This window comes from Equus quagga, chromosome 5, assembly GCF_021613505.1.
Source record: "Equus quagga isolate Etosha38 chromosome 5, UCLA_HA_Equagga_1.0, whole genome shotgun sequence".
NCBI classification, from domain to species: Eukaryota; Metazoa; Chordata; class Mammalia; order Perissodactyla; family Equidae; genus Equus; species Equus quagga.
The window spans coordinates 117800069-117872157 of NC_060271.1; the positions used below are offsets into that span (position 1 = coordinate 117800069).

A 72089-nucleotide genomic window follows, 5' to 3' on the forward strand; every position below is an offset into this window, starting at 1 on the left:
ACCTGATGCCACCAACTTCCCAGTCCTCGGACATTTAGTGCAGAGTAAGCCCAGGGGCTCTTGGCTTTCCTCACTACCAGTCTATAGTTCCATATTCTTGAATCTGCTAAGCCATTTACCATCTGTCCTTATGCTTCCCAGCTTCCAAAATCTTGCTGCTGTTGAGTCCTCCTGTTTTTCTTGTCTTTCTGAGTTTCTCTTTTTTACTTAATCCCTTTAAATGTCATTTTAATGGAGTTTTGATAGAGATCCAAGGTAAATGTATGTATTCCATGTGCCATCTTTTCTCAGAAGTGAAATCTTCCAGAAATTTGAGACTTCAGTTGAGATACTACAGATTGGGAGTTTCGAGGGCTCTGGCCATCAGTCCTCCTCTTTATCTTTATATGCCCTTTGATTCTGCTAACAGCTTTCTCCTTAAAACTACACCTCCGTGACACACAAAGGCCCAGGCAGTTAGGGCAATCAAGGAGCCTACAGATAATTTTAAAACAATACAACTGACTAAAAATCAGTCTGCTTTTTATTATCACCATGTGCCAGCAACAAAACAATGTCAGTGACAAAACACTTCTTTCTGAAAAACCTTTCATTAATCTAAGTTCCAAACAATTGCTCAGCCACTGTTGACTTTAATAATATATAGGTCAGCTTCAACACAGCACCTTTCTATTTCTTATGCTTTAATTAACAAGGAAGTTACTTGAGAGAACTCGCAGTTATCCAGTTGGCCTCTGACGCACACAGACCCAGCTATATGCGTGTGTTCTGAGAGCACATCTGAAACGGTTCGCAACTGTCCCAGCTCACGTGGGCACAGCGTGGCCCTGAGTCCTGCATTTCCCTGCAGAACAGGGTCGTGGCATAACAAGAGCCCGGTTACTGAAAACACGAAGAAACCACACTTGAGTTACTTCAATTCCATCATTCTACAGGCAACTGGTTCTCTGAACCTTGCGGAATTCACTCACTTGGAAACATTTCTTCATATATTTTTTCTTCCTTTTTTTCCTGAAAATACATTAATGTAATTTAAAAGTATTGATCCATTAGTTTTTTCTTGTTTTGTAGTGTAAATTTTATTTTTATTTTTAAAAATTTTACTAGCATGGTTATATAAACAAAGTTTAATAAACTTTTCTTTTCTAGCTATTATTATCATCTGTGTTTTAAAAATTACCTGCTCCCAAAAAGGAACCCTCATATACTCCTGGTGGGAACGCAAACTGGTGCAGCCACTATGGAAAACAGTATGGAGATTCCTCAAAAAATTAAAAATAGAACTACCATATGACCCAGCTATCCCATTACTGGGTATCTATCCAAAGAGCTTGAAGTCAGCAATTCCAAAAGTCCTATGCACCCCAATGTTTATTGCAGCATTATTTACAATAGCCAAGACATGGAAGCAACCTAAGTGCCCATCAACAGATGATTGGATAAAGAAGATGTGGTATATATATACAATGGAACACTACTCAGCCGTAAAAAAGAACAAAATCGTCCCATTTGCAACAACATGGATGGACCTTGAGGGAATTATGCTAAGTGAAATAAGCCAGATAGAGAAGGACAATCTCTGGATGACTCCACTCATATGAGGAATTTAAACATGTGGACAAAGAGAATAGATTAGTGGCTACCAGGGGAAAGGTGGGGTGGGGGGTGGGCACAAAGGGTGAAGGGGTGTACCTACAACACGACTGACAAACAATAATGTACAACTGAAATTTCACAAGATTGTAACTTATCATTAACTCAATAAACATTAAAATTACTTGCTCCAGGTGTTAGACTCATTAGGGACACCACTGCACCTCACCAATTTCTTTTTCCACCAGCGTCAACTGGCCATTCTATCTCCATCTTTATGTGATAGAGATTACCCATTGTCAGCATTTCCTCTTCTATCAACCTCTAAATGCTGGGCTTTCCCAGGTCTTGGCCACGAACTCTCTTCTCATCTCTTTTTATCCTCCTTCCCAGTGTACTTTAACTCATTCTCATGGTTTTCTAGACAATCATAATGCTGCTGACTCTTTGCACTGATATCTCTAATGCAGAATTCTCTTCTGAGTTTAAGATCTATATCCAACTGCCTAATAGACAGCTCAGCTTTAATGTCTTACAAAATCCAAGTTTGCTTAATATGTTCAAAACCAAACTCTTGATTTCCAGTTCCTGCCTCGCCACCCCCATCACTGTCTCTACCGTCTCAACAAAAGGCTCTACTATCAACCCAGCTGCTCAAGTCAGTCTTGCTTTGGCAGGGGTCTTTTACCAGTATTTCCCATCAGTCAGTAAATACAGGCAATTTCAACGCCAAAATATGTCTTGGGTACATCTGTTTTCTCTCCAAACCCACCACCACCAACTTGTCCAGACCAACTTATCTCTCACCTGGACCAATGCAACTGCTTCCTAACTGGTGTCCTTACTTTCACTTCTGGCTCCTCCAAACCATTCCCCAAAGAGCCACCAGCGTGATCTCAACATACTTAGAAATTTAAGAAACTCCCACATTAGGCCTTTGGCCTGTGGGTAAGAGCTATCCTGGTGGGGAAGGCAAAATGGACACCTCTGAAGCTGCACCCGAGTGCATAAAATAACAATATCGCCGTCCAGGGGGACGGGGGCTTGGTGTCACCTTTAAGGATTTCAAGGATGCAGAAGTGGTGGCGCCTATCAAGTCTGCATTTAATTCACAGGTCCAGCCCCTGCAAAAACTTGATAGATCTGAGAAAATGACTGCCAGTTACTGCAAGCTCAACCAAGTAGCAGTCCTGATGGCAGCTGCCATGCAAGTGCCAAGCAGTCTTTGCTAGAGCACATCAGTGTGGCCTCAGATGCATGGAATGTGGCCAGTGACTGGACCAAATGCATTATTTTCTACCTCACTCAGGAAAAAGGATCAGGAAGTTCACATTTACATGGAACAGATAATAGTATATACTCACAGAGCCCTCACACTCGTAAGGCCATGTTCATTCTCCTGCTCTCTGTCAAAATATAGTCTGAATAGATCAGGACCCTGTGGAAATCCCAAAGAACATCACACTGACCCATTACATCGGACTTGGCAGACTATGGCCTGTGGATCAATCTGACCCACATGTTTCTGTACGGCTTACAAATGAAGAATGATTTTTACATTTTTAAATAGTTTTCTAAAAAGATGAAGATGAGTAAGCAGAGCACAGAGTTATTTCTAGGGCAGTGAACCTCTCCTGTACAATACTATAATGGTGGATACATTTCATAATATATTTGTCAAAATTCACAGAAAAGCAAGAGTTTTCTCATTTTTCTCTAGGACTTTGGGTGATAATGATGTGTCAATGCAGGTTCATCACTTGTAACAAATGTATCACTTTGGTGGGGGATGTTGATAATGGGGGACATTACGCATGTCCGGGGGCAGGAGGTATGTGGGAAACCTCTGTACTTTACATTTAATTTTCCTGTTGAACCTAAAACTGCTCTAAAAAAATGAAGTTTATTAATTTAGGAAAAACATCAAAATATGAAGAATATTTTGTGACGTGCACATTATATGAAATTCAAATTTCAGTGTCCATGAGTAAAGTTTTGTTGGAATACAGCCACGCCACTCTGGGCCCCTTGAGTCCTATGGCCAGCAGACAGGAAGAGAAGTCAGCATCTTGGCAGGGCACGTGAATGACCAGCAGGACAAGGGATAAATGCTGTTACGGAATTCAGGGTGTTCAGGAATTCAGGGCATCACGCAGATGCGTCTTGGTTCCCCCTCATGACAGCCCACTGTGTCCGCGATTGGACAAGGGCAGCAATCCTTGCCTGAGAAGGGTAAGGTTATCAGTCTCAGACCCTTCAGGAATGAGGGTTTGTGTCCACAACCAGATAAGCCACTGAGCCCCGCAGAAGTGTTGGCTGAGGTCCAGTGGATAAACACTTGTGGAAGGAAGGCAGGCTGGGAGGGAAGGAAGAAAGACCCCTGAGGGAAGGTCGTGGATTACCTGCATCTTCAGCGGATTGCCCACAATGTCTCGTGCAGCGGGCTCTCAATAAAAGTGCTGACGGGATTATTATTTCCGTGTTTGACTTCGCTAGTGTATTGAATATTCTAATATCCCACACTTTGCTTGAACCTTCTGGAGGAAATGTTTTCCATCTCAACAAGCGACAGGGCCCGCTCACGCTTGGGGCACGCCGGCCCCTCCCGGCACGGCTCCCGCCCCCGGGGAGCCGCCCCCTCCTCCCCGCACCGCGTCGCCGGCACCCCGGCGGACCCGCCCACACCCGGCTCACCGCCTCCGAGCTTCCAGGCGCGCCGCGATGCGGAGGCGCCGGGCCTGGATCCGCTCCTGAGGGTTATCGGAATGTATCGAGGGCCCGAGAATCGGGGTGGGTAAGTGTTCCTCCTCCTTCTCCTCCAGGACCCCCAGCGATCCCGGTGGATTCATGGCAGATGCCTCCCGCCCCCCAGGCAGCTCCGCCCGGACCGCCGCCAGACCGCCGCCCGGTTGCTAGCAACAAGCCGTTGCCAAGAAAAAGCAGTCACCTGACCCGCTGCTGGAGACCCTGCTCGCGCAGCTCCTCAGGCCCCGCCCACGAGTATCCTGAACGCGGCGTCCCAGCTTCGGGCTTCATTCCTCTCTTCTCCACTAGGGGTGTGAGTACTGTCTTGAGCCCCATGGAAGACCCAGCCATATTAGCGGAAGACTGAAGAGCCGGACTTAGTGTGGTTCATCATTTATTGACCCCGATGGTTAATTCATCATTCAGGTTAATTCATTCATCAGATGAATATTCCTCAAAATCATATTTATCAAATATAATTGATCACCTGCTCTGCCAAGCTGTGCTAGAGCTAAGGATACAAGCTTTGTCCTTTCCTCATGGAGTGTATAGAATAATAGGTCCACTCTGAGCCTATTGCCTCTTCGGAAAATTTAAACTGAGGTATATTGCGTGCATCTATTCCTCATCCATTCATTTTTGAGCTCCTGCTTTGGCATTGAGCCCGTATCTCTTCTAGAACGTGAAACCACCTTGCTATCAATAAATTTATATCCAGCAAGGGATTGTTGTCTTCTGTAGCCGCTTTCAGTAGACCTGACACCTAGGACAATCCCCCATCACGACTTCCAAACACACTTATAGACAGAGGAAAGTGTGGCGCAGGGCACACAAATGAAAGTTAAGGCCACAGAAGCACAATTAAACTCTCAAAGAAGCCCCGTCCCTTGAAAAGGCACTATTTCGTGGGCGTTTTTTTTTGTCATTGCCAATAAAAATAATCTTCTTGTTGAAAGTTAAAACGCCTTCAAAAACACACTGGTAACGTTTGAGAGTCTTGTCCCACTGGCCTGGGGGAACTTGGGAAAGGGCGCTGGCGGAGTGAGGAAATGAAGGGCTAGTCCTGGACCTGTCCTGCAACCTTGGGCAAGTCCCAAATTCTTGAGGACGATTTTCTCAACTGTTACGTGGTACCATTTGCTACTCAACTTACAGGCAATTGTGAAGCCAAAGATAAGGTCTTTGTGAGTAAGACCTACCCAGAGGCAAATGGAGTATATTTTTAAAATTAATTTTTCCAAGTGTTCAAGTGGTCGAGAGATTTAGGAGTGCCAAAATCTTGGAGCAGCCAAGAGTCCAACAGCTGCCCGGATCCTTGTCCCATATCTAGCTGGGGGCTGGGGGGCGGGGGGCGGGGGGTGGGTTGCTTCTGGGCTTCAGGGTCCTCTGCCAAATCTCTCTCTGCTCTGGTTGTAGCCTCAAGCAGTCAACTTCCCTAGGGGACATGGAATCAGAGGAGCAAGGTACAGTTTTGACCGCAGACTCTTCAAGGTCCTGGTCTTTGTTTCCACCATCTGTGAGAAGAGAAACAAATACGCGTGTGCTATGCAGCTAAGGCTGCGAGTAGGCTACCAGGAGAATGTCAGCGGGAACCAGCTGTTCAAGAGATAGGGGAGAGAGCAGGGGCACCATAAAAACCCCTGAAAAGTGACCAGTGAGGTACTTGGCCCTAACGTGTCCCCAGATACCTTCATTCCAGCCGTCTTTTGTGGTAAGGAATCTGACTCCACTTTTTCCTGTTTGATTGTTGACAGCTTTCAAGCCTCATGTCTGTCTTCCTCTCTGCTCCACAGCTGGGCAGTTGATTTAAAAATGCCTTGCGTGCTCTCCTTTGGCCATGGCAGGAGTTTCCAACTGTGTGTGCTGGGTCCTCTCATGTGCGCCCCGCCCCCCAACCACAATAAAAGCCCCAAGCCCGTCTCCCTTCCTGGCTCTCTCCAGCCATTTCCCAACCAGCTGGGAGATCTTAAGTCTTATTCATAGGCGTGGGAAAAAAGGCACTCTTGTTCACCGCTGGAAAGGCACCTTTTAGGACAGTTTGCCAATATCTATTCATAGTTTAAATAAGCATATGCATTGACTAGGCAATTCTAGAATTACCCTTGAGAGAGAATGGGTCTAGGCCATAGTTCCATGGGGTCAAAATGACATCAGCACTGTATATCCAGCACCTAACCCAATACCTGCTATGTAGTAAATGCTCAATAAATATTTGCTGACTGCAAGAAATGGACAGATGTATCTGTATGCTCTCTGCAGTTATGATCCAGTTATCAGAAGTTGCATTAAATTTGTTATATATATTTATAATAATTTGTATTAAATTATCCAGTTATTAAAAACTGGATATGACCAAAATGCTGATAAAGAATTCATGGGATGCAAAACAATGCAGCCACTAAGAATGAATCTGACCTAGAAAGACAGCCAAGACCTGTTAGACGAGGCCAGGCAGACGCAGCACAATGTGTGGAGTATGATCCCAGTTTATTGGAAATATATGCAGTGTGCACACAAGACAAACGGGGAAAGAACACAATATAGTTGACATCTCTGGGGGTTGGGTCTATGGGTGATTTTCATTCTCTATTCTAAAAAAAACAAGTTTACAAAGAACACAAGTCACTTCTGATGTAATGAAAAATAAAGCTTATTTATTCATCTATTATTTCTTTTCAAGAGTGGTGACAGGAGATCCTGAAGAGACTGCGGGGGGCAAGAGTAGGGCTGTCGTGGATGAGAGGGCCTCGGAGAGGGACACAGGTGACGTCCACCTTGGTGATTCACCAGCATCCAGTGTCTAGTCCTCATGTGGCAGGCAATACTCCAAAAGGAGACCTGCTTTTGAGAATTGACTGACACTACTAAGCTCACGAAAGACAAACATACAGAGAATACACTAATTTGAAGAAGAAACTACAAGTGACACAGAGTGCCTGTGTGTGTTTATGACTTGTGACCAGCACACCTGTCACTGATCTACAAAGAGAATCAAACTGTAATTGGGAAGCTCCTTGATAATGGACAACTGACTGGAACGGACTCGGGCCCACGATGGGGATCACTTGCCACAGACTAGGTAGGTCAAGTCCTTGGGGTATGGCACCCATCCCTGGGTAAGTTTTGGGTGACAAATGCAAAACCTTCTGGCTATAGGGACTTCCTTTGCTATGCTACAGGCTGGCCATCTACTTCAGCTTATAGTCTGTTTCCAGAAAAACAATGCTACACTGATTAGATTTTAACATGCTAAATCACACACTCAGTTCTCTATCAACAAGTTTATATCAAATCACCTCAATTGGGATTTGAGGATTCATCAAACACTTAACATAATTTTATGGTTTATTCCTATCTCCCAATGTGTGTGAATTTTACTTATAGATTCTCAGAAGGCAATCCTTGTTTTATTCATTGCCAGTTTTTTGGTTTTTTTTTTTTGAGGAAGATCAGCCCTGAGCTAACTACTGCCAATCCTCCTCTTTTTGTTGAGGAGGACTGGCCCTGAGCTAACATCCATGCCCATCTTCCTTTACTTTACACATGGGATGCCTATCACAGCATGGCTTTTTGCAAAGCAGTGCCATGTCTGCACCCGGGATCCGAACCTGTGAACCCTGGGCCACTGAGAAGCGGAAAGCACAAACTTAACCACCGCCACTGGGTGGCCCCTCCAGTTATTTTTAGAACTGTCTCACCATCATCTTCATGTATTGCCTACAAAAGGTACGAAGGAGGGAAGAGAGGAGGGAGGAAGGCAAGTCACGAGCAGGTCATAAATAAGGCTGAGGAAAAAGTTCAAAGGTAAAAAATGAGAATTAGCTATTAGTGGAAACCGAGGAGCACCAGCCTTAGACCACTCCTGCGCTAAACACTCGACACGTGTTATTTATTGCACATAGCACATACGTGCAGTAATATTCCTGATCCAATTTTACAGATGAGGAAACTGAGGCTTAAAGAAGTACCTTGCCCTGAGTCAAAGCTTGCAAAGTTGAACTTGACTAAGAAACAATCACTATATTAAAGCTTTGGAAGGTCTTGGAAAACTTCCAGAATAAAAGCAAGAAGAAAAATGGAGGAAGCAGTTACAAAGTTTTCTTTCAGGAAATTTGGGAACAGAGGTAAAAAGATGAGAGCAGGAAGAGGAGCAAGACAGTGTGGGGGCATAAGGTCTTTTTCAGTTTAATAGACGCAAGAGTGGTCACCTGGTATGCACGTGCGGGGCGTCAGGTAGGCGTGAGGTAGGCGTGAGGTCCGCAGACAAAAGGGCGGGGGCAGCTGCTAGGGCAACCAAGGCGGCACGAGGGCCTGGGACTAGGGGCACACGGAGAATTAGCCTGGGTTAAATATGCCACATTTCCTCCCTTTCTTCAAACTTGTTACAGTTTTTGTTAAATGCCCACTGCCAGAACTGGAAGATAATTCTCATGTAAAAAACAAGAAATATTCTCCTCAGAAGCAATGTTAGAAAATCAGAGTTTTTATAAGAGCTTATCGTTTATATATTGCAGTTTTGGGATATTAATTGTGGGTTATTAGGTTCTTGTGGAATTAGCCTGGAAAATTAACACCATACGTTAACACTCTTTCTATGGGAAAATATTTGTGAGTGTGAACCAACCACCTTACAAACTAATTTAAACTAATTTAAGTGTGACCCAGTAGTATAACATATGGCCCAGGACCCAGTTCTGGGGGAGTCAAGAGCAGTATTATTATGAGTAGCTGTTACTGCCGCTGCCTAGTACTCTGCTTTCTGAAACAAATCACAGGATTACAGAATACCCAGGAGCAAGCAGGCTGAGCTTTCTTAAAAAATGAAACAGAATGCTTGTATTGTTTTGTTCTAAAATAATCAAAGATTCCGAGACAAGTGGCAGGATGTTAATCTTCTCCCCACAGCTCCCTCCCCTTTGGCACCTACCAAGGGAAAACAAAGACACTCTGAAAACCATTAAAAGGATTTAAAAATTATTTACTCTTTACTTTTATTACAATAAATATTTATCAATAATAGAATTAAACAATTTTAAATTAAAACCTACTGCATTACTTTTGGGTTTCACAGCAGCAGAAATAAACATAAATCCAGTTGAAAGAGCAAGGCTTCCAGAATCCAGTGGCAAGAAACAGTCAGATCTTGATTATCTGGGCTAGCAATGGGGAACAGCAATACTGACGATGCAAAAATGACGGGGAAATGCATACCTGTACTGTGTTCGTACATCATGTTATCTAGGACTTCACAACATTCCAGCTAAGGAATTGGAGCAAGCTGTGAAGCTCCATTTCTGCAAGAGCTACATTTCTCCCCCATCAAGCCCATGAGCACAACTGCTCCCAGAGCCGGCCCAGAATGGGCCCCATCATCATGCAGACCCAGAAGCCTCAACCCTGGAGGAAGCTGCCATCTTTCTCGAAAGCTGTCTTTCTGGTTCACACAATCCCTGGTGAAAGGGAAATGGAAAGTGATATATTTCAAGGGCCTTTCTTGGGGACCAAGTTGAACTGAAGTAGGAAAGACCGTGGCTTCAGATGCGGAAGAGGCTTCACAGAGTTACGGGCTACATGCAGATTAAGTCAACATGAACAGTCTAGTGAGGCTTACCCTCCTGCCGATAATCAAGAGTAGACTGCACGCACATATGAATATCATACATACAAATGCACAGAGAATAGATGTGTACAGATTAAATACGTATACATACACCACCACACGTAAACAGATAAGATAAATGCTGCATTATTTACGATGGACACATCAAGTCCTAGACAGACCAGTTACTAACACGTTCAGTTAAACTACGTGAAAGGGAAAGTCCGGTTTTGTGCTCCTCTTCGCCGCCTTCTCTAATATTTTCTACTTGTAGCAGACATATTCCAGTTGCTTATGTGGTGGTGTTTCTAGGTACCTGAGAAGGGATGGCATCATTCTTTTGTTTCAGAATACTACAGAAAGCAAACTGTAACAGGACCAAGCTACCAACTCAATAATTGATTTTCAGCCATGATTCCTGCCACCTATTCTAAACCTTACTTAGAAAGGTGTCAACTTCTTTGTCTACAATTGGCTACAAATTTAATGTGAGATGGGAGGGGCAAGGGAGGAGGCAAGTAGTGGGAAGTGTGCACCACCGCAATTACTCACAGCCTTCGCCCTTACCCAGGGGAAATGCTACTTTAAAAAAATTGAAATTTGGAGTTTAATACTGAATTATGCTTTCTTGGCACATTTCAGAACGAGCAAAACCATTACATATAGCTGGGTCTTTGTCTCCTGAATGGCTGCTCTAATGGGATAAGTTATCTAAACAAAAACCTACAAAAAAATGTTAATATTGTAGGCAGTCTTAATTAGTGATTAAACTCAAAATGTGACACCGAATGATATCAGAAACTCAAATTTATAATGCAGCATTCATAGATCTTGTAAAATTAAAACAGGCTCCTCCTATAACTTTGTTAGTACCATCAAGTACTAACTAAACATGTCCCTGGTCAAGAACTTACTCTTTAAAGATTAAAAAGTACCTGTCAAGAATATCAGCATCTAGAATTCATGGTGAATTGTGTATGTTTTAATAAAAACTCAAAATCAATTCTAACTGTTACCCATACAAACTACTCCAGAGAAGACTTCAGCCCAAGAGCCATAAGGCATGCACAACATTTAGCCACCCCTGGTGTCTTCCATATCGTCTCTAATTCCAATGTAGCATCAGGTACTCTATGGCCATGATCCAATACACATGCTTTACAGACAGCACCACCTGATTTAGCCTGGCTTTCTAAGAATGATTCTGTGACAAGCAAGACAACATGAATGGTCTGTGAAGACCAGACAATCCTTCTGTTGTGTCCAAATGGACTTTCCTAGAGAGACAAGCCCTTGTTTAAAAAAAAAAATTCTAAAATCAGTCCACGTGCCACTTTCCAATTCTAGGAACCTGGCCTGTCACATCAAATGCAATACAACCCCGTCACTCAGGCCACCTGTGGGAGGGCTACGAATGGTTACTCTAAATATTAGCTCATTTAAAATCTGTCTGTAAAAGAGCTGGTCCCTACTTAAAAACAAAAAAAGTCAGCTAGATTACTAACTCTTGCATATTTGTTTATTAAAGAGCAAAGCATATTACTAGCATGCAGGTTAAAAAGTAAGGTTACATTTACTTTGTACTGTAGAAACACTGGAAATGAATTAGCCAATAAATCCAATTCCCATGGCTCCACGCAAGAAGGAAGTAAACACATCACCATTTTATCTGGAAAAGTTAGACAACCATGATTTACCATATACCCTAAAGTAACTGCCTGCCAACGTCAGTCATTTGTACCACTGTCAAAAAAGATGAAAAGTAAAATATACAAATCACATGAGTTACGTAATTAGTAAAGGAAAATCAGAAATTTAAGCTTCCTAAAACGTATAGAGCATCACACTTTCAAGTTTCACAGTGATTAATTTAACACCATTTTATTGTGAAAACTGTCCCTTAAAATGTACCTGTCAAAGTGCTTCAAATGCAGCATACTAGTTAAAATTCTTCCTGGAAGGTTCTAGTACTGGCAGCTAACTTAGTAAGGTTATTCACCCACAGGGTGTTCAAGAAAGGGTATGCTGCCTTACCAAGACACCTCATAAGACAAAGAAAATTCCAGTCTGACCTAACAAATTTCTATAGAGTGCTCAATCGAGTCCAGAACTGAGGTCAAGATAAAGGCCACTCTGAACACAGGAAGCAACACAACCAAAGATTGTGTACCTGTTTTGGCTTATTCGGGGACCTGAAGTCAACAGTTCTAGCCCACTGGGTTTACTCTGTTCCCTCTGGCATGTTCCCAGTCGTTGACTAGTCAAGAGATCTCAGGCAATCAAGGAGATCTGAACGTGGCAAGATGTAGGGGCAGCAAAGCAAGTGGGCATCTCTGTGCTAAGCGGTGGCAGGTCAAAAGGAAACCCAGATGGAGGAGGAAGAGAAAGGGTTACAAATAAGTTTCTAGTTAAAATATAAAGGGGGAAAGTCTTTGATTCAAACACCTTCAGATTATCTTTTTATTCTCCATCCTTTATAGAATCAAAGTCTGCTTTGGAAAGCAAGGTATATTCTTTTCAACTGACAACAAAGTAAACTAATTCTCTGAAAACTGAACACTTAGGAAACTTTCAAATTCACATCTGAATTTGAAATTAGTGGAGGAATGACGATTTAAACTGTGACAATGTGGAACTGTGCACTGCAGTAAGATCAGTGGGCACTAGGGGCACTGGGCACTAGGGGATCCCTTCTCCCTTAAAGGGGATACTCTGCCTGCTTTCTCCTTTCCTGCTCCCTCAGTGCCCAGGCTCCAGGTCATGATCAATACTCTTGGCATCTACTTAGAATCTGGGCAACTCTAGACATACACTCCTCTTCGCATACTTCTATATTAAAATGACATGTTGGTAGCAGTACTGTAACATTCTAGACCATGATCAGCATTGAACTTTCTTTTTAAAATTAGAATTAAAAGTATTTTAACCATGATATTATTAAAATGCTGAAGAAGACTATTTAGTTTTTTATTTGAAAGTTATTTACTCTATTACCCTTAAGACTAAAACCCATAAATTCACCTATTACATCTATTATGCATTAATGGAGGAATGACGATTTAAAATGTGACAATTTTAAACTGTGCACTGCACTAAGATCACTAACGCTATTCAAGAATCACAAAAGGCAGCATTACCATATCCTATCCAGGTATTTTTAGACTGTTCTAGCCCACACCCCCCGCAAATACAGAGGAATTATTTTCTGACAAGCATGAAAGGACATTTCTCATACCGTAACCTGAAAAGAAATTTATCACAGGTCTAGGTAACTTTGGTCAGCAGAGACACCAAGCGAACCTCTGGCTGGCGAAGGCACTCTATTCTGGAACGCGGAGGAAACATGCACGCATGACCAACCACGCCACCGCTCCCCGAAAGGCAGTTCAGTGTATGCTGGGAGAAAGGCTGGGGTGTGAACTCACCCAAAACAACATGCATAAGCCTGAAATATCTTTTATACTTCGGAAATGTTATGATAATTGGCATGACATAAATGCACAGAACTATTTGTAATTAACTCCTGCGTGAGCTGCGGTATCAGTACACAACAAATGAGGGCTTTCAGGACGCACTTCAAGATGGCAGACTAAACCAAGAAACAGAGTCAGCAGTACACTACAAATTTCTAAGTCCACGGCATTCTGAAACAGTTGTTACTCACTTTCATTTTTACCTTGTTGACAGCCACCTTTCTTTCATCTAATGATGTCAATAAAACTGACTGCGGCATAATTCTTTACCACCATAGGGAAATATGTCTTTAAAGTATAGGCACAAAACAATTTTCAAATAAATGTGATGCAACAGAAAGAGAAGAGAAACACACTGAGGTAAAGTATCCCCAAAATTACAGGATATGACCCTATGCCAGAAGAAAAGAGTGTTTTTTACTGTACTGTACAAGGTGAAGAAAGCCTGTGGTCCAAATTTGTCATTTTATATATATTTATCAGTTCTTTTCTTATATAACACAGATTAATCTCATTCTTGTGTACAAAGTAAACAAAACAGTAAATGATTAGCTTAGAAACCTTAAAACAAAGCTTTGTTCCCAGTCCAAATTAACACTTTATCCAGTTTAATTTTACAGATGACACAGAACAAGGTATACAAAAAATAGAGGTACCTTCGCTTAATTGGTTCATTCTCTGACCTCATGATGGTGATTTATTAACAAACATGGAATCACTACCCACATTCTCCTGCATCAATTTTTCACCTATTTTCAGCGTTCATTTTTGTCTCAGAGAAAGTCACCAAAAATATCCCCAACCTTTATAGACAATTTTTAAAAATGAGTACAGAATGGTAAGTTAGATCCTTGACTCCTCATTTCTAATAAACTGGATGACAATGATTAGAATTTACAAATTTAAAAACCAAAGTATCGATTACAGTTATTTTTACAAAGCAGCAGACTGAAATTCAACAAAGGAATACACTATAATTAAATTTAACGATGGTCACATTCATAAATAATGGTTATGAATTTAATTACAAATCAACACAGTGGTGCTTATTTTATCCAAGTGCAATCCATCCAAAAACAAGGGTTTAAGAATACACTCTTCATTCGAGCACAAACTTCACTCAGTGAAAAATAAAGAAAATCAGCAAGTAAATTTCACCACCACCAAACTAAATAGAGACAAAGTCAAAAAGAAAAAGAAGAAAATATCCACATTCATGAAAAGGTGTGATCTATAAAACAACCAGACTAAAATCAAATTTTTATGTTTATCAATAAATCTCAAAAATTACTCCAAGTCATATTAAAGGGAGAACGTACTTAGTAAGGCATATATATCAAACATTTCCTTCAAGCGGGGAAGTGGGCAAGTTGGGTGAGAATTTCTCTCTACTTCTTTATCCTGTATGAAATAAAAAACACAGCACTCTCTTCTCCACAAAAAGAGATAGAGGGAGAGAGAGGAAGGAAGGAAGGAAGGACAAATTGAATCAGAAAACTAATTTTGTAATGAGGTTCTCAGCAGTAATTTCATAGTGAGGTTCCTAAGATTCCTAACTACAGAGAAAATTCCTCATATAAGGAAGTTTACTTGCATTCCTCACAAGTAATTATCATTAAGACTGGGACTGTCACATGCATTCATATAATCATAGTTCATAGGCACCAAATCTCAGCAACTTAGAGCTGAGAGAAAAAAAATGCCATATTTAAACAATGAACCATGCCAATGTGTGGAGCTACAATTACAATCCTTACTAAGTCTCAATAGAATATTTTTCTTTAAAAAAAAAATAAAACCGTTTATCAAGATCTGTTCCATAACAAAGAGAGCCAGAATACTAGAGAATCTAAATATATATATTAGCTCTCTTAGCATGTGAGGACAAAAGGCATTTCCATGGGAAAGAGAAACCAGTATTTGGCAACTGTATAATGTTCTGTAACCATTTGGCATCTCTTGCAGAAGCAGACTTGCTCCGTCTTTTCCCTATATTAGATCTGGGTTACCGACAACTTCCACAGATAAAGACCTACTACTAAGGATCAAATATGAAAACGTATTATGGTTTTCTGAATGTTACCAGAGCTCCTAAACCAATTTTGGGGTTTTAAACATAAAAACAAAGCGTCTTTAACTCCGTATGAACCAAAACATTCAGGACTCACGAAGCTAAAATCACCAGGAACATTTTGCTGGTCTAAGTACATTATGCTTAACCAAAACGTCACATGGTTTTATAAAAAATAAAATAAGCTGGGAGTTAGTAGGTCCAAAATGCCACAAGTTCAGATCATACATATCATTCGTGCTGTCCAAGTACCACACACACTGAGTTTCCATGTCTGTTAAGCAGATCAGTTTAGTTCAATGGTGATGGATGAAATATTTACAAGCATCTTATTTACAGTACTTCTTTCTGTAGATTACAGGCCAATATTCTTTTCTTCCATTCCTAGTCAATCCGAGTTTGGTTTCCTCAATGAGAATGGGTAAATCTGAAAATGGCTGCTCAGCTGCTTTACCTATGAGGCAGTGACAAATACATACCTAATTATTTTTTAAAAGCACACAGCATTCACCCTCTGGAGAGAACAAATTACTGATACGGCAAAAATCACCATAAATAATGAAGAGGCTTTTCTGGAGGAGGACAGCTGTAGAGCTCGACGGCTACATGAGAGGAGCAGAATTACCCCGGGAGAGTGAGACTTAAGCCTGGGTCTGCCTAACTCCAAACCCAGTATTTCCAGGCCCTCCAGACCCACAGATTCACATCCAAATCTACTGAAGAAGCACAGAGCTAGCTGACTTGTAACAGGAGTAGATCAAATATCTACACATACCGTTAAGATTCAACATTCAGTTTCTTATAACATTTCTGGGTAATCATTCCAAATCCTGATGAAACAGTTAACAAAGCAGACCCGGAAACCTGGGGAGGTTTAAGCCCTACCAGTCAGGGAATCCCTGATGGGTGGGCAAGAGCTTGGTCATGTGCCAGTTAGCAAATATTATTTATTTGATACTTCTTGTTTCTATTCTTATCCTTATCATCTATATTTCAATAGTTCAAGTGAGTGTTTTGTGTGGCTTAGCAAGGTTTACCTTCTGGTCAGAAGTTGCAGAAGTGATAAGAGAGCAGAAAAACAGACAAAAAAAGATACTCCTGGAATTTTCTTCAATTAACTTGCATTTATTTTCCAGACTTTTAACAGTGAAAATGTACTACCTTTGTAATTTAAAGAAAAATGTGATTTGATTTGGTTTGGTGTATGTACGATTTTCTAAAGACATGCTTCTGAAGGGTTATAAAATTAAACCAATTATGAAAGACATGGGCAATTGAGTTCTACTTCATGCACATGACTGATGAAATAGGATAAAGGCCTGAGAGTGTTGATATAAAGCATATAATGTTAAATTTGCACAAATAAAAACAAATGACTATGTCTTCCTGTTATAATTCATAGACCTATCATGGTTCTTTTTCATCTATTTTGTTCCAACAAATGTGGGCTACTTTAGGGAGAAACACTAAGGGATGAAACTTAAGCAGAGCAACATATGCAAGGTACAACGTTGTCAGCAAGCATGACAGGTCCCTTCATTTTAAAAATATGTATGACAACACAGAAGAAAAGACATTTTGTTTCTCAAACTGATTCACAGCAGGGTTCCCTTCAAAGTAAGTATACCAGGGGCCGGCCTGGTGGTATAGTGGTTAAGTCTGCGCACTCCGCTTTGGCGGCCCAGGGTTTGCTGTTTCGGATCCTGGATGCGGACCTATGCACCACTTATCAAGCCATGCTGTGACAGGCATCCTACATATAAAGTAGAGGAAGATGGGCACAGATATTAGCTCAGGGCCACTCATCCTCAGTAAAAAACAGGAGGATTGGCAGCAGATGTTAGCTCAGGGCTAATCTTCCTCAAAAACAAACAAAAACACAAGTATACCAAATAGTCTTTTATGTGCCATAAAAATGTGAATACCCTTTTACATAACCCCACTGCTATGAAATGCCCCTCCGAAAATAAAGCAAATGAAAGAAAAAAATATTATTCCAGGTTGTTCACTCCAACTTTATTTATAATGGGGAAAATTTGAGAACAATCTAAATGATTAAAACAACTGGGTCTTGGGGCCGGCCTGGTGGCGCAGTAGTTAAGTGTGCACGTTCCGCTTCAGCAGCCTGGGGTTCACCAGTTCAGATCCCGGGTGCGGACACAGCACCACTTGGCAAAAGCCATGCTGTGGTAGGCACCCCACATATAAAGTAAAGGAAGATGGGCATGAATGTTAGCTCAGAGCCAGTCTTCCTCAGAGGAGGATTGGCAGCAGTTAGCTCAGGGCTAATCTTCCTCCCCCCCCCCAAAAAAAAAAAAAAACAAAAATCAAAAAAAAACAACAAAAAAACCCCACAAAAACTGGGTCATGATTAAGTAAATTGGGTAATTACCAGGTAATTGATGGATTACTGTAAAGCAATTAAAAATCATGAGACCATGCTAAAATATGTAACATGATTAGAAAAGAATATTAAAGTGTGAGGAAAAATAAAAACTGCATGGTTCTTTCATTTCATTATATTTATCTTAGTCCATTTGTTCTGAAATTAGACTCTTATTTTATTTATTTATTTATTTATTTTTTTTTTGAGGAAGATTAGCCCTGAGCTAAGATCTGCCAATACTCCTCTTTTTGCTGAGGAAGACTGGCCCTGAGCTAACATCCATGCCCATCTTCCTCTATTTTATATGTGGGACACCTGCCACAGCATGGCCTTCTGAGTGGTGCCATGTCCGCACCTGGGATCTGAAAAGGCGAACCCTGGGCCACCAAAGCAGAACGTGCACACTTAACTGCTGTGCCACCAGGCCAGCCCTTACACTCTTACTTTAGAAGACAATATTAAGGTTTGCAAAATACTTCTTAAATCCATTCTCTTCTGTATTTCCTCTTATAAAAACGCCCCTAAAGCTCAAGAAGCAAGTATAGAAACAGATAACAAATGGGATTATCTGGTCCCATATAATTAAAAGCACAAAGAGTTTACAATTCTATTCACCAAGAAAATGGTTTACATTTCTACCCACTTAAAAACAAGAACTAATTCCTCATAATAATTATCCAGCTTTTAAATTATTTGTAGTTACCATAAAATATTCATTAGAGAAACAGTATCTGAAATTACACACTTGGATATTACCCAAAATTTAGAGAATATCCCAAAATTCTTCCAGCTACTATAATAAGCAGCTTTCTTTTGAAATTTTCCCTTGCCTCCTTTCTACTATCTATAAGAACCAAATGGAACCAATTTTGCTCTAGGTTACTCACCACTCGTACTCCATAATGGATGTGGGCCAGAGTGAAAGCAGTTGTTAACGTAAACAGGAGAATGTTCTCAATGTAAGAGGCTACTCCTAAGTTTATCACCATGACAACCAAGAAGAGAGGAAGCAGCAACCAATTCAAAGTTGGGCAGCGAGTACTGCTCATTTGACAAACGATCAGCTGACACTTGAAGTCAGTAAAAAAAAAAAAAGAGAGAAAATTTAATTAGCAAAGCACTTCCAAAACTAGTCATTCCAATATTTAAAAAGCATTCAAGCACTTGAGCCAACATATTTACATTACATTATTAAGCTCAGATAGTTCTCAACTGCTCAGGAGCCCAAGTGGACATCTGCCCTCACCTCCAAACCTATGGACCCTCAGAGTGTTTGTCAGAAGAGGCGGGAAGACAATTTAGTAAAGATGCTATAGAAGGCATTCTTCCAACGGGTAACAGTTTGGATAAAATAAATTTCTCCAAATTTTAAGATTCTATGATATCTGAAAAAAAACTTCAAAACAGCCTCCCACAGCCCTATACAACTAAGCCTCTTCATGGTAATGAGGAGATGCTACCTCAAATCGAGGCACATTACTGCCCAGCTAAAAACCTCTTTGGCTCTCTTTACTTCCAACACCTTCCTTAAATATCGTTTTATTCTTTGAGAGAGACTTTTTATGCAATGCATTAATGTTTTCAGATCCTTCATCTCTGCGAAATCAGAAGAACTGTGGACATTAAAACATGTGTTAGGGGCTAGCCCCGTGGCTGAGTGGTTAAGTTTGCGCGCTCCGCTGCAGGCAGCCCAGTGTTTCGTTGGTTCGAATCCTGGGCGTGGACGTGGCACTGCTCATCAAACCACGCTGAGGTAGCGTCCCACATACCACAACTAGAAGGACCCACAACGAAGAATATACAACTATGTACCCGGGAGCTTTGGGGAGAAAAAGGAAAAAAAAAAATAGTGATAATCATGATCTAATGAGAAAAAGTACTACAAAAAAATAAATAAATAAATAAATAAAACACGTGTGAACAGACATGGAAACATAAGCTCAGCGGCTAAATGATGAAATAAAAGCTTATTAAGTAAGGACCTGGCCTTAGCTAGAGCACAGGCTCCCCGGCTGTCAGGAAGGGCCTGTTTCTCAACCCCTGACCTCTCCTTCCCATCTGCCCTCTTGCTGGGCCATGGCAGAGAAAGGGATTTCCTATAATAATATGCTATATTGATTACAAAGTTGTTTATTCCATGTTCTTAATTTAAAAATCAGTTGATTAAAAAAAAGTGCGTGGGGGTGTCGTGTGTGCGTGTTTTCATTCTCTCAAAAACCCCTACCAAGCTCCCTCCACTGATCACTGGACCTGCAGCCATTTCCCCCACACTGTTAATAACATTCAGAGTCTGAAGGGGATTATTCCGTGACTTCTTCAGTGGGCAACCGAAACAAAACATTTAGTATGTCATGGTTCCAAAATACTACTGCAGTCTCCAAATCCCTTCGGTTTCAAAAGGAAAAACAAAACAGCATGTTCTGTCTTTGAGGTTATTATTCTTTCAAATTTCTGATGTAAAATATCTCAAATTATCAAATTCTGTCATATATTTCTTATATATATTATGATTTTTAAAAGAAAAAAGTCTTACTGTGCTGTTGGCAAAGGCTGTTCCGACCATAAAGTAGAAGACTCTAGGGTGTCTCTCTAAAATATCTGAGGGTGACCGGAGGATCCACGCTGTAGACAAAACGAAGAGCAAACAGGGAGAAAAGAAGGGAACCAAAACTTCGTAGACTGAATTGTGTTTCAAGGTGTTATTTTTATAGCTTCTGGAAAAAAAAAAAAATCAAGTAATACAAGGAACATTATTACATATAAAACTTAACATTGTACTTGTACTTTGTAGTTTTCAAAGTACTTTTACTTTACTCTTATTCTCTTACCTCATACTCACATTAATCCCATGGCCTAGGCAGAACCAACATTATTAACTCCACTTTACAGACAGGTTAAGTGAGGATGTGAGAATTTTAATTTACGTATCTTGCTACCAAGGGGCAGGGCCAGGACTAGAACATGTGTCTTCTGACCCCTAGTCCCATTTTCTTCCCCTGGAATGCATTATGAATAAAACTTGGTCTTTGTTCTATGAGATTATATTCTAATGGAGAAAATAAAATGAACACAAAACAATACTAGAAGAGGACCTCACAGTGCTACTATGATACAAAGTGATATAGCAATACCAATCTAGAACCGCCCAGCACCCACCTAAGTGTCTCTGGGCTCATGGGTGGTACCCCAAGGTCTGCTCATCTGAACAGGGCCCAAATTCTAATCCTGGTTCTGTCAGTGATGACATGATCTTGGGCAAGATACCGACCATCAGGACCTCATCTTTACAAGATGAAGAGGATATGACTCAAACAATCTCTAAGGCCTTCAGAGCTTTAAATTTTATGGCTCTATGAATGATTGCCAGCAGCCATAAATAAGGACAGTTCCATAGAGCTTGGCTTAACATGGATAGGATTCCGCATGACAGATCTGAGAGCTGAAGGATGAAGTGGGAAGTACACAAAAGTGTTTCAAGTAGAGGAAAGAGTAGTACAGGAAATAGTGGGAGAAAAATTACTGAGGGGAGAAAGCAAAATACATTCAGGTCACATAAGTAAATCCAGGGTGGCTGAGCAAAGGTGGAGAAGTGCACAGATCAGAGAAATGAAACTTCACCCAGGCAACTCCCCTCCCCACCGCCTACCCTACTCCTCAGGCAGGAATTTCTATAGAGTGCTAGTTGAGAAGAGTCAGCACAGGTCAAGGTTTGGTGCTAAACTACACAAGTTCAGAAATTTTATTTTATGGCCATGCTAACTAAACTTACACATAATCAATTTATAAAAAGAATGTAAACCTATCAATATTCGAGATGAACATACTCCCTCCTGATTCACTCACAAAAAATAACAAATTCAAAGAGTGTTTGGTAAGCACAAAACTATGACAAAAGAACTAGTAGTTTTGTGCTATGGTTGAACTGACTACACAAGCCACCATAAATAGCGTAAATTACCTTAACTTCAATCTAGATTCAAAATACAGATTTCGTGACTTTCTCAAAATGTATACATTCCAAGAGAAAAACAGATCTTAAAATTCATCTAATTAACAACTTCTAAGGATTTTCATATTTCTTGCCAAATAAAAAAATAAAATACTGGGCTGGCCCAGTGGCACAGTGGTTAAGTGCACACGTTCCACTTCTCGGTGGCCTGGGGTTCGCCAGTTTGGAACCCGGGTATGGACATGGCACCGCTTGGCACGCCACGCTGTGGTAGGCGTCCCATATATAAAGTGGAAGAAGATGGGCACGGCTGCTAGCTCAGGGCCAGTCTCCCTCAACAAAAAGAGGAGGATTGGCAACGGATGTTAGCTCAGGGCTAATCCTCCTCAAAAATAAAATAAAATAAAATACTTACCTGAAAAAGTTTAATAAACTCATTGGAAGAGTCACACACAACGCACAACCTAAAGGGAAGAATATTTAAATTATCATGAATTATTATTCAAGAGCGATTTTTATAATAATTGAATACATAAAATATGTAATATTTTTAGATCCAACAATTTTCAGGTCCAGGTTTACTTCTGTAGTGAAATTAAATGCATTTCTGAACAATGCTCACGACTGGAAGAGTGGCAGGCAGTACAGTTTGGGGATTCAGAGCAGAGAAGGAGTCAGACTGGGCTTGAATCTCAGTTGTACCACTAACTGGTTATATGACCTCAGGCAAATTAACCTTTGAGTGCCTCAGTCTCCTCTTTTATAAAATAGAGATAATAGTAATATTGCCATCCATAGGGTTTTGAGAATTAAACGAGCTATTACACATAAAGACACACGGAACAGTACCTGGTATACAGCAAATAAACTGCACAGTAAGTGTGAGCTATTGGAAGAGGGGACAATGAATGGATCCTGCTGCTTCCCACTGACTCTTATTTTTACCTCCCCAGCATTCTTAATTTCTTCCCCCATCCCTACCCATACACCAGTTCTTTTCCCTCAAACCTGAAAATAAGGGTGGCCTTCCCAACAACCCTACCATTGCTTCTGCTGCCCTCACTATCTACTATCTTACTCTATTTCCCCTCGCTCGCAAAACTCTTCTGTTGCCTTCAATTCCTCAACACTCTTTTATTCATTCCGCCTCCCCTCTGCAGAAATTGTACTCTTGCAATTTACCAAACTCCCCTAACAATCAGATTCAACATCTCTTCCTCATTCCTGACCTCTCAGTGAGATGACTCATTGACTATCCACTTGCAGCTCTTTCCTCCTTTTACCTTGGTGGTTCCATTCTCCCCATGTTCCTGCTAGTCATCCAACCACTACATTTGATGTCCTTTATTAGCAACTCTATCTCCTGCGCATGCCTAACTGGGCATTTGACTGTGTTTCTACTCTCCCTCAGAGAATCCCCTCTGACAGCTTTACCTACAAGCTTCCTGCAGATAATTCCAAAATCTGATTGTGTGCTCTTGGGCAAATCAGATAATCTCCCCGAGCTTCAGATTCCACAGTTGTACCATGAAGATGGGTTAAATGACTTTCTAGTGTCCCTTGCATCTTTAAAATTCTCTGATTTTATGATCTATAGAGATGTAAATTCCTGATCTTTCTCTTGTTCAAACTCCAAATCAATACACTGGCAACTTTCAGGACACTTCATGTGGATATTTCATTGTTGCTCAACATATTAGCCCTAGTTTGTCCACTCTGGACTCCTGGTGATTTTACTTGGCTTGGGGGGTGGGGAGGGTCAGTGCAGTTATGACTTTAAGATGCAAAGACAGAAAAGCATTCCGTCAAAACAATTACTTAGACATTTTACTAAAAACAGATGGAAAAACTGGAATCCACCAAAGAGAAATCCCATCTCAAAAGATGAGTTACTCTACTACTTCTAAGGCCAACTGGAACAAAGATCCCCAAGTTGGAAATCTTAAGGAAAAGGAAGGAGAAGACAAGCTGATGTCCTGAGAAATTTTAGCAGCTTACCCCATATCAAGCTGGGAAACACTGGGAGGGAGGCATGGCTAAATGAATTAACCCAGAATCATTTGTAGCTCTGAGGTGATGCAAATAAGCTGAAAGAAACTTGCAAATGACTTGCTACCAAGAGTATTTTTAGTTTTAAACATCTTGAAATAGCTTTAAGTATAGTAAGCACATAGAAGCTTGGGCTCTATATAGGCTGCCCAAGAGAAACACTGCATCTTCTATTCTTCTCTAAATAGCATTTAATGTACTTTCTGTAAAGAGTACCTAACTGTTAATTTAAATACTTATCTATTAAACTCTATATAATAATAGTGATAGAACCCACATATATGTAGTCCTACTTTTCATACCACCATAGGAAGGGCCAGATGACTTCATAATATAGGAAACTAAAAACTATAAGAAAATTAGAGTAGAATTCATAAAAAAGGATTGAGTGGGATGAGATAAACACCAAGGATAACACGGTCACAAAAAATATTTTGGTTCCTTACATTTCCAGGCTTATTTATCAAAAGAGAACTTCAATTAAAACCACCAAGACAAAAAGCACTTTAAGAAAAGTAAAAAAGACAACAAATAAGGGAGAAGTTGTCATTTATATCAAAATAAAGGATTAATATATCTAATATATGAAGAGCTTCTAAAAAAGGAAACAGTTAACAATCCTATAATAAAAATTGGCTAGAGATATAAAGAATATACAGAAAAAAGAAATATAAATGGCTCTCAAACAATAAAAAAGTTCATTCATAATAAGAGAAATGCAAATTAAAACTATATGGATCTATGATTTCTTACCTATCAGACTGGCAAAAATCTGAACATTTGGCAATATTCTATGTTGGTAAAACTGTAAATAAACAAGCACTTTCACATGTGGCTGGTGGGAATTCAAAACCATACAACCCATATGGAAGGGAATATGAATCTACTAAGTGAAACTACACACGGGTCCTTTACTAGCAATTCTATTTCTAGAGATCTCCTCCAAAAATATCCTGGCAAAAATATGAAAAACATATATATACAAGACTCTTCACTCCAGCAATTTGTATAACAGCAAAAGACTGGAAATAACCCAAATGTCCACCAGGAGGAGGCTGGCTGAATAAACTAAGGTAGATCCACACAATGAAGACCCAGGCAGCTGCAAGAAGGAAGGAGGAAGATCCTTATACATACCATGCAGTGCTCTCTAGGATAGTCTACCAGGGGGACAAAAGGCAAGTGTAGTCAAATATATATAGCATGCTACCATTAATCTATGAAAGGGGGATAAAACCACACACAGACACACACCCCTACTTATATTAAGAAAGAAACAATGAAAAGATAAATCAAAAAATTAAAAACTAAGAGATGGAAGAGAGGATTAGGGTAGTGATAGAAGCTGGACTTTTTTGAATATACCTTGTTTGATACACAGATTTGACTTTGTAATCACGTGATTATGTTATATAATTATAAAGGAAAAATAAATTGTAAAAGAAAAAGTAATCCCTAAAAATCACAAGCAAAATGAAACAAACTGAAATGTACATATATCCACAGCTGGTGGCACGACCACAGACTGGGCATCTCTAGTGGGAAAAGCCATAAGGACAAATGTAACTGCAAAAAATAATTTTCAGTAATCATATTGTTGCAGATTTTGGTACTATGTGCTGAGACTGTTGTGTGTGTTTTGTGGAATAAAGCAAATAAATAATTATTTTGTGTTGTTGAAAACAAAGACTTTTGTCAAGAGTTTAAAGGAGGTATAAAAGTAAGATCAATGAAGTTAAGCAAAAAATATGTATCATCAAATTTTATTTGGAATTATCAGTATGAAATTTATGAGGTATTTTATTAAAAAAAAAAAAAAAGAACTTTATTCCCCTAGCTATCCACTCAAAGAATGGATTCGTAAGCAACAATCAACAATGTCTGTTAATACCATTAGGTGACGAGCGGATGCAAAACTTTCTAACAGATGGAAAGACATACAATACCTCAACCCTCTGATCACTATTAACATCACAAAAAGAGAGACAACTAGATATTTTGTGCCTCCTAATGTGATGCATGCAATAGGAAGAACCAGTACCTAACAAGTACTGTGGCCACAAAAAAATCAAACTTATCTCTAACCAGATCTATTAGTTTATAAGAAAAACAAGAGACAGAAGAACATGTTAAATGACACAATGAGGATGCAGTCAGCAAAATGCAGAATGCGAGAGGTCCATAGGCCAAATGACTCACCTTCTCCTTCAAAAAAAAATTGCAAAGAAAAAAAGGGTAAACTTACATTGACTGAGAGAGACAGAAAAGACCTATTGACCAAATGCAATGTATAGGCCCTGGGTGGTGGCTACACAAGCACATCAATTATAACAGGACATCTGAGACAATTACGGAAATCTGAACGCTCACTAAATGCTTAAAACTAGACAAGAAATATTAAAAACAACTACTTGAAGGCACTAGAAAATAATCAGAGGCAGGCAGGAACTTGAGAAGCACTGACACTTGAAACACTGAGGAGCAACTCCAAGTGTGAGGCTTCCCTGCCTGCCTCCCATCCCAGCCCCGATGCTGGAAAGCCACAGCCTTCCTAACCAGCTTGGGGAGGCAGATACTATAGCTTAGAGCAGCAGAGAAACCGGAAATCTAAGGGGGGGTGGGGTGTATATTAGAAGAGAGAGAGATGTAGCAAGGCTGAGATTCAAAATCTGAGTACAAACTCCGCCCAAATCCCTGGCTGGGTGCTAAACTAAACAGGAGAGCCCAGGGAGCATGATGAAAAAGAAGGCAGAAACTAGAGGAGGCACTGTCTGTGAAAGACAGAGGTGCTCCTGGTGAGTCCGTGCGTCTGCTATGTCTTTCACTAAGTGCATTTCTAATCCACACTCGGCATGGGCTGCAGGAGGCTTGAGATGTCAGAAGCCAGAAAACACAAGCGCTGGCAGAACAACTGAAGATTCAGGAGGGGGAACCCCAGAAATATGGAAACTAGAGAGGATGAACACCAAAATCTCAGTATCAACTCTGCCCACATCTTTGGCAAATGCTAAACTATATAGACACAAGGGAGATCCCCAGGGGACCAGACTAAAAAAGTAGCAGCTGAAAATAACTGAACAGAGACATCAGCTACTGCACACCATGAGGGAGACAAGAGTTCTCAGTCTGAATCCCAACAAGTTAAATGCCTATTAGAACAGAAGCAAAATTCCTCAGGAAAAACAAAACAAAACAGATTCCAGGGGCCGGCGCCAGGGCCGAGTGGTTAAGTTCAGGCACTCCACTTGGGTGGCCCAGGGTTTTGCTGGTTCGGACCCTGGGTGCCAACATGGCACCGCTCATTAGGCCATGTTGAGGCAGCATCCCACATGCCCCAACTAGAAGGACCCACAACTAAAATATACAACTATGTACTGGGGTGATTTGGGGAGAAAAATCAGGAAAAAAAAAAACAAACCAGATTCCAAAGTCTCTACAAACATTATTTCCAATGTCCAGTTTTCAGCAACAAAAACAAGTGCTAAATATGCAAAGAAACGGGGAAAAAAGCAGTCAATAGAAACTAACTCTAAGTGGGCCCAGATGCGGGATTTGGTAGACAGACTTTAAAGCAGTTATTTCAAATATGTTCAAAGAACTATAAGAAAATATGGTGACAATGAATGAATGAATAGGAAATCTCAACAGAGAAATGGAAAGTATGAAAAGAACCAAATGGAAATTCTACAACTGAAAAGTAAAACAACTTAAGTCACAGGTTCCATGAAAGATTCACTAGATGGACTCAACAGCAGACTGGAGATGGCAGAAGGAAAAAAGCAGTGAACTTAAAGCTAGATTAACAGAAATTATCACTACAAAGAATAGAGAAAAGAGATTAAAGACAACTGAAGAAAGCCTCATAAAATTACCTATAGGACAACATCAAGTGAAAGAGGCTAGCATACACGCAAGTGGAGTCCCAGGAAGAGAGGAGAGAGAGAGACAGGAAAAATATCTGAAGAAATAAACTGTGGCTGAAAACTTCCCACATTTAGCAAAAAAAAATTAACTTACAGATCTAACAAGCTCCACAAACACCAACAAAGACAAAGAAAATCACACCTAGGTGCATCACAGTCAAACTTATGAAAGACAAAGACAAAGAGAGAATCTTGAAAGCAACAAGAGAAAAATGACACATTACATACAGGGTGACAATGACATATGAGCTGACTCAGAAGCAAAAGATGCCAGAGGACATTAGAATGACATATTCAAAATGCTGAAAGAAAAAATAAAGGCCAAATCAAGACATTTTTACATAAACAAAAACTGAGAGAATACATTGCTACCAGGCCCGCACTACTAGAAATGCTAACGGAAGTCCGTCAGACTCCTGGGAAAGAACGTCACACAGTTTAAGTCAGATATACAGAAAGGAAGTGCAGCAGAAATGGTAAATGTGCGATTGAGTATAAAAGACTATATGTTACAAAATAACCCAGAGGTTAGAGGGTAGTGGTACATTTGAAACAAGGTTGGCCTTGGTATTGAAAACTGCTGAAGCTAGGTGATTGTACATAGGAATTTACTATATAAAAATAGAAAGACTAGAAGGAATATAGATGTTTAAATTTTTTCATAATAAAAGGAGAAAAAAAGTGAGAGGGGGAATCCTGCTCTCTATCTTGGCAGCCAGTCTGTTACACCCAAAGGCAACCTTCCATAATGGCAAACAGGAGCCACCTCACTTTCCACCAACCTTTTATCATCCCTTGTCTCACCTTGAGGCTCTAGTCCACACCAGCCACTCTAACATCAGCACCATCAATTTTATCAGCAGAAATTAGTTAGCTTAGGCTCTAAGCCCTTCTGTCTATTTAAGTCTGCTCAAATCTAGTAGTCATAGGTTGCTTAACAATGGGGATACTTCTGAGAAATGTATTATTAGGTGATTCCATCATTATGTGAACATCCTCAAGTGTACTTCCACAAACCTATAGCCTACTACACACCTAGGCTACATGTACTAATCTTTTGGGACCACCATCATAATATGCAGTCCTTCACTGATCAAAACATTTTAATGTGGCACATGACTATACTGGAGAAGCTGCTTTATGCATTTGTACAGAAACGTGGGCTTTTGTTTTATTTCAGAAGGAAAAATTCAGACAAACTTACAAACTACAAAGAAAATATGTGCCTACTGAACTACTCACTTAACACTCAAAAACATATCACATGTATCAGAGGATTTCATCTTACCTTTAAATTTAACATTTAAATGTAAAATGCAGCAAACCTGCCATAGGACAAGCTGCTTACAGCAAAAGATTCACAACATGGTAGGAGATGAAAAGTAGCCAGACTTTTCAAGGTAAAGAAATAAGTTTACACAGGTACCCTAAAATGAACATTTGGTATAGTCCAGCAGGGTCCCTAAAAATATCTGCAGTCCAGAGGCACAGAAAAGGGCCCAAACCACTCCTTTTCTGAAAGCCACTGCCTAATGTGCTATCTTCCCAGCTGTTCCTAAGCCTTACCCAATTCCCGTTCTGCTACCAAGGTTCGACAGAGAAAGAAAGAACGTTATTTTTTTAGATAAGGGAAGAGAGCAATAGCCAACAAGTATGCTTTTTCACTTCTACAAAGGTCCTTAGTGACATTCCTGGTATCTCAAAATAGCAACCTAGATTACCCCTCCTCTTTCTATCTTTCCATAGAAAACACTCTCCCTACTCAGTCATCCTGTAGATATCCCCTTTGGCTAAAATCAAAAGGCAAACATTGCACGATCAAAAACCTGTACCTAGAATTCAGCGGCATAAAGAAGGAGGGTATCTGAGAAACAGAGGCTCAATTTTTGGAGTGGATATAGTATAATCTCTATGTTTCATCTAATCTATTTCCTACAAATAATAATCTTCAATTTTGAGATAGTATGAAATCTGTATCAAAACGTCCAGGTACATGTGGATCCTCTGATACAGTCTAGATGAATCTGAATAGTTTACAAGGTTTGTGTGATCTATTGTGGTATTTCCTTCTGACCAGAAATAGCTTGGTGCTGAACAACAAAAAAAAAAAAACACAGAAACTTTATTTCCTTAACAGTCTGGATGAAACTCTGCAGGGTTGTAGAGCCGTTCTGCTTGTTGGAGGGCATGGGGAGAGGGAAGCGGGTTGTTGCTTGTTATAATCAAACACTAGTTTTGATAACAAAGTGATGTTAAAATAGGCTTCAACATGGAGCTTCTTACCAATAATCATTGTAGTGAATAGGTCTCTATATAAGAAATTAAACAGGAAAGGTTCATACCAGGCCTCAACTCCCACAATCGCAGTCACTATGTAGACAAAAGAAATAGTCTAAAAAGAAAATGCAGACAAAAGCATACAGAAGCATTAACAGCTGGAAAGATCAGGGAGTCCATGCTTTATGCGACATAAGTCTAGCAAACAGCTTTAGTAACAGCAAGAAATATGCTTACATTTGATATTGTGGCAGTCTTCTTGCCTTTAAAATATATTTTTTCAGCCAAGAGTGCCATAAAATAACTAACTTCTAGACAATGCTAGCAACTGGCCGTCATTTGGAACACTTTAAGGCACCTCATAAATTGGTTAAGCCATAAGATGATCCAATTTGCCCACCTAATCACTTTCTTCCGACACACTCCAATTTCTGATTCTTTCCTGGAGCTTTAGGTGCAAATGGGCAAAATGGCAACACGAAAAGCCGGGATTCAAAGACAGGGAGAGTTGATAGCAAGCCTCTAAGTAAGAGAAAACAAATCTCTCTACTCATTGAAAACTTGGCAATGAAGACAAAAAGCCAACAATTTAATTATATGCGCATATGTTTCTTTATAAAATCACCGATTCAAATGAACGTTTATTAAGAAACAGTTCATTTTTTGGTGTAAAAAGGCATTGTGACTATGTTTTTTAAACAGAGCTCTTACCATTTAGAGATATACAGTAAAATATTTATCGCATAATGTTAAGAATTTCCTTTAAAATAATTGGGAGGGGGGTGAGTAAGGGTACACATGAAACTAGATTGGCCATGTGTTAACTGCTGAAGCTAAGCAATAGGTACAAAAGGGTTCACTATACTAGTCTCTCTACTTTTATCTATGTTTGAAATTTTCCATAAATAAGTAAAAATAATATAAAATAAAATTTAAAAATCTTTTAAAGCACACATCAATTCTAACCAAAAAAGCCTAAGGGCAATAAAGAAGAAATGACAAAAATTTCCCCCAAAATTCATGGCAATGTTGAAAATTTAAGGCAGAACACATACTTACCACCTGGCTAATGTCATATCCCCACGGCAGGAAAAGAATCCCTGTGTTATACTTTTCCCAGTGAGACAGGATGAAAGAAAACAAAACTACCCATAGCAGGAGATAAAGAACAAACACACTGACACCAGATGATCCTCGTCCAAAGATGGAATACACAGTGACAACAAAGTAAACACATGACCAACTGTCCAGGCCATGGTCGAAAAGCTCCCCTAAAGGGGTGCTAGAATTGGTTCTACGGGCTTGCTTTCCATCCACACCATCTGCAACAAAACACAGGACCATGGGAAAAGGTCAACAGCTGTACTAGTATGGAGAAAGTCTTCTCTAATAAACTGGAGAAAAACAAGACAAAAAAAATCAGCATATCAAAGGAATGTTAATTAACTAAAGTATAGCTACCAGCCAGTACTATAAAAATCCAACCTTTACGTCCTACAATATAAAGATTCAAGAAACAAAATCCGTAATTTCTCAAAGTTTAATCTTTGAAAATTAAAACACATTATATTATACTGAATGGTGTCAATTTTAGATCTGAGGAAGAAGCATTCTGGTTGGACTCTGAATTCCTCCAAATCTACCTAACAATTGAGTTGTTCCACTAGCCACAAATTCTCAAGACTTATGATAGGAAAAATGAATAAGATTTGAATAATAAATAATGAACATTTATTACAATTTCTCTAACCACTTCTTGCTCTAGGATTCAAAAACACTCTGTACTTCAGTCATAACACCTATTTCACCTTGTTTGACATTATAGTCACTTCTTCACAACTGTGCTGCCTCCACAATTTTAAGAGCTTTCAGAAGGCTTTGCACATAGTAGGTGTTCAGTAAATATAAGAATTACATTTACTGAAACTGTGCAGTGCACTGGTCTTGATGTTGTGAAGATTATAAGAATCTTAGAATAAGTTGTGCCCTCAGTGTGTTTACAATTGAGAAAGGAGACAAAACATGATAATTAAAGATATGGTGTATCACAAACCATAGAAGAGTACAGAAAAGGGACAGGTTCTCTTCAGGCTAGGACAATCCAGAATGGCTTTCCAGCCAAGGTGAAATCTGAGTGGGGACATAAAGAACGAGCTGGATTTCAGTAGGTAAGAGATAAAGGAGTATGCCATTTCAAGAGGAGGGAGTGCTATCAGCAAAAACACCGAGGTGGAAAACCACAAGCGTGTTCTGAGAATGCCAAGTAGTTTAGTCTGACTAGAAACTGGTATGTGAAGAGGGCAGGATACTGAGGCCAGAAAGGAGGTCTGAGTCAGTTTAGGGAGTATGAGGAGCTGCTAACAGCATCTGAGTAGGGAAGTGACAAGAGTGAAAGCAATGAGGAGCTTCGGGAAGACCCGCCTGACATCAGTGCAAACGACAGGCTGGAGGGAGGAACACAAATGAATAGGCCTAAACTGAGATAGAATGCAGCAGGAAGGAAAAGCTGGGGGCAAGTGAGACATTAAGAAAGTAAAAGTGACAACGCAGCAGAAATGAGAGGTGAAGCCAAAGGACAAGAAGACCATCTTCAAAATTTCCCGTCTGGGTAACTAGGAGAGCAGTAGTGTTAACAGAAATAAAGAAGTCCAAAGAAGGAGCAAGACTGATAGAAAAGATGCTGCGCACAATTTTAGATGCTGAAATTATAAGTGTTGGCAGGATATCCACAGTGTAATGTCAAACAACTCAATCTAAGGGTACTCACTAGCAACTCGGAAGATAGATAAGGGCTAGATATAAACAGGGGAGTCCTCTCAATAGTGTTAAGAATCAGCATTACAGGGCCGGCCCGGTGGCGCAGTGGTTAAGTGCACACGTTCCACTTCTCAGTGGCCCGGGGTTCGCCGGTTCAGATCCCAGGTGTGGACATGGCACCGCTTGGCACGCCATGCTGTGGTAGGTGTCTCACATAGAAAGTAGAGGAAGATGGGCATGGATGTTAGCTCAGGGCCAGGCTTCCTCAGCAAAAAAAGAGGAGGACTGGCAGTAGTTAGCACAGGGCTAATCTTCCTCAAAAAAAAAAAAGAATCAGCATTACCAAGGCAATGAGGAGAAAGAGGCGGCTAAAGATAAAGCACAGTGGAACTCTGGAACTCCCTCATTTAGGGGCAGGAACAGAGGATGCTGGAGAGGTAGAGGAAACGGAGGGTGGAGGAGGGGAGGAGAGAAAGGAGGGGAAGAGGGAGAGAGAGAAAGAGACAGAGAGAATGGTAAATGTAGTTAAAAATGAAGAACAGTCTAAATTATCAAGAGTCTCAGTTTCTCCCCCAAAGAAACAGTTTTGTTAACTTAAGTGCATCAGAATTAGGGTAATTGTAAAGACAGAGATTTAAGTTTCTGGGGTTTTGTTTTGTTTTGTTTTGTTTTGTTTCAAGGAAGATTAGCCCTGAGCTAACTGCTGCCAATCCTCCTCTTTTTGCTGAGGAAGACTGGCCCTGAGCTAACATCCATGCCCATCTTCCTCTACTTTATATGTGGGACGCCGGCCACAGCACGGCTTGCCAAGTGGTGCCATGTCCGCAACCGGGATCCGAACCCACGAACCCCAGGCCACCTAAGCAGAACGTGCAAACTTAACCGCTGCGCCACCGGGCCAGCCCCAAGACAGAGATTTAAGGAATTAAGAATCTTATAATTACTGTATTTATCTTGCTCACCAGAGTATTGTCCCCAGTGCCTAGCTCAGTTTGTGGTAAAGAGGATGAATCCCAAGCGCCTGCCAAATACTGCAGATCTCTTAAGCAGTTAAAGTAGCCCGTAAGTAGCTAAAATGTTTCCTAAAAGTCTTTTCTCATTATTTGCTGGCTTAATTTCCTATTTTCAGTGAAACTCCTGTGCAGTTATGACAAATACTGAATTCACAAACTACATATTTATTAGGCTTTATACTTCTTCTCACTGAACATTACCACTCCGCAAGTCTGGGTAGGGTCTAAATACATTTCAGAATCTTTGTTTTCAAGAAAGGTAATTCAGGACAGATACTGCTATGAAAACCCCCCAGTAGGACCTAGAGAGTATTCTGTGATCAAACACATTAATATTTCTGCAGCAAAATATAATAGTCACCCTAGTAGAATAAAGAAAGATTATAAATTGCCTCATGTTAGTTCAAGGCAGGTTTTGCAACAAACAGTTGATGTTAGGTCAGGATTTTTGCCAGAATTATGGACCTGAAACAGGTAGATGGTACAGTATATCAAAAGGCTCTCATGACATGCTGTGACAAGTCAGCACCCACAGGCTACCCACACCTTTTCCCTACTCCTCCCGCACTCCTTGGAAACCAATCCCATTTGGTTGAATAGGAGCAGAATTTAAAACACGCTCATCTTTAACAAATGTACAAAAGCCTCTGCCTCTTTCTAACTTTTTACTAAGGTTTCCCCTATGGCCTAGCACAGACTTCCGTCACCACTCCCACCACCAAATAAGTACTGATCCCTTCCGTATTTGTTTTCCCACTGTGCTCTATTATAGCATCTCTCTCAGTATTCTGCAGTTATTTGATATGTCAGTCCTGCTTCCCAAACTTAAGGCAAAAATGATATCTTATTCCAGAGGTTGGCAAATATTTTTTGTAAAGGGCCAGACAGTAAATAGTTTGGGCACTGTGGGCCATGCGGTCTCTGCTGCAACTACCCAACTGTGTCTTCGCTGCAGGAAAGCAGCCACAGACAATATGCAAAGGAATGAGCATAGGTGCACTCCAATAAAACTTTACTGACAAAACAGGCAACGGGCCAGATTTGGTCCGCAAGTGGTAGTTTGCCAACTCCCATCTTATTCTTTGAATCCCTAGCAATGAATGACAATATTTTTCAGAGAAACTCAAAAACATTTATAAAACTGAAAAGGATATTACTAAACCCTAGTTAAAATGAATTAAGCACAGGGGAAAATGTTAATTTAGTGGTTAATTTAATTAAGTTAATTTGATTAAGCACAGGAGAAAATGTCAACTATCCTTGCTGACAGCTTCACCAGCCATGGACTAAAACGAGTATCTGCCAACTGCTTACCTAGAGTGTAGGCTATGAAGTTGAGGATGCCCACTACAATCCAAACCCAATCAGGGACGTGCTTGTGACCTGGTGCTGCAAAGGAAAACAGCTCAGATTTCAATACAGTCTAAGTACAACTTTTCTCATCATTGCATACACTGCTAATGAGAAATGTTTCTATTTAGTAAATAGAAGTTAAAGTACTTTACAATATATTTTGAAGGCAGAACTGGGTAAACATTAAAATATATCAGTAAACTCTGACAAAAAAGTAAGTGCCCAACCCCTCATAAGAAATAGGCATCTATTTTGAGCTTTAATCCTAACTCAGACAGACTGTTCATCTTTACTTGAAAATTACCTATGTACCTGGAATGAAAAATGGTTTTGGAATTTAATCTGATCCTCACTGTTTATGATTAAACTACAAACATGTATTAAGCCATACTCTCACTCTATTATTAATTAGCTAAACAAAAGACCTCCTGATTTGGGTTTAGATCACACCTCAAATGGATGATTTTGGCATCAGAATCATTCTGAAATGTCTGGACCCTGATAGACAGAATAACTGAGAATCAGGAGGTCTGGGTTCTAGTCCTGGCTCCGTAATCAACCAGCAGCGTGACCTTGAATGTATCATTTAACCTTTCTTAACCTTTCTTGTCTTCCATTTCCCGAATATACTGACACTAGACGGTTTATCTGATCCTTCAAGTTCTAAGATTTGGGGAAGTATATACAATACGTACACATTTTAGTTCTCTTTTTTTTTTTTTTGAGGAAGGTTAACCCTGAGCCAACATCTGCTGCCAATCCTCCTCTTTTTGCTGAGGAAGATGCCCTGAGCTAACATCCGTGTCCATCTTCCTCTATTTTACATGTGGGATGCCTAACACAGCATGGCTTGCCAAGCGGTGCCAGGTCCACACCCAGGATCCAAACCGGCGAACCCCAGGCCACCAAAGCGGAACGTGTGAACTTATGCAGAGCCACCGGGCTGACCCCATGGAGTAGTCAGAGAAAATATTTCTAGTTACGAAGATAAACTTTTGGATTAATATATAAACTTTTTAAAAACTACTTAATATCAAAACCAAGCTTAATGAAATTTAATCTTATTTATTATTCATGTGGTACTTTACAACTTTCAATTACCATTTCATTACATGTACAGAAGCCACGGCTAAAAATTTTAGTTGATAAAGTTAGGCATATGTACAATTTCAATATTCAGAATTTCTATAATATCAAAAGTCATAAGTATTTGAAACTCCAAATTTTTATACAAAAACACCATTGTCAGTGATTGTTAATTTTTCCAGGTCAGTCTACAAAAGTCTGCTGAACCCACAACACAGAGGCATTACCATACTATAATTCCTGACTACATCATTTGTAAGTATTCTTATTGAAAAACATATTCTCTAATTTAGAACTCAAAAAATCCTCATCTACTTCCATCTTTCTATTCCTCTCAACTCTATCAACTGGCTGAGCAATACAAATAAACTGTCTCCCACTTATCCCCCCTCATCCTAAATCCGCTCCAGACTCTCTCTGAAGGCCTGGGGCAGAAGCTGGGTTCGGAACAAAGTGAAGGCAGGAACAGGTGTGAAAGAAGCCATGGGGGTCTGAGACGGGAGCAGGCTGAAACTGCCTCCAAAAGTGCTTCTCTCCTATCTCCCCAATAAGCGTCCGGACTTCTGTCAAAAAATATTTACAGTCAAAGAACCATTTCTGAGGAAACCGGGAGTTACTAAAGGTAAGCACGGATGTCGAGCAGAGGGAAAGAGAGATCACATTCCCTTTAGAAAAATGGGGCTTTTTCTTCCATAACTAAAAAAAGGGAAGAAACATTTCTGGAATTGGTAAGTATGCTGGGCCCTGCTTATATTCATTTTCAGGCAAAGTTTCACGGTCCTAATTTTCCATCTTCTTATATATCCAATTATTCTTTATTTACCAAAACCTCATTGCTTTTTAGACAGCCTATGTAGATTCAATAACCTGTTGCTTTCTAGAACTTAACGGAAACATACAAAACAGACTGTGAAGATACAACTTAGCTTTTATACCCAATTCTGACATTTTACATACCCTTATAATATCCAAAACTTTTCAGAAATATAAACATCTTAATAGAACCAGAAAATAACCATATCTCACTTTTCTCTATTTAGACATTTTAAACTTTATATTAAAGTAATAATCTTACCTGAAGCATAAAAGTCAGGATCAAAGTATGCCATAAATAGGAAATTGAATACAACCAGCAGAAAGCCAGAAAAGGTGATCAGATTTGGAGCAAGCCAAGTAGGAAATACCTATTTTTTTCAAAATAATTACAAAATAGTTAAAGTAGAGGAAACTCTCTGTCCACCACACCGTAACATGCAAATTTAACTCATAATAAAAGCTATAAATTTGAAAGATCGTTTATACGTTACATATATTTAAATGTAAACCATAATCTCCAGTTCATAGAAATAAGCATTTCTTTCTTCTATTTTCTATATTTTAAATAATTCCATAATCAACTTTTCTTTTTTTGAGGAAGATTAGCCCTGAGCTAACATCTGCCAATTCTCCTCTTTTTGCTGAGGAAGACTGGCCCTGAGCTAACATGAGTGCCCATCTTCCTCTACTTTATATATGGGATGCCTGCCACTGCACGGCTTGCCAAGCAGTGTCATGTCTGCACCCAGGATCTGAACTGTTGAACCCCAGGCCGCCGAAATCATAACATTACACTTATTTCAAAAAAACTTAAAAAGGCATTTTACGAAAATGATAAATTCTAGAGTATAAACTTACATTTCAACAATGAGATATATCAAAAGGTATGTGACTAAGGGAAAGGAGGATGGAGAGGCAGTTTCTCTAGATATCTTATTAAACTGACAGTTGTATCTGTAACACCCCAGAAAATAGTTTAAAATATTTAAAACTTACTAAAACATAAGTATATGCCAATTAATCATCTTACCTTTACTACAGTGTTCCAAAATGGATGCATGATATACAGAGAGAGTGGATTGGTATCTACAGCACTGTACTGTTAAGAAACGAAAGAAAACACTCAGAGTTAATCCTTGCGTACTAGCAAGCAGAACAACATTTCTCCAATGAAAATAACAGTACAAATATAACCTGGAGAACCTGTATTTTTATGACGTCCTTATCTGAATAACAAAACCACAGAAGCAATATAAATGGGGCAAAAAGGGTCAAGCACAGTGAGATACTTTTTACTCAACTTTTATAATATTACAATGCTTCAGCACAAAAATTTATGTTGCTTATAAATTCTCACTATGCAGGATCAGTAATACGCTCACTGTGTGCATTTAAATAATGGCCCCATTTGACCTTCCCAACCTCCTTCATCCTTCTCAACTAACAGGCATCTATTGTTTTACCCCTTGATACCATTATGAATGCACTTACTAGCTGTGCGACCTTAGGCAAGTTACTTAACCTCTCTGCCCTTAACCTTTCTCCACCTGTGAAATGAGGATGGTAGCCTTTACCTCAAAGGATTACCATAAGAACTAGATAAATTAACAATATACACGAAGCACTCAGAGCAGCACCTGGCCCACAGTAAGTGCTATAAAGTATCAGATATTGTTACATGTGCTTTGAGCACCAGGAATGACAGATCCCTTTATAGCAGGAAAAGGAATTGCGTAAATAAGCAAAGGAAGATCACAGCAGGTTAGGGTTCCGTGGTAATCAAGTTTATTCCTCAATTATTGGGCTATTTATTAAAAATTCAAAGGAAATTTTAACAAATATCTGTGCCTAAATATGTAAAACTTTAAAAGTCATGTCAACGACGTATTCATCAGACACACACTGGAGTACCAGGCAAGAAGGAAGCACTCCACCAATGTGGGGAAGAAGGGGCACAGACTAAAGGGACAACTTCCACCCTCAGGGAGTAGAAATATTACCTAATTCAACCATCTGACATTTAAAGGATGTCACAACTAGTCTAGTCAGACTAGTCAACTAACGTCTGAAAAAAGTTTTGAGGCTCCGGCCCGGGTGGTGTAGTAGTTAAGTTCACACGCTCCACTTTTGCGTCTGGGGTTCACAGGTTCGGATCCCGGGCATGGACTCAGCACTACCTGTCAATACATCCTGTGGCGGGGTCCCACACAAAATAGAGGAAGACTGGCACAGATGGTAGCTCAGCGACCATCTTCACTAAGCAAAAAGAGGAAGATTGGCAACAGATGTTAGCTCATGGCCAATCTTCCTCACACACACAAAAAAGTTTTGATTGTTTTGTATTTATGCTTAGTATGTATGTAAAATAAGTAGTAAGCATTTGAGTATCTAATTTTTTTAGTCATAATTAAAAATCAAAATGTCTTCCTGAACGTTTTATGAATATGCAAGAAATATTTTCTCAAAAGTGTTTCACGACTTAAAAGTGTGATGGAACACAAAAGTAAATAAAGAGAAATCATTTAAAATACTGCTAGCAAAGAGAGTTAACTAGTAAGTCAAATGCTGGGGCCAGCCTAGTGGCGCAGCAGTTAAGTGCACACGTTCTGCTTCTCGGTGGCCCGGGGTTCGCCGGTTCAGATCCTGGGTGCAGACATGGCACCGCTTGGCAAAAGCCATGTTGTGGTAGGCATCCCATGTATAAAGTAGAGGAAGATGAGCATGGATGTTAGCTCAGGGCCAGTCTTCCTCAGCAAAAAAAGAAGAGGGTTGGCAGTAGTTAGCTCAGGGCTAATCCTCCCCCTGCCCCCCCCAAAAAAAGTCAGTCAAATGCTGATTCAACAGACTCCACATCTGAGAGCCTCCACTTCTCCCATCCATTCTGACTGAAAGGGGATAACTCGGAAAAAAGGTCTGAGATAGACAGTGGGAAGAAAACAGTGAGGAAGAACATGGTTTGCCTGTGCTGGCTAGAGTGAGAAGCTATGCAGTTGCATCCACGCTCAGCAGGAGCAGACTTAGGTGAGTATTAGTGTTCTTACTAAAATCTACCCTTCCTGCACGGTTCTCTACAGTTTATAAAGCTTTTCCACATAACAGATGCCACTACATCTGACGCTCTGCAGAATGAAGGAGTCCTCAACCGCCAGGACTTAAGTCTGCCCGAATTTAAGTCTTTCGACCAGAGGACATGGAACCGATGAACCCCTAAAGGCTGCCGATGACAAAGTAGGAGTGCCCTGCCTGCTCCTCTTCACAAAAGGCCACCCAGACTGTGTGATGTAGCCAGCAGGTCAGATAAACTGGAAAACCAAACATTTCAAGTCTCCCAACTACTGCAAAGTACAAAAGTTGTAAAAAGTCCAAATCAGAAGAAAACAGTTTGACATCACACGAACAGCTAATATGGTGTACAAAGTACAATGCTCTCAATTCAAATGTTTACTGAATGAGTGTCATTCAGTAGCTTTCCATTATCTGAACTTAGATCTAAAAGATGGTCCTTAACTAATGATATTTTGATCTGAAAAGCTCCTCTTTTTAAATTCTGAACTTTTAACTCTCAAATCTCTAGTTCAGGGGACCAGCAGAAGTAGGAGAAGAATGCAGAACTCAATACAAGAAGGTCAGTTTGCCTAACTGGATGTTTTATATTTACTAACAGCTGGTGAGCTCAAGTATAGCAAGAAAGATTAGTCTAAGATTACAAAAGGTGGCAAACAGTAAACCTAAAGAACACTCTGCTCTAGCCTTACACAACTGGGTATTTTTCAAGGTCACATATCACTTGGCACAAAGAAACTTGAAACTGCCTTGTGAATTAATGGGAGGAAAGAAGAATGACTCAAACCTTCTACATGCATGAAAAAATAAGTAAAACATGAACTTCTAAAGGTGTTAAACTAGCTTTAGGTTATTTGTTAATGCTTGTTAAATACATTTTTATTTTCCATTGGAATGATGTTTTGGTATACACCACAATACCTGAACCAAGTGGACAACCCACTGTTAAGGTCAACTGTGACCTGCCCGGCTCTATGTGCAGGGCCAGACTAAACCAGCGCCCTGGAGAAACGCTTGAGGACCATAGCCTGAGTTTGAGGGCACCACCCCCAGGCAAAACCCCAGAACCACAAGGGTTCAGAGCCCGTTTAGTTCTCACGTGCCTGACCCTCACCTACACAAACAGGTAAAACTGTCATCTGTTTTACATGCTTGTCCTCTTTTTAAATGCCTCTGTTTACAAAAAAAACTCATTACTTCCAGAAGCAACCCAATCCACGTTAAAAGAATTCTTCTATACACTAAGAAAATCTTTTCCTTGCCCCATATTTTTTATCCTGCTTTCATTTTGTCTCACAAAGTTAAGCATACAAGGGCCCAGTTGTTCTTCTAAGCAGTAGCACTTCGGATACCCGAAGACAGCTCTCCCTGTCACACCTAAACCCTCTCTGCCCCTCTTCCCCTTCTCTGCAACATCCCACGTTCCTTTTGCTGCAAACTCTTTTGCCATAGTTTAATCTCCATCAACTAGGTCTAGTTCTCTGGACCAGAGGCTGGAAAGCTTTTTCTGGAAAAGGCCAGATAGTAAATACTTCAGGCTTTGCAGGCCATATGGTCTCTGTAACAAACACTCCACACTGCCACTGAAGCAGGAAAGTAGTCACGGAAAACAGGTAAACAAATGGGCATGGCTGAGTTCTGATAAAACTTTACTCACAACAACAGGTGCCTGGGGGCTTCAGTTTGACAATATGACAACCTGAGCTCCAGACAATCCAATATGTTAAAAAACAAAAGGTGTGATCTACAGCAAAAGGAACATTTCAAGTGGTACAAGAGTAGAAAAGAAAACACGACTATAAACCCCTCTTCCTCAACAACTTATTTCTCTGATGCTCAACCTATTCATTTCCCATGGCAACAAAATTGTACTACAGACAACAGACACCTGAACCTCTTAGGCCTTTCTTCCAGGGACTGCTAAGCCACCTTTCTCCATGCCAATACAAGGCTGACTGCTGGAACCTAAGTGTAAGACTCGACATTTACCCTTTTAACATTTCATCTGGGGCCAGCCTGGAGGCATAGTAGTTAAGTTCGTGTGCTCTGCTTTGGCGGCCCAGGGTTCCCAGGTTCAAACCCCAGGCTCATCAGGCCTTGCTGTGGCAGCGTCCTATATATAAAATAGAGGAAGACTGGCACAGATGTTGGCTCAGAGCCAATCTTCCTCATCCCCACCCCCCCCACCCTCCCCACCCCCCGCAAAATCATCTTGCTGGAGTCACGTCATCTTTCTACTCTCTCCAGACCTCTTCAGACTCAGACTCAGTTATCCAAGCTAACAGCTTGCTGTTAGTGCTGTCAAGTCAATTCCCACTCCCAGGGACCCTGTGTACAGCAGAGCGGGTAACAGCTATGCCTCCCAAAAGTCTCAGCATGTAAATCTGTCATGCTAATGGTGCCTTTACCTAAGGCCCTGTAAAAAAGCCGATCAAGGCAGAACTTCTAAACATTTCCCTCCAGACTGCTATTAGTACATTTGATAATTTTTATTTGGGTACAGAATTCTGAACTGTCCCTGTCATCTACAGCAGTTAATCTATCATGCCACAAGAAAAGATTTTCATAAAGTCTTAACAAAATCCAGAATTACCTTAGATAACATTTTGCCAATTAGAAAGTTTCAAAACTTTTTTTTACTTCAGTACAAGTCAGGAAATAAAGCAGAGGTCATTCTTCAGTCATTCATTCAACAAGCCAATAAATATTTAGGATTACGTGTCTTTGGTTTTACCAGGCAAAATTTTGCTAGGCCACTGGGAAGAAAATGGTGATCAAGATCAAAATGTTTCCTATGTTCACCAACTCCACAGTGTAATGTGAGATAGATGGTAAGCAAGAAAACATGTAAAAATCACAAGTTGTAATAAACGCTGTAAAGGAAATAAAGAGGACGTCCTGCACAAGGACAAGGGGGCAGAGAGTGTGCCTAGTCAGAGTGGTCAAGGAAAGCTTCTCTAAGGAGGGGACACAAGCTGAGTCCTCGAAGATGAGAAGACAGTCAGGTACAGAATGTATGCGACATAATTATGAGTGAAAGAAAGGAGACATTAAAGAGAACATGCTGTCATAGATTCCATTTATATGAAATTCAAAAACAGACAAAATTAATTTATGACAAAAGAAGTCAAATTAGTAGTTTGGTGAGAGGGCCTGAATGGGGGCCTTCTGAGGTACTAGAAACAATTTTATATCTTGATCTGAGTGGTAGTTACATGGGTGTATATATATATATATATATATACATGTAAAAAATTCATTAAATTATATACTTGAGACATGTGCATTTGTATGTAATTTATACCTAAAAAGAGAGAAAATAAAGAATAAATGTGTGGCAGTGTGCATGTGTGAGGAGTGTGTACAGGTGCTGGACACAGAGGGTGCATGCCAAGACACGTTCCAATCAGAGAGAACAAAACGTGCAAAGACCACAACGCTAGAAATATTTGAAATACTGGAGGAAGGCCAATGGAGCTACAGTTTAGTGAGCAAGGAAGAGTGATATGAAATGAGACTGGAGACGTGAGCAGACACCACCTAACGGGACCACAGTGAGCTGGATTTTATTCTAAGCCCAAGCATGTCCTGATTTATGTTTTTAAAGGATCACACTGATTACAGTGTAGAAAATGGACTGGAAAGGGACAAAAATGCCAATGGAGAGACCAGTAAAAAGACTGTTATAGTACATCAGGCAAGAGATGATTATGGATCAGACCAAGAACAGTCCAGTGACTTTTAAACTACCTCCAAAATACGCTGTGAAGTGCCCATTTTTGAGAAGGATATTAGAAATGCGTCTCCCCTTAATTTAGGAGGGAAATTGGCTCTAATGAAAGGAAAACTATGAAACCACCTTCTTGAACATAAAAGTACTTCCTTTATACAAGTAGTATATTTTAAATCCCTTCTGTGTACTGATAAGAAAACTGATATGAACTGACACACCCTTGCACTAAACACAGAGCTTTGGACAACTTATTAGACAGAGGCCACTGTCCCAAGTAACGTTCTACTATCCCTAATTAGCAGCACATTTCCCTGCTTTGTCTGTCTTCTAATCAATATAAGGAGACCACAACTCTTACTATCAAATGATTGTTAATATAAGGCCTGTCTTTACCCATCTGAAATATGAACTTTATACTTGTAAAACATATTTTAGTTAACTGTGGTAATCCATAAACGTGGCTTGAGTACAAGCTAATAATAGTTCAAAGACTGCAGTTATTGTTAATCACTTCAGATACAGGCAAACTCAGGGCCGGCCCAGTGGCACAGCGGTTAAGTGCACATGTGCCGCTTCGGTGGCCCGGAGTTCGCCGGTTCAGATCCCAGGTGTGGACATGGCACCACTTGGCAAGCCATGCTGGGGTAGGCATCCCATGTATATAGAGGAAGATGGGCACGGATGTTAGCTCAGGGATAGTCTTCCTCAGCAAAAGAGGAGGATTGGCAGCAGTTAGCTCAGGGCTAATCTTCCTCCAAAAAAAAAAAAAAAAAAAAAGATAAATTATTTCCAAAATTCTTGAGTTCAAAATCTTCCATGTTTTTAGAAGTAAAAAGCAGAAGAGCCACAGAGAACTGATTTTAGTTCACAAATAGGTTCACTATATGAAATTATAACATTTATTGCTCATAGCAACTTTCCAGACATCTCTAAAATGAAATAAACACATTATCAACCTCTCTTAAGAACTCAGGAGATGGGGCAGGCCCAGTGGCACAGCGGTTAAGTTCATATGTTCTGCTTCGGCAGCCCGGGGTTCACCGGTTTGGATCCCAGGTGTGGAAATGGCACTGCTCGGCAAGCCACGCTGTGGCAGGCATCCCACATATAAAGTAGAGAAGAGGGGCACAGACATTAGCTCAAGGCCAGTCTTCCTCAGCAAAAAGAGGAGGACTGGCGGCAGATGTTAGCTCAGGGCTAACCTTCCTCAAAGGGAAAAAAAAAAAAAAACTCAGGAGCGAGAAAATAAATGTCAACTTTCCTTTCTCCCCCTGCACAATGAAGCTCAGTGTCTGGTATGGTATTGAGGTCAGTCCTTGCTGAGAGGTCTCATGACTTAATCACATTTCGGTGTTTTAGTCTTCAGAGGGGCCAAATCCATTGTGGCCAACATGAGCTCTACCACTCCTGGGCAGAGTTCTTTACCCATGGCATTGCAGTCCTCCAGGCTAGTTACTTAAATACAAAACATAAAACAAGGGGTCTCAATTATTAAAAGTTGTTACTCACTCAAAAAATATCAAGGCAGTCTAAAGGGCTGGCTTTCACATACAAGTGTGGGACTCACTGAGCATCCGGATATAAAGAATCAGTTAACAGAATGGAGAAAGTTTCCCAATCTAACCCTTTCTGCTTCTGGCACCCAGCAGACCGAGCTCGATGAACACCTGAATGTGTGCACATATGAATGAATGAATGCAGGAACTACTCTGCATGTTTATTTCAGTAGTAGTACAGCGTTCTTCTATCAGTGATGAGAGGAGGTATCACTCCCTTTGCCAAATCTATTCCCTCAGGAACTACTTCACAGCAACTTTCAACTTCAGGAGAGGAAATTCCTCTTACTCTTCCCCTATAAATAATACCATGTTTACATTTATATGATGTTTTACAGTTTCTAAAGGACAATTACACCTCTTCTTGTATCTGATATTGTAAGATAGAAAAGGTAGATTATTCCTATTGTATAGATGAAGAGACTATAAAACTCAGAGATTAACACAGTAATAAACAGGAAGGTCTAAACTATAAGTCCTTCCAGAGTCATCTTGGAAGAATTCTATGAAATTAACCACTTTGTTTTAAACCAGACCACCCTTTTGTGGCTCAAATACAATCATGAGGTATCTGGATCCAACATACTGAAATCATTACTCTCATAATATCTTTCAATAAATACTTTTCTGTCTTCCAATTTGTGCAGACACACCCTAAAGTAAACGCCAATGAGTCAAGCCCTTGCATAAGAAATCCCTTCCCCTTGATGGTTCATTCTGCTCCCTTGAGGGTGGGACCTGTAACTTGCTTCTAATCAACAGAATATAGCAAAGGTGACGGATGCCACCGCCTTGATTAGGACACATTATACAGCAAGGGTGATGAAATGTCGCCTCCATGATACATTTCATTATATAACATGTCTCCACCTTAGCAGTCTAGAGAAGAGTCTCCTGCTCACCTTGAAGAAGCAAACAGCAATGATGTGAACTGCCTATGGTGAGGGCCACGTGGGAGGGAAACGTGGGTAACCCGTAGAAGCCAAGAGCCTTAACCCTACAACTGGAAAGAACTGAATTCTACCAACAACCACACAAGCCTGGATGAGGACCCCAATCCCCAGATGGGAACATGTCACAGTTGACAACCTTTTTTTTTTTTGCTGAGGAAGATTCATCCTGAGCTAACATCTGTGCCAATCTTCCTCTATTTTTTAGTATGTGGGCCATCAGCACAGCATGGTCGCTAACAGAGCAGTGTAGGTCTGCACCCAAAAATCGAACCCAGGCCTCTGAAGCAGAGCATGCTGAACTTAACTACTAGGCCACCAGGGCTGGCCCCCAGCTGACACCTTAATTGCAGCCTGGTGAGATCCTGAGCAGAGGAGCCAACTAACCAATGCCTAGACTCCTGGCTCACAGAAACTATGAATAATAAAGGTGTGTTGTTTTATGCCACCAGGTCTGCGGTAATTTGTTATCCAGTGACAGAAAACTAATACATAGTTCTGAAAGCACTACACCATCTTTTTTTTTTTTTTTTGAGGAAGATTAGCCCTGAGCTAACATCTGCTGCCAATCCTCCACTTTTTGCTGAGGAAGACTGGCCCCGAGCTAACATCCATGCCCATCTTCCCCTACTTTATATGTGGGACGCCTGCCACAGCATGGCTTGCCAAGTGGTTCCATGTCCGCACCCAGGATCCGAACCGGCAAACCCCAGGCCTCCAAAGCGGAAGGTGCACACTTAACCGCTGTGCCACCAGGCCGGCCCCCTACACCATCTTTTCTAAGAACAGATATCTTGAGGCTCCTCTCCACAAAATCAAGACTACTTGACCCTTGAGAGCTAACATATGAACATTACAGTAATAGTTTCTTACTCCTTTACATTTGTTTCTTGGTTTTATTAACTGCTCTTCAGATTGCAATAAAATTGACTATTTCTTTGATGAAGTGGTTCTCAAAATGTAGTTGCCAAACTGGACTCAATTCTTGGGCCCTACCCCAGATGTACAGAATTAGACACTCTAGGGGATGGGGCCCAGCAATCCCTCTTTTAACAACCCCTCCAGGCGACTCAGAAGCACACTCACGTTTGAGGACCACTGCTCTGGTGAAAACAAACACTAACACACTCCCGTAACTCCCCAGCTGAAGGATAAGCCACACCATCAGTTTAGTGGTCAACATCTCTACCTCCTTCCAGTGACTCCAAATACTGCATTGCAACCAAGAGACAAAGTAAAATAAAATTCAGCAAGTACTCACTAAATTTACTAAATGCAAGGCACTGTGCTAGGAATAATCTACTATGATATAAAAACACGAAATCTAAACTTAAAATGAAAAAGAAAAGGGGGGAGTTCTATTAATCCTGGGACAGAAATAAAGTTTCTTAAGGTACTTTTTATCAATACAAGACTTTAAGAACTCCACCTACAGAGAAGGTGACTCAGTGGGCCGTGGGACCTCGTTTCAGTGAGTGTTGTCATTTACATCTGCTAACAAGTCAGCGAGAAGAGGTGGGTGAGAGAAGACTGGAGAAGCTAGGGCAATGAGACAAGAACAAGCAAGTCACAAGGACAAACAGGTTTGCCTGCTAGAGGTAACAATCTGTAACAAGCTCTAACGAGATGAAAAGATAAGACAAAAGGAGGGGTCATTTAGTGAAGGAACTTGAAATCCTTGCTGAGGAATCTGGATATCAAACACATGATACACATGTGGAAGACAGTGCCGATTCTTAAATAGGAGAGGGGCATCTGAGAAATCTCACCTCCTCTGCCCATTGTACTATTACATATGATTAAATAAAGGAAGAAATCTGAAGTCAGAGACTATCTCTGGGACCCAAGCTAGACAGAGACCTCTGTTACTCTTTCCATCTGACCATCAAGCTGTCACCCTTAATTTCCTTTCCTAAAATATACTTTCTCTTGTTATAACTCCCTGGGGTATGGGTATGCATGGACATGTTATATGGTAGCTAATGTTCACAAGCAAGAAGCACAAATGTCAAGTTTTATTTCTTAGTTAGTTAATACTAATATAGCACTATGTGCCATGTACTTAACAAATATTAACTCAATCAACTTGGATAATGATCCTATGAGGTAGGTACTACCCCATTTCACAGATGAGCAAACACGGTGAAAGAGACTCTTACCTGCTCAAGATCACAGAGGTAGTATGTGCATTCTTTTTAACTTAATATTAGTCCCAAAACTAAACATTTAACCAAAAGCCTTTTACCTCAATTAAAGCTAACAGTATATGAAATGTTCTCAATACTCAACTAAACGTAAGACTAGTAAATACAATTATCCACTTGCCCCTACTAATAATTTAAAACTGGGGGAAGAAAAAACAAAAACAGTTCTTTCTTTTTGACTGTACATGTTCCCCATCTGCAAACAGACACAAAAACCCAACTAAGCATGTCACTGAAGGTCTTTATTCTAATGTTTATATATCTTGCACGAAACACCCTAACTACAAGGCAGATTTTATATTTCATTCTCAGATCTCAGAGGCAGCAGAGCATGAAGAATATGGACTCCAGGCTCAGACCTCCTGGGTTCAAATCTCAGCTGTGGGACCTTGAGCAAGTTACTTAAACTCTCTGTGTCTCAGTAAAATGGGCAAAATAATACTCCCTCTACCTCACAAGGCGCTTGTGAATATTAGATAAGGTAGTATGTGTAAAGCTCTTAAAGCAATGTCTGGCATATAGCAAATGCTACTTAAATGTTTGCTATCATTATTATTATTACTCAGTATTTACCATGATACTGCTCTTGCTGTTGCAACTTGCCTTCTGCGAGGCTCAGCCTGGTCCCTCACACACCCACCCTTCCTTGTGCCGTTAATTTATGCTGGTCTTCCTGGTCTCTGTGCTTTGGTTCCCATCAGTCTCTCTGACTGGAACATCTTTCCCCAACTCTCCCTTATGCACTGGGCAAATTCTTATTCAGCAAAGAAGGTCTTCACATTTAAGCATAACAGCAGTTAGAAAAACAAGCCTTCATCAGTGAATTGTTATTTCAGAAAGTAGTAACAGGGGGCCGGCCCCGTAGCCGAGTGGTTAAGTTTGCACGGTCCACTTCAGCGGCCCAGAGTTTCGCCGGTTCAGATCCTGGGTGCGGACATGGCACCGCTCATCAGGCCATGCTGAGGTGGCGTCCCACATGCCACAACTAAAAGGACCCACAACTAAAAATATACAACTATGTACCAGGGGGCCTTTGGGGAGAAAAAGGAAAAATAAAATCTTTTAAAAAAAAAACACAGTAGTAAAAGAACGATTTCAAGATGTTTCTTTCAAATAGCACCTAAAAATGTGGTAACCTTCTACCTTTCTGCAAAAGTTTCCCATCCATCCTTCTTTCATTCTTTCTGAAAGACTCCTCTGTCTCTGCCAACAGCAAAAATAATTCTTTCTATGAGACATTTGTAAAGCCACATCTAAGACCTCTAAAATGCTTTTCAAGCCTTACTAATGCACTTACAGGTGGGAGAGGTCAGTTCCCCAAATCCACTCAAGGAGATGAAGGCACAACTAAAAGTAAGTTATGCTTGAATTAACTGTAACATACCTAGGTAACACCACAGCTAACATTACACTATAGTCAGCTTGCAGTCATAAGTAACAATCAAAACATCAAGAATTTCTCATGTTTCTACTGTAGCTTAGGAAGAAAGTGTTCTAATCTTTGAAATCACTACAGAAATATTCCTCTAATGAAGGACAATTCATCCATAAATTTTATTTCTTTAGAACACGAGGTTTTCTGTTTTAATTCCAAGTCCACAAACCACACCTTCACATAGCCCCATCCAAAAGAAGTGCCCTGCGCAAGAGATTACTGTTATCCTGCCAGCTTCAGCATCACTTATCGTTTAAATTATAATTGCGCTTCTGTTTTGCAAGGATCAATCTCCCATGAGTTTGGTTACTCATGAGATATTAATAATACCTCCTCATCAGGCTACCAAGAGGAGACTCGACAAATGTTAGGTGCTGTTTTACCAAGGGCATCTCTCCAGGGTTAATGCTTCACAAATCCCCACCTCAGTGACTGCCGCCTCTCCCCACCCAGGCACCCTACCAGAACCTGAGTCATCCCAGACTCCTCCCCATCTTTCATGCCCTGCCCCCTTTCCACCACTGCCAGCTAATCAGTCACCACGTTCTGTCAATTTTAAATCTTAAACCAAGGATCACGAAGTGAATGTCCACAGGGATCAGACAGGTAAACTGAACAAAGCAGACCCACAGGAAGCATATCAACTGGCAGGAAGACGGCAAAGTAGAGAGCAAATCTCCTTTTTAAAGAGGGCAAGCACTACTCAGCTTCAGGGGATTCTTGTCGAGAGGAAGTTCAGGACCAATGTTGTCCACTATTCTGGTTTTTCAAGACAAACCATAGATCTTAACTTTTATGGAGAAGATACCAATTTTTGAAACAAAATAAGTGTGGGCCAAATTAAACAATGTCTGCTGGCCAAATTCAGTGGGCAGGTTAACCTGTTTTGACTTCTATCTTTAAAAGCCCCCACTTCCTTTCTACCACCACTGCTTTGATTCAGGTTTTCCTGATTTCTTACCTAGTTTTACGCAGGGGGATCCTAAAGGGTCTCCAAATCATCCCTACCTCGACCACCTTCCATTCATTTTCTACAGGCTGCCAGGGTGAGCTTCCTAAAATTAAAATCTGATCCTGTTTAAAATTCTTAATTGGCTCCCCCAAAACTTATAGTATTACAATGTGCCTAAGTACCACCTGAGGTATTTGTTTAAGACGCAGATAAGAACAATCTGTCTGAGCTGAATCTCCCAAAGTGGGCCGAGGAATCTGCTATTTAAACTTTCCCAGGGCCGGGCCCAGCCCGGTGGTGCAGCAGTTAAGTGCACACGTTCCGCTTCTCGGCGGCCCAGGGTTTGCCGGTTCGGATCCCGGGTGTGGACATGGCACCGCTTGGCAAGCCATGCTGTGGTAGGCGTCTCACATATAAAGTAGAGGAAGATGGGCACAGATGTTAGCTCAGGGCCAGTCTTCCTCAGCAAAAAGAGGAGGATTGGCGGTAATTAGCTCAGGGCTAATCTTCCTCAAAATAAAATAAAATAAAATAAAATAAAATAAAATAAAATAATAAACTTTCCCAGGGCCAGCCTCATGGCTGAGTGTTTAAGTTCGCGCGCTCCACTTCAGTGGCCCGGGGTTTGGATCCTTGGCGTGGACATGGCACCACTCATCAGGCCACGCTGAGGCAGCGTCCCACATGTCACAACTAGGAGGACCCACAACTATGTAGTGGGGGCGCTTTGGGGAGAAGGAAAAATAAAAAATAAATTAAAAAAACAGTTTCCCCAGGTGATTCTAATGCCAAGGGCCCTTGGGCCACAGAAACACTGATCTACAGGGTAAAATCCAGAATCATCCCTCTTTGACAGGGCCCCTCCACCACTGTGTCTAAACATGTAACGTCCTGTGGGTCCCATAAAACACTGTCAGGCCTCCACCCCTGTGTGCTTACCTGTTCTATAATGCCTTTTCTCCCCTCTTCACTCGGCAACACTGGGGCCTACTCAGCTTCATCTTTCTAGACTGAGCTCTGCCTTCTCCACCCCCTCTCTGAAGCCTTTCTCAGCTTTACCCTCACTCCCTGGCGCTGCTTCCTTCTCCTCTCCCACAGCACCCAGCACTCACCTAACTGCATTTATTAACTATTTATAACAGTTTATTTACTTATCCAGATGCCAGCAAACTCGATTCCTCGGAGGGACGAATCTGAGCCTAGCTTAATTTTGCAGCCCCAATGCTACGCCTGACACCAAGTGGGCCCTCAATAAACGCTTACTTAAGAAACAAAATCATTCTGTATGAACCAGTAAGGGCGGAGGCCAGATCCTAGTTCTTCAGCATTACCATCAAGATGCACAGTCTCTCTTAACGACCTCTTAATTGTGATCCTAATGACTACAAAATTATCACAATTCCTGTAATCAGGTTGTCACTGACAGCCAAGTTAATGAACTACCATAACAGCAGGAAAAAATTCATCATAAAATTGTATTCTTGAAACCAAACAAGGTATTTCACAGGACATTTCCTCTTTGAAGCAAAATGATACAATGTGAAACTAGGTGCTACACTATCAATTAAACCTATGCCTTCCGTTGGTCAGATTAAGTAAACCACAACAGAAGTTTCACCTTTAGATAAGTGGGAAAATCCTTCAACTACAAAGACCCGTTCAAAGAAAGGATGGGTAGAGGGGTGGAATTCAAAAATTCACATTCAAAATACAAAGGTATCCTTCCGCTATCCAGGAGATGCACAGCTCCCTTTTCCCATACTTCCAAAATGCTTTATATTCTTTCACACTTTCATTCCTTCAATAAATAGTCGACTGCCAACTCTGTTCACATGCTGGACCTGAGTCATGTTGAACAAGACAGCTATAGGCTCTGCCCTCCCCCCGCTCACATCCTAACAGAGAAGGCAGGCACTCAACTAAGTATTCAACTGTTAATACCACTGTGGTAATAGAGCAGAGAACACAGGTATTAAGAGCGCACGTAACAAAGAATTCATCCCATGCTCTCCTGTACTGAAAATCAATTATCTTACAGTTTCTTACTACAGAAACCTAATTACCACTTTACGTGTGCACCCCTTCCAGGAGTTATTCCAAATGACTGCCAGGTTTCCAACTGTAGTTCTCAAATGTACCTCAAGGGAAGATAAAGAAATCAGACCAGTTTAAAAGTAATATTTCCGCTAGCTGCTTTTATAGTATCAATTTTCCTGTACATCTCTTTGCTCTAATATCTAGGGTCACATCAGAGAATAAAAATCTCTTTTGAGCGTTTTGTGTCTTTCCCCATTTATGAGTAAAGCTCCTTGAATTCAATAAGCATTTATAAAGGACTTACTGTCACAGAGCACACAATGGGAAGGTGTGATCCTCAGGAAGAAGAGGTCTCTAGGTGCAGCGCACATTCCAGTAAAACTGATCACACAGACGTTCCCTTTGGATTCTTTTTTGTTTGTTTGTTTGAGGAAGATTAGCCCTGAGCTAACATCCCCCGCCAATCCTCCTCTTTTTGCTGAGGAAGCTTGGCCCTGAGCTAACATCTGTGCTCATCTTCCTCTATTTTATATAGGAGACATCTGCCACAGCATGGCTTGAAGAACAGTGCATAGGTCTGCACCCAGGATGCAAACCCGGCAACCCTGGGCCGCCAAAGCAGAGCGTGTGAACTTAACCTCTACGCTACTGGGCCGGCCCCTGGATTCATATTTTTTAAAATGGATGCAGTACTGAGTAAAGAACCCTTTTCTAGAAGTTTAGGTTATAAATCTGTGCCCTCCTGGTTTTTTTAAAGGAAGCCTCATTATAACTATAATAACATCAACAAACTATTTTAGTGAACACTGGACACTTGCTAAATTGACCTTTGTTTTCCAGGATGATAGGAAATCTACTGTCAGACACAGGAAGTGAGTCAGATAATATAAGAGGGGAAAAGACAGGAACAGAAAATCACCAAGTTTTCTTGTAAATTAGGACACCTATCTAGCTGGAAATATAAATCTAGGGACAACTGCTTATAAGAAAAAGTAGATTTCCTCTTACAGACACTACTGCAAATGAAACAGCTTTCCAGTGGCACTCACCCAGAAAGCCAGAACCTAGTAAGGAAGAAAAAACTTTTATATGTCATAAGAGACAGCGAGTAAAGCTTAAGGCAAAACAGGAGGTAACTGGGTTAATAACCTTCTTTAATGAAAGCTGTAAAGCCCTGGGTTACCAAGAAGGCTCTAGAACTTCTTTCCACCTAAAATTTTAAGACAGGTCAGCACCTCAGTTCAAAATGATACGGCACAATATTGCCTGAAAGCAGAGGAATGTACCATGTGACTTTCTAAAGTCCCTTACAGTTTTTCCAACCCCAGTTGGACAAAATCCATTATGATTTTTTCAGCTATTCATTCATGCCACAAATGTTTACTGGGTGCCTGCACTCAGGCCCTAGTGGTCCATAAGACAAGTCTAACCACTTGAGTATTACATCCTAATGGGTAAACACACTAAAGAACTAATTCCATAAAGGAGCAAAGGGTGCTATGAGAGCACACTTAGGGAGAAAGGAATATTTAGGGAATTCTCTGGAAGGAACATTTAGGTTAATATGTGGACAAGAACATAAATGGCGAGGGGAGCTACACTCCTGGCAGACATAACATTACGTGAAGATCTGGGAAAAAAGGAGATGGAGGAGATGGCTGCCAAAGCTGAGGGGGCAGACAGTGAGTGACATGACACGAAGCTGATGACACAGACATGAACCAGATCATTCTGAGCCGCACACATCGTGTTATAGATTTTTGGACTTCCTTCCAAGAGCAATGGGAAGTGGAGGGTTTTAAGCAAAGGAGTGATGTGACCAAATGCATATTTTTTAAAAGATCACTATGAGACACAGAAAGGACTGTACAGGCAAAAGTGGATGTGGGTGAGCAACAAAATTAAGAAGCATTGGATTATAACCCCAAGTATAAAATAAATATCCATGAATCCATACTGATATAAATGATTAAAGATACACTGGGGAGGAAAGACAAATCTTCCATGCAGAATTCCAAATAAATTATGTCACTACTCTGCCGTCAAGGAGGTGAAGCATAACTCTGCACTTCTTAAATGAGGGCTGTGCATCGTGACTTCCTTGCAAAGAGAGTAACTTTACAGGGAGAAACCTGACAAACACTACCTCGGCCAGGTGATCAAAGTCAATACCAACAGTGGTAAGTCATGTTGATAGCACATATTCTTCATATGATGCAATGAGAACGGCACCTCATCTCCACGGTCTTCCTCCCAAAACCCCACAACCTTTGTCTAATCATAAGAAAAACATCAGACAAATCCCAATTGAGAAACATTCTGCAAAATACCTGACCAGAACTCCTCAAAACTATGAAGGTTATCAAAAAGAAAAAAGCCTGAGAAATTGTCATAGCCAAGAGGGGCCGAAGGGACATGACTAGATGCAACGTGGTACCCTGAATGAGATCCTGGAAGAGAAAAAGGACATTAGAGGAAAACTTAAAAACTGTGAATAAAGTATGGACTTCAGTTAATAATAATGTGGAAATATTGGTTCATTAATTGTGTGAAATGGACCACACTAACGTAAGATGTTAATAATAGGAAAAACTAAGTGTGGAGTATATGGAAACTCTGTACTAGTTTCACAATTTTTCTGTAAATCTAAAATATTCTAAAACTATTCTAAAATAAAAAGATTACTTAAACTGTATGTGGACAGTGCGGGAATGGAATTACTCTTCTAGTTTAGGCTAAAATGACAGAACATACAGGACCTGGTGATTCACCGGCTGGTGGGTGGGGTAGAGCAACTGGGTGGGAGAGTGACACGGGCAACAAAGATGAAAGGTTACAACCGAGATTTCAGGCTTGGACAACTGCATGGACAGTGGAGTCACTCACTGATAAGGGAGAAGAGGAGGAGAACCAGATTTGGAGGACAGTTACCCAGCATTTACTGGAGGGGCATCATGTGCCAGGCGTTTCGCGATTTCGTATAAGCCTTTTTGCAAGGGAGAGATTATCCTTTGGCCCAAAGTCAAATAAAGAAATGAGATGTTGGTATCGGGCTGGGTATCACGTTTATACGTACTCCAAAGCCCGCGTTCTTTCCACTACACAGTTCCTTCCTGTCTACACTGACTTCATGTGGCAGCCCGAGGGCCGCAGCTCCTGCTGCGGAAGCCTCTGCCCTGGGAGCAGAGGGCCAGCGCATCAGCAGTATGGCCTCAGTGGTCACTCCCCCGCCCGGGCCTCATCTGCCAAATGACCAGCTCCATCTCTGAAGCTGCATGCAAGAGAGGCGGGAAGAAACTTCATTAAAATGAAGACAGTTAAGACACCACAGAAGGGAACTGCATCACCTCTCAAGGGGTTAAAAAATAATAATAATGAAGTAAAAAAGAGAAGGGAATTCTCTCGCTCCACTCCCGTCGAGCGCTCTCCTAAGGCAAAGGCAATCCCCCGGGAGGGTGCCGAGTCCGGGCGGCGGCCTAGGGTGCTCCCAGCACGGCGACCCCAAAGCCCCAGGACTCGGCAGGACCCCCCCAGAGCAACGCCCGCCAGTCCGCCCGGAGCCACGCGGCACAAGGTGACACGGCCCGCGCCGGCCCCTAGCCGCCTGGGAGAGGCCGGGACGCGGAGGGAGAGGAGTGTCCGCGGGGCCCGCGCTACCTTGTACTTATCAAAGCCAGCCAGCTGCTCCGGGCTCACGTATTCGTAGCCAGCCATGACGACCCGGACACCGAACGCCCACTCCGCAGCGACTCTCCGCGACGAGGCAGGGAACCACGAGCACCACACAGGCTGGGTAGGGATGAGCGGACCTGGGCTGGCAAAGGAGATGGAAGAGGCGCGCTCCGCCCACCGCGCACGCGTAGCCGCCTCTGCACCGCCACGGCCTCCCAGCGCGCAAGCGCAGGCCGTCCCCCCGCCCATCGAGGGAGGGTCGCTGGCCTGCTCACGCGGTCCGCCCCCTCACGCCGCCGCAGCCCAATCAGCGTGAATCGGGCAACCCTAAGTCCCGCCTTCGAGGTCTCCTCATCGCTTCATTCGCTAGCGTCAAAATTGGTGAGCTGAGGTAAGGCAAGAGAGGAGGTGAAAGGTCAATTTCCCCGAATGCCTTGCTCCGGGGCGCTGGGGAATGCTGGCGGGTTTTGCGGAATCCTCGCCCGGGTGGAGACTTGGGGATACCCTTTTAGTTTGGGGGCTTAGGGTGACTGCGTGCGAGCTATTTCAGCGGTACTTCAGGGAGGAGGGCGTAGTTCCCTAAAGCCGTAGAGCAAAAGAGCAGAAAAAGGGTCTGTGCCCCGCCGGCTTCTGGCTCCTGGCACGGTGCGCTGCGCGCAGGAGGAGCCTAGTGGACGAGGTTGAGGTAGAAAAGCGGGTAGGAGGCTCGGTGAGAGGCTCTGCTTTCGTAAAGGGGCGTGAAAGGGCCCTGGAGACAGTCCCCCCAGTCAACGTTGTTTGTGGACTTGGACCGCCTCACCACACTCGCTCTATCGCACTGTTCAGATTAAGATTGCTGATGTGCCCGGCCGCATGAAAGCACTAGTCTCTTGAGTCTCTAGGAGTCCTTAGATGCGTTTGCAAGAAGGGCGTTTACGTAGCTGAAGCTAATCGTAGAAGGAACACTAGAGGAATAGCTAGTGTATCAACCGAATAAAATGTAATAATGGCAATAGTTGCTACCACGTATTGAGCGTCTTCTATGCGGGGAACTTTACATACGTTATCACCATCCCCCATAACAATACCATGAAGTGGAAGGCATTTTCCCCACTTTGCGGATTAGGAGATCGAGATTCAGATTACCTAACCTGCCCTGGATCGCTTAGTTACACAGTTCGGAAATGGTCAACCCAACCTGACCTGAGGTCGTTGGTGTAGAAAACCACTACCTAAAGGAGCCACTTGGTCTCTCTGGGACTCTTGAAACAAGGACGATTATTTTGAGATCTCTTATGTTCCTTTCGTTCATTCATTCAGCAAATATTTACTGGGGACTCAGTATATGCCAAATACATTCTTTTTTCTGCGTATGTCCTATCTCACCTTCTAAAGTTTAAGATTCTTAGGAGGTAATAGATAAAAAGCATCGGTCACACCTGGTGCCTGGTAGATGATCAGTAAACTTGAGTGTCATATTACCTCACTTGCCCTAAGGGGAGGATTTCTATCTTAAACATCTTAATTTTCCCCATGTCCCATAGCCCAGTGGCTTGCAAATAATTCGGGCGTGGTTAATACATTTTGCTGAATGGATAGGCAAATATCTCTTTGATATGCTGTGAAGTGCCCAGCTTTGAGAATAAGGACATTAGAATTGCGACTCTCCCTTTAATTTAAGAAGGAAATTGGCTCTCATGAAAGGAAAACTACACCACCTCCTTGGGCATAAAAGTATTTCCTTTATGCAGGTACTGTATTTAAATCCCTGTGACTTATAAGAAAACTGAGTTGACAGACATTTGCACTAAATACAGAGTTTTGGACAATCTATTAATCAGACTGATGCTGTTGTCCCAAGTAATATGCTATGGGTTTCTTCTGCTGTGCGTTTCTTGTAATCAATATGAAGAGAAAAAACTCTTATTATCAAAAGATTTTTTTTTTCTTTGAGGAAGATTAGCCCTGAGCTAACATCTGCTGCCAATCCTCCTCTTTTTGCTGAGGAAGACTGGCCCTGAGCTAACATCTGTGCCCATCTTCCTCTGCTTTATATGTGGGATGCCTGCCACAGCATGACTTGACAAGTGGTGCGATGTCCGCACCCGGGATCTGAAATGGCAGACCCTGGGCCACCAAAGTGGAATGTGCGCACTTCACCACTGTGCCACTAGGCCGGCCCCTCAAATGGTTTTTAATACAAGACCTGTGCTTACCCATCTGAAAGATAAACTTGACAGTTGAAAAACATTTTGTAGTTAATTGTGAGAAGCCATAAAATGTGTCTTGAGTACAACCTAATAATATTTCATCAACTGCACTTACTGTTAATCACTTTAGATGTAAGCAAACTCAAAATGACATATCTGATGTTGTAAAATTCTTTTCCTACCTCTAACATTTCCTTCAAAAGCAATGTTTTTAAAAGAGCAGCTTCTAAAGGCCAGTCCTGTGACCAAGTGGTTAAAATTCTGCACACTCCACTTTGGCAGCCAGAGTTCATGGGTTTGGATCCCAGACATGGACCTACTCCACTCATTGGCCATGCTGTGGAGGCATCTCACATACAAAATAGAGGAAGCTTGGCACAGATGTTTGCTCAGAGCTAATCTTCCTTAAACAAACAAAAAGAAATAAAAGAGCAGCTTTTAATTTTGCAAAAGCAGTTACAGTTTGCTGCCTCTCTTCTGCAGGAGGCTGTAACAAGTTTGAATCAATTATGTCAGTCTGAGAACTTCTAAACTGAAACACAACCCACAGCTTTGTTTATACTTTGACACCTATCACTCACTGGCTGTTTGATCCCAGATAACTTATTTCACCTAACTCCAGTTCTCTTTTTTAAAAAGAGAGCTTTAGACTAAATCTCTAAGATCCTATTCATCTTTGAAATTTAATGAAACTATATCATTTAACTTCTCTAAGATAAAGTTAACTGATCTGGAAAATGATCAAAGTTCTTGTTCTACCTTAGAGTTATTACAGAGAGCATGTCAAGCGACATGGCTTAAGCCTGTTAAATTAAGCCCATACAAATATAAGATATTATTTTCCCCTGATTCCCCGAATCCTAGACCTCAGTGAGCTTTACCAGGCACTCTCACTTGAAAAGAGAAAACTGTCAAGTAAACAAATTTGCCTTTGCAACTGAATCACCTTCCTGTCTCCTCTTTCCTGAATTTCATTCCAGGAGGCCTTCGTGCCTAAGGCAGCCCAGAGCTGCCAGGGACCACTTCACGTTGGCCTAGCTCTTCCCTTCTGTGGCCCGTGCTATCTCTTCCTTCTGTACCACAATGCTGAGCATAGTGTGTTACTGCCTTACTTCCCTGGAAGGCTGCCTCCTCATCCACAGAAGTTTCTCTCTTCTACATCTCATACACTCAGGATCAGGCTTTTTGCCTTCCAGAATGATAATCATAGAAAATATTTGGGGGCCGGCCCCGTGGCCAAGTGGTTAAGTTGGCACGCTCTGCTTCAGCGGCCCAGGCTTTCACCAGTTCCACTCCTGGGCGTGGGCGTGGTCATGGCACTGCCCGTCAAGCCATGCTGAGGCAGCCTCCCACATGCCACAACTAGAAGGACCCGCAGCTAAAACTATACAACTATGTACCCGGGGGCTTTGGGAGAAAAAGGAAAGATAAAATCTTAAAAAAAGAAAGAAAATATTTGGGCTAGAAACAATCTTAGCACTTTTGTGATATAACCTAGAAAAAAAACAAGGTGTTTTAAGCCTGGAATTCCTGTTTTATTTAGTCTGAAGCAAGAGGATGTCAGATAAATGGAGATATCTAGAAAATTGGAAGATAGTTAAGGACTAATATAGTTAATAACTCCAATATAAGTTATTAAAGCCATAAAAATGGGCAAGGTTTCCCAAGGAAGCTTGTAAAAAGATATTGATTTGGTTTGCATTTTAGAATGATAATGTCTTATAAACTGTGTGATTCCCAAAGCAATTTGACATCTCACTAGATCATCCTGACAACCCTGAGCCATGGGCCAGGTAGTTGTTTTAATTGTACAGAGTGGAACAATGGAAGAATTATATATTTTGCCCAAAGTCACCCAGTTTGTTTATGATAAAACTGGAATAAGAGCTCAGGTCATCAAAGTTTTTTTTTTTTTTTTTTTTTTTTTTAAGATTTTGTTTTTCCTTTTTCTCCCCAAAGCACCCCAGTACATAGTTGTATATTTTTAGTTGTGGGTCCTTCTAGTTGTGGCATGTGGGATGCCGCCTCAGCTTGGCTTGAGTGGTGCCAAGTCTGTGCTCAGGATCCAAACCAGCGAAACCCTGGGCCACCGAAGCAGAACACATGAACCTAACCACTTGGCCACGGGGCCAGCCCCCATCAAACTTTTAATTGCTAATTTTTCCACTGCACCATGCTTCTACATGTTACCATGGTAAGATGCTCAAAAAAGAAAATTCACAAGTCAGTTTTTAATCAAAGCTGGAGGAAAAAACTAAGAAAGAATTGAAGAGATTCATTACATTGCTTATTGTTTCTTAAAAATGGAATTCCCTGGCTAGAATAAACCTTCTCAAGTTGGGTTTTGTCTGCCTGCTTTTTGCTATATTTTGCATTTTTCAAACATAATCCTACTAGGCAAGAATGTATAGAGAACTCTATTTGAGTGGGTCATCAATCATATTCTTGATCACAGAAAAAGTAGTCTCTACAATATACTGAGATTCAGCATAAACTAATGCTGCTTTGTACATGCTATTTCCCATGTCAGTGGAGGAGGGTTGTGTCTCTGCATCATCCTATCAGCCTCCCAATTTCTGGCTATTTCTGTGCTCCTAACCTTTGAACACTAAGTCAGTGGTGTCAGTAGTCATTAAAACAAAGAAAGGCAGGGCAAAGGTTCAGCGGGACCCAGGGGCCCAGGGTGATATGAGGTAAGGATGAAATTACAGGTCTAGTAATTTATTTATTAGACCCTCTACATACTTGCCATTCTTGTTTTGAAAGTGAGTGATTATTTCCCTTTGAAATAGTGAACATAACTGTAACGTAAAAGGAGAATTATTTTTAAAAACTGATCTCAGGCAAAGTTTTAGACTGGGCAAAGTCTTATTTTCAGCATTCTGGCAGTTCTGGTAGTGACTCAGGATCTGTATTTTCTGAGCAGAGAACTGATACCTCTCCTACACACATGTTCTGCTCCCCATTATTACTGTACTAGAATGGAAGCAGAAGCCTAGGTAAACTAAATACAGATCATTCCGGGGTATAGCTATTGTGGCATCACTGCTGTCACGACTTTCTCCTTATTCCTGTTTGCCTCTTCTAATGTCAGGTCTGCAGATATAACCAAACTATTCTTTTTTGTTATTTCAGTTTGAACATACAGCCATCCAAGAGACCCCATTTTTGAGTAGGGATTTTTTTTTTTTTTTTGGGTGAGGAAGATTGGCCTTCAGCTAACATCCATTGCCAATCTTCTTTTTTTTTTTTAAGATTTTATTTTTCCTTTTTCTCCCAAAGCCCCCTGGTACACAGTTGTGTATTTTTAGTTGTGGGTCCTTCTAGTTGTGGCATGTGAGATGCCACCTCAGCATGGCTTGACAAGCAGAGCTGTTTCCGCACCCAGGATTCAAACCAGTGAGACCCTAGGCCGCTGAAGCAGAGCACGTGAACTTAACCACTTGGCCACGGGGCCAGCCCCCAGTCTTCTTTTTGCTTGAGGAAGATTGTCACTGAGCTAACATCAGTGACAATCTTCCTCTATCTTGTATGTGGGACACTGCCACAGCATGGCCTGATGAATGGTGTGTAGGTCCACACCCAGGATCTGAACCCATGAACCCAGGGCCACCAAAGTGGAGTACACGAACTTAACCACTACACCACTGGACCAGCCCAAGTAGGGATCATTTTTGTCTTCATGAAACTTTGAGATCATTGGAGTTGAGATTGATGGTTATTTAGTTTTGGTGGAAAAGAAAAGTACTAGCAGAAAAAACCTAAGAGGAGCAAGAGAATGAGAAAAATTGCTGTGATCCATTTTCCTGTAGGAATCTGCAAAAACCTGGGGCAGGGGTTGAGGCAATCGTTGCCAACATATATATCTACGACATAAGCCTTTGCAATCTTGCTGGGTATACCTTAGGCTATGCAGCCAGCTTGACCAGAACCCTAGCAAGAAGCTGGCTCTACTTGTAGGAAACAAGATACAAATATGAACTAATGTGTAATAGTAGCAACTTCATTATCTCTTCATGTCCCTTGTTGAAAACTAGTCATGTGCCAAATATAGATACCATGATAAACCTTGGAGATACAAAGTTGAATCAAATATGGACCCCAGGCAAGGAGTATATTGTTACTGCATTCTGTGAATGACCAGTACCGTCCAATGCCCTGGCTCTTTCTTCCTTCCTCCCCTCACCCCTCCTCTCCTTTTTAAAAATTCACTGTTAAAGTGTAAGATATTTTGTCTCGGACAGAGATTTGATTTAAAGACAGGAAACAAACGGTTGGAATCAAAAGAAAACTCTCTAAATAAAGACTTTGAGATCTCACAAGGATGGATTTAATATTCACACAAATAATGTACAGTCATGGGTCACTTAACAATGGGGACACGTTGTGAGAAATGTGTCATTAGGCAATACCTCATTGTGCGAACACTGTAAAGTGTACTTACACAAACCTAGATGGTATTTTTTTAAACCAGAATCCAATTTCTTATTCATAAGGCACCAGGGCAGAACTGCTCCTTGCCACTCTCCTATTTCAGTAATTGCCTGCATTTCTCTGAAAGGGTGACACGCTTCGCTTCTCTACATTTAGGAAATACAGTGGCTACTCAGCAGCAGGTGACCATCCTGAGGATGCGGTAGACAAGGAAGCCAGGCATGCTGGCTCGAACCGGGAAGTCGGGTTTGCATAGCTGTCTACAAAAATCACATGGATCTTAGTTCAAACAGTGCAATGAAATAAGCAATGGTTTTGTTTTGAAAAGCTGAATCCTTTGAAAAGTTAGTCTGAGGTAAAATGTTTAAAATCATTTTTGACCTTTAGCTTGTCCATCTGCCAGAGCTTGTCCGAAAGCTGAGAATCAAAGCAGGATAGATGTGGTCACCTGTGGCAAGGGTACGGCAGACCTCCCGCGTGGGCTGAAGCTACAACGGGGAAAGCTGTATGAGAATCCAGGCTTGTTAGTGTTTTGGGCTTCCTGATGACCCCTCGCCCCCCAGTAGAAAGTCTATCATCAGCTGTGACAGTGTCAGTGAAAAAGAGAACAAATTTCCGCTGCCAGCTCTGGCCCTCACCCCGTGGCCTCCTCTAAGTGTGATGGGGACTGGGCCTAGGGACCAAGAGAAGGAACTGGTGGCATCCGGGAACAAAAACTGTACCTGTGAACAATAAGGAGAAAGCCAGGTGATGGATGAAACCTGTAGGAGCCGCTTTAACAGGCCTAATAAGAGTCACATCCAAACTGGAAGGAGCTACTGAAACCGGCAAACAGCCATTGATGATTAAGTAGCTAGGAACTAAAGTTTTTTCCTTTTTGCAATTACTGATTATAGCTTTTAGCTGTTGAACCCATGCATTGTTAACTGTGCTGCTGAGGTAATATGCTATCTGGCTCCCACTAGGCTCCTATCGATAATATCTCCCTGGAGCCTGGGTCACCATGGTAATGGGTGTGTGAGCTGTTCTTCACGAATTAGAGCTCCTAGTCCATTTCAGGCCGGCTGAGACCACCAACTCATCAAACCGGCCCACGCAGATGTCCCATAGGCGACCTCTTGACCTCAAGAGGCTAAAAATTCCACCCTCAGATCATGCTAACACTGCCCTTTTGTGAACATGGGTCCTGTGAAGAGGCATGAAGTCTGACTATGCTTGTGCCGACCATCGGTTACCTCACCTCTCCTCACCTCCAATCACTTCTCTCCACATTTCAGACCACCTTGCCCCCTATCCCGTAAATATCCCTGAGTCCCTATTTTCAGGGAAGCGAATTTGAGGCTCATGCTCTTGCTTCCTCATGCAGCTGCCTTGTGAGTAAACTCTCTCTCTGCTGCAAGCTTGCCGTCTCAGTGTTTGGCTTTCTGGGCGGTGGGCAAAAATGAACCTGGCTCAGTAACACTATTAACAGTGTCCCTTAAATCTCTCTGGAAAGAAGGAAGGATGATTACATTCACCAGTTTCCATCTCTGCTTGCTTGTGCTCCTTGAGGGCATCTGTGAGGCCTGGGATTCCTCACCGCCTATCAGAGAGGTATGTACCAACTATCTATGTCCCTCCCGGCAGGTGGCTCCCAGAGGAGGAGTCTGTTTGGCAGTCTGAGTCCTGGTCTCAACTGGCAGGCAACCAGTACTACACCCCTAGGCTATGTGGTGCTAATCTTACAGGACCACGGTTGTATATACTGTGGGGGACTGGTCTTGGCCATGCCAAGATATGTCTCTTTGACATGAGGATTATTTGGGACTGGTTGCTTTTGATAAACTGGGACAGGGAAGGAGGCTCTGAGGAGTGGAACTTGCTTGTCTTTTGTTAAGAGACATTTACATTGTAAAGGAAATCTCCATCTGTAAAGGTCCCTCCCTCTCTGTACCAGGAAGAAGAGGGGGATGACTTTATCTCTAGAAACTCTTAATCAATACCAAAGGCAAGGACTTAAATCTGTATAATAATCTTATTCCTGTTTCCGGTAACCTCCTGTAACTGACTCCCCCCACCCCCAACATCCTTTGTCTCTAGCTGGATATGATATTTAAGGTGAGGGCTTCAGCCATTTTGGCAAGTTGCTCAGCTTGCCTGAGCCTCTCCCATATATACATGTTATAAAGCTTTGTTTAATTTTTTCCTGCTATTCTGTCTCATGTGAATTTAATTCGTTCTCCGGCCAGAAGAACCCACAGCGGGTAGAGGAAATGTCTTCCTCCCCTACAATACCATGCATCGTTGACTGAAGTGTCATTAGGCAGCACATGACTGTAGAAGGTAAGGTACAGAAACCACTCTGAGTATACTAATGATACTTAGCCTTTTGTAATGAAATGCCCTATCAGTAGGCATAAGCTGTAAGAAAATACACTTTAAAAAGTTAACCAGATGTAGAAGTTATTTATTGTCACATAAATCACACAAACCTTTGTAGCCTAAAATAATGATCGTTTTGTTTGCTCATAATTCTGTGGGTCAGCAGCTTGGGCTGGGCTGACCCGGGAAGTTCTGCTAGCCTTGCTGGTCTTATTGTTATTCCCAGAGGGCATAAGTGGGAGCTGTAAGGCCTTTCAAGGCCTAGGCTCAGACGTCACACGCTGTCACTTCTGTCTCATCCATCAGACAAAGCAAATCCCAAGGCCAGCCCAGATTCACATGAAGGAAAATAGATTCTTCCTCTTAATGGAAGGAATGGCAGAGTCACATGGCACTGGGGCCTGCACAGAGGGATGGGAGGAATTATTGCTACCATCCTTGCAAATAATCTACCAATTCAGATTAGCTGCTATAGCTGAAAAAGACGGTAAGTAAGCTTCACTAGGAAAAGATTTGGAAACCGCTAAATTACACTTGAATTGTCTTAAGGTAGTCAGAAAAAGCGTGTCAAAAACAAATGAAAATAGTAAAAACCCTTGTCACAAGGCTTTGTTTAGTCAACATAAGCTGCCTCTTACTTCCAAACCCCCCACTCACTCTTCAGCCCTCTCCAGTCTGGTTTCCAGCCTCAGCAACTCCGCTGAAATGGCTGCTTCCAGGTTCCTCCCCTTTGTTGTTACATCAGAGGGACACTTTCAGACTTCTTATTTGACTTTTGATCAGCTTACACTGCCGGTGGCTATTTCCTTGAAACTTCCTCCTCCCTTGATTGCTTTGAAATACTTTTGTCTTTATTCTCTCTCTGACTCCTCCTTCCAATTCCTGCAAGCATGTGTTTGATTACCCAGGAATACAGGATTATTCATAAATCCTCAATCACTCCAGGCTGTACTTATAAAGCTTCTATTCCTTTGTCCATGTCTGGCTAATTCCGTCTCAGTCTTCAAGAGCCACCTTGTTTTATTTCTTCTGTGGGGACCTGGAAATGGCCACCCCAAGATATGTCTCTTCGGCATGAGGATTATTTGAGGCTAGTTACTTTGCAGACAGGAAAACAACTGAAAAGTAGAATTTACTTACCCTTTGTTAGGAGATATTTACATTGTAAAGGAACTCTCCATCTGTAAAGATATCCCCCTCTCTGTACCAGGAAGAAGGAGAGATGACCTTCTCTCTAGAAACTCTTAATCAATGGGGAAGGCAAGGACTTAAATCTGCATTTTATTGTGCTTGTCTGGCAACCTCCTGTAACTGACTTCCCTCCCCCTCCTAATGTTGGCATTTCTTTAAGGGTTAAGCATCTTTCCTTAGGCTAGAAACTGATCGCTGCGCTCACCTGTGACCGCCCAGCTCAAGACAGTAGACTTGCCTCCTGCTACGCCCTCCAAGAGAGCAGACCACTACTTGCTGTGTCCATCAAGCCCTGTGCCAACAGGGCAATCTTGTGACCATTGTGGGAGGGACATTTCAATCATATGTGAAACACCCTGTTTGAGGGTATATAACCACTCAAACCACTCCTTTGGGCCATGGTTCCTCATAAAGCTTTTTTAAATTTTCTCCTGCTATTCTGTCTCAGGTGAATTTAATTCGTTCTCCGGCCAGACGAACCCACTTTGGATAGAGGAAATGTCTTCCTCCCCTACACTTCCAAGAAGCATTTCTTGTCCCCTTTCCCAACCTACTTCTGATGCTGGCTCGGTGAGTCGAGGAGTGGAAGGAAAGATTTCTTGGACTCTCAAGTTCTGGCTGTAGTGATTTTTTATTCAGAGGATAGCATGGAATAGCATGGGGACAGGACCATGGGCAGTAAGAGCTGCAGTGTGTTGAAGGTTAGAGCTAAATTTAAAAGGCATAGGTATGTGAGTTATTTCTTTACAAGGCAAAGGAAAGATCATGAAAAAAATCGTTAAAATGGTATCAGTACAGGTGGGGTCTGGTTACAGGGTAGTCCTATAACTTTAGATAAGAATCAGATCAGATTAAGTCAGGACATCCTATGCTTCTGTGGGGGACTAGAATTGGCCACCCCAAGATAATGTCTCTTTGGCATGATGATTATTTGGGGCTGGTTACTTTGCAGACAGGAAAGCAACTGAGGGGTGGAGCTTGCTTACCCTTTGTTAAGAAACGTTTACATTTGTAAGGGAAATCTCCACCTGTAAAGATGCCTCCCTCTCTGTACCAGGAAGAAGAAAGGGGATGACCTTATCTCCAGAAACTCTTAATCAATGCCAAAGGCAAGGCCTTAAATCTGCGTAATAATCTTATTCCTGTTTTGTGCTTGTCTGGTAACCTCCTGTAACTGACTCCCCCCACCCCCAAAATCTTCCTTTGTCTTTCGCTGGATATGATTTAAGGTGAGGGCTTCAGCCATTTTGGCCAGTTGCTCAGCTTGCCTGAGCCTCTCCCATGTATACATGTTATAAAGCTTTGTTTCATTTTCTCCTGCTATTCTGTCTCATGTGAATTTAATTCGTTCTCTGGCCAGACGAACCCAGAGAGGGAGAGGAAATGTCTTCCTCTCCTACACTTCTCGGAGGATGATATAGATCGGTATGTAGGGCAGGACACCTTGGACTTCTCTCCCTGGGGCAACCTGGATCCTCACCACTTCCACCTCCCCTACAGGAGTCAGTTCCATTCCTCTGTGGTTCCACAACGTCCTTTCCATATCTCTTTCTTCATACTTACATGTTGCAAAATTATCTGTTTTCTTATCTGTCTTACTGGACTATAAGTGCCTTGAGGGTAAGGACCACATCTGTAGACCCCTGAACCTGGCATAATGCCTAGTACTCAGTAAGCCCTCAGTAAGCTTTTGTTGAATTAAATTGAACTGTGAGGGAATAAAGAAATATATGTTGCTGGCAGCAGAAAGTGCTATAAAACTCCTCATATTTATTAACCTAGTAATTCCACTTTAGAAGAATACATTTCCAGGTGACAAGACATTTTCATATATTGAGGTAATATGGGGTAACATTCGGGTTCAAAGCTGATTCAGCTTGAACTAAAAAGCCTGACTTATGGCCTATGAAACATACATTGTTCATCTGCTTAACCATTAAAGTGAAGAATGCATTCTCTTAAAATAAGAATGTAGACTTCCCCTCCCACACCCTATTGGTAACACTCTATTCGTAATGTCTGGATTAGTCCTTCCCTGACATCACTGTCATGTTGACCTGCTAATTTGCAACTGAATACGTCTTTGAAATTTGTATCCTGGGTGTGTTTAATATATATTCTTTGTCCAAAAAGATATGACTGTACTGAAACCCATGCCTCTCTGGAACGCCTTCTAAGGCCTTGCTGGGTTATAATCCTCACTCTGGCTCATAATAAACTCACCCCAATTTTGATTTATAGGTTGGTTACGGATTATTTGCGTCAGCATGGGAAATAATCTGAAAGAAAAGAATCTTTGTTGCAAAGATTTATAAGGAGCCATATTTGTCATTGCAGAGGGAAAATACAAGCAATTAAAATGTCCAATGAAATAAGAACACAAACTAAACTATGGTAAATCAACGTGATAAAATATACAGTTATTATTGATGAGGATCAAGACTGCCCCTGCCACAGGGGGAAAAGTCCAAGGTGTCCTGCCCTACCTACGATCTATATCACCCTCTGGGAAGCGTAGGACATCCTGACCTGATCCCATCTGATTCTTTTTTTTTTTTTTTTGGAGGATTAGCCCTGAGCTAACTGCTGCCAATCTTCCTCTTCTTGCTGAGGAAGCCTGGCCCTGAGCTAACATCTGTGCCCATCTTCCTCCACTTTATATGTGGGACGCCTACCACAGCATGGCGTGCCAAGCGGTGCCATGTCCCTACCTGGCATCTGGACCGGCGAACCCCGGGCCACCAAGAAGCGGAACGTGAGGACCTAACCGCTGTGCCACCGGGCCGGCACCCCATCTGATTCTTATCCAAAGATATAGAACCACCCGATGACCAGAACCCCCCAACCACTGATGCTATTTTAATGATTTTTTTTGCATGATCTTTCCTTTGTCTTGTAAAGAGATAATTCACATACCCATGCCTTATAAATTTAGCCCTACCCTCCACCCATGTTTGCAGCTCTTCACTGCCCATGGGTCCTGAGCCCATGCTACTCCATGCTATTCTCTGAATAAAGGAGCCCTACTACCAGACCTTGAGAGTCCAAGAAATCTTTCTTTCGACTCCTCAGCTCACCGAGCCCGCATCAAGGGACTGAGACAAGCTACAACATGGATGAACCTTGAAAACATTATGCTCAGTGAAAGAAGCCAGACACAAAAGACCATATATTATATGGTTTCATTTATATGAGTTGTCCAGAATAAGCAAATCTATAGAGACAGAAAGTGATTGCCAGCAGATGGGGGTAAGGAGGATTGGGAGTAACTATAACAGATATGGAATTTCTTTTTGGGGTGATGAAAATGTTCTGGAATTAGATAGTGGTGATGGCTGCACGACATTGTAAATATACTAAACACCATTGAAATGTACCCTTTAAAATGGTGAATTTTATCTCAATAAAGAAAGATAAATTGGATTATTAGTATTATGTTAAAAAGAAAAGCACAAAATAATACATGCATACTTCTTACAACCAAAATGTATTGACAGGGGCCAGCCCGGTGGCGCAGTGGTTAAGTGTACACTTCTGCTTCAGCGGCCCAGGGTTTGCCAGTTCAGATCCTGGGTGCGGACATGGCACCACTCAGCAAGCCATGCTGTGGTAGGCGTCCCACATATAACAAGTAGACGAAGATGGGCATGGATGTTAGCTCAGGGCCGGTCTTCCTTGGCAAAAGAGGAGGAAGAAGGGCACAGATGTTAGCTCAGGGCCAGTCTTCCTCAGCAAGAAGAGGAGGATTGGCAGCAGTTAGCTCAGGGCTAATCTTTCTCAAAAAAAAAAAAATGTATTGACAACCAGGAGAAAGACAGAAGAATATCATGAATTTGGTGTTTTGTTTATTTGTTTTTGGTGAGTTTTGGTGAGGAAGATTAGCCCTGAGCTAACATCCACAGCCAATACTCTTCTTTTTGCTGAGGAAGACTGGCCCTGAGCTAACATCTATGCCCATTTTCCTCTATTTTATATGTGGGACGCCTGCCACAGCATGGCTTGATGAGCAGTGCATGGGTCTGCACCTGGGATCCGAATTTGCAAACCGTGGGCCACCAAAGTGGAGCACATGAACTTAACCACTATGGCACTGGGCCAGCCCCTGAATTGGATGTTTTTAATTTATGGACTTTTTATCCTTTTAGGTAAAGTTGTTTCAAATTTAGTACTTTTAAAGGCATATCTGCCAGAACATTATAGCAAATTGTACAAAGCTAAAACTGTAGAACTGTAAAATTCTACAATATAGTGTAAAACTATAAAGTTCTATCATTTTATAAAGTAGGGGGGACAAGTCATTGTGTTAATAGGATGGCCATTTAGGATAACCTGTGTTTTATTGGTGGGGAAATGATCATAAGGAGTTGATGTAAGGGTCAGCAAATTCCTCGTACTGGATTTCTCTTTCTGGTTTGGCATGGGAGTAGGAATAAGAAAGGCCAAAAGGATAAACTGAGAAGCAAGCAACCTCTTGAAAGCAGTAGGTAGGTAATCAGCAGAAAGTGAAATAGCCTCTCTAGCGAAATTTGAAATAAAGAATGAAGGCATCAAGACAGACTCTAGAGCCCAAATTGCTACAAAGGAATAAGGTTTGCAAATAAAAAAAAACAGGTAGAAGCCAAAGAGAGAATGAAGTCGGATAAAGCACTTTTTATAGGTAATAAAAAAGAAATCCTATCTTTGAACAGGCACAGCCGTTTATAAATATTATAGAGCGCTAGAAGTAAAGACTTTTATTTTAGAAATGAAACCCTAGGGGCCAGCCCCATGGCTGAGTGGTTAAGTTCGTACACTCCACTTCCACTGCCTGGAGTCCCACCCGTTCAGATCCTGGTTGTGGACCTGGAACCTCTCATCAGGCCATGCTGAGGTGGCGTCCCACACAGCACAGCCAGGAGGACCTGCAACTGGAATATACAACTATGTACTGGGGGGCTTTGGGAAGGAGAAGGAAAAAAAAGGAGATCGGCAACAGATATTAGCTCAGGTGCCAATCTTAAAAAAACAAAGAAATGAAGGCTTAGGTATGTATCAGAAGAAATAATTCTCTCGTAAGAGAAAGCATCTGTGACTGGGGTCCCTGACTGCCATGGCCACTGCTGGCCCGGCGCTGGAGAGGAATTGCTCTGGAGAGGTGACTGAGAAGACAGGATGAGCTGGAAGAGGACAAGAGGGGCTAGATGAAGCTTGGACCATGGGGCATAGAGATGTTCCTGGAGAGG

At 41.5% G+C, this 72089-nt stretch overlaps 2 protein-coding genes across 4 annotated transcripts in view; both read right to left on the reverse strand.

Annotated features, from left to right (window-relative positions):
• Positions 1–4476, reverse strand: part of DRC1 (dynein regulatory complex subunit 1) — a 41549-nt gene extending 37073 nt beyond the window's left edge. For all 3 annotated transcript variants that reach the window (XM_046661879.1, XM_046661878.1, XM_046661880.1), the window contains exon 1: positions 4288–4476. In XM_046661879.1, coding sequence (XP_046517835.1) covers positions 4288–4442 — 155 coding nt within the window. In that variant the 5' untranslated portion in view covers positions 4443–4476. The remainder of the gene's footprint in view (positions 1–4287) is intronic.
• Positions 4477–9299: 4823 nt separating this feature from the next.
• Positions 9300–56843, reverse strand: SELENOI (selenoprotein I). The gene is made up of 10 exons (XM_046663498.1): positions 56678–56843; positions 38121–38189; positions 37350–37458; positions 35150–35224; positions 31125–31387; positions 30072–30180; positions 22232–22280; positions 20401–20581; positions 18755–18937; positions 9300–15935 (listed from the first exon to the last, which is right to left on the reverse strand). Exons 1-10 carry the CDS (start codon positions 56732–56734, stop codon positions 15837–15839), a joined length of 1194 nt encoding a protein of 397 aa, XP_046519454.1. The 5' UTR covers positions 56735–56843; the 3' UTR covers positions 9300–15836.
• Positions 56844–72089: the final 15246 nt, after the last annotated feature.